The sequence below is a fragment of the Dipodomys merriami genome, unplaced genomic scaffold, assembly GCF_024711535.1.
Source record: "Dipodomys merriami isolate MVZ:Mamm:240054 unplaced genomic scaffold, mDipMer1.0.p SCAF_29, whole genome shotgun sequence".
In the NCBI taxonomy this organism is placed as follows: Eukaryota; Metazoa; Chordata; class Mammalia; order Rodentia; family Heteromyidae; genus Dipodomys; species Dipodomys merriami.
In genome coordinates, this window is record NW_027204381.1 from 4,373,122 (window position 1) to 4,440,468 (window position 67,347).

Genomic DNA, 67,347 nt, shown 5'->3' on the forward strand with positions numbered 1-67,347 from the left:
GACTTGGAGTAAATTAAAACAAAGCACCTAAGAGGTGTTGGGGATGCACTAAATTAATTAACCTAAGAAGTTCCTGTCATGAGACCAAAGTGATCTTGCCACTGCTCTAAGCAGTAATAATAGTAAGCTATTCTTAGCCAAGAACACTAACCTCCAAGTAAAGTGGTGGCTAATTCGCTGGAAATTTCTAAAAAAAAAAATTGAACACAAGTTATCTTCCAAATGGAAGTGTGTGTGTGCTTAATGTTTCCACTGGATCCTTATTCCTGTTTTAAACACAGCAAGATGACATCAAGTTTCTATCTGTACCTGTCATGTGATTTGTCTGAGTACTGAGTATACAAACTAGGGAGAAATGAAAGTCTCTTACAAATTTATGTTCCCAAGATCAGAAGGAATATCCTTTTTCTCAAAAAAAAAAAAAACAAAACACCACCACAAATGAGATATATTCAGAGATCTTTGGCACTCAGACAAGAAACAGCGATCATGGTCAGTGGGATATAGAGCGAGTGCAGAGTGATCTTGCTTTGTTCATTCATAGCAGGAGAGGCAGAGCACTGTCCCCTTCACCAGTGTGGTGGTGTGGGTGTGGGTGGCCACCCTGCTACAGAAAGCGCAACTATGCCAACAGATCAGGAATTACTTTAATACTTTTAATATATAAAAATTTTAAATGGCAACACAACCATAAAGTTGGTACATCACAGAAACAAAGGTCTTTGCAGGCAACACTGATTGGAAATAGCAAAAACACTTGGTTGGTGAAAAAAATGAAACTAAATTATATACAATTGTAGCTAAAGGTGATACTGAAAAAGTCTTACTTACTGTGACTCAAGTTTTAACTTGCCATTATCTATTGCTTATTTATTCAGGGTTGTAAATAATACTTATATAGAGACATAGAGATGTGTAAAAATGAAACATTGTGAAAAAAATACAATTTTTCAATTTCATATGAAACTCAAAGTATAAGTTTTGTCCAATATGGAATGTACCTACACTTGTTTATATTAGGGCTCTAAAATCCATTTAAAAATTGTTGATCTTTAAAAAAGAAATGACTGACCCACCATGCAAGTCCACTGGATATCTTGCTTGCTCAAAATGAGCGTTTGTTAGGTGAGGTCTGTTTTTTTGCCCAAGTCTACTATGATTCCTTAAGAGGCTGTACTGGCCCATTCGTGGAGAAAGTGTCCATGAAGAGTCTGATGGCAGCATCTGGATGAGGGTGGGCAGGATACCGGGAAACAAGTAGAAGAGGGAAGGATGAGCCCACATCCTTATGAAGGATGACATTCAATTGTTAAATTTCAAGGGGTATCCAATGGCTTTTTCCAGGCACTCAACTAAAGAGCCAGCGGAAAGAAAATCCCTCTCTACTTCTACAAATTTGATATAGATGGATTTGGGAGAAACTCCAGGATCCACAATACAGTTCTGAGACAAAAACCCATTAATACCAACCCAATCTTTGCTGAAGGTTTTGGTATTTGCTTGGAAATGTAAAAACAAGCATTGCTGAAGAGTCCTGACCTCAGCAATCCCGAGGTAGCAATAGATAATTCGGGTGGGCTCGATTTCCACCTGTAAGGAGGCTTGTGCTGAAAGGCTTTCCAGGTCGACCCGGCCTTCTTTTCCTGGGTCTAAAGAGCGTCGCTCCAAGTGAGGTGTGAGTGGCCTTTCAATACATTCTTCATAGCCGATGGCATAAAGGCCTGGGCTTTTTGGAATCCCTCCTGGCAATAAATATTGAACAACATTCCCACCAGTTGGTTTGGAGTGGGCAATGGGTATCCAGTCAATCTCCATGTGCAGCTCCAAGCACCTAGCTTCACTAATAGTGATCTCTAAAAATTTGTAGTAAACGTTTTTCCAATTCATTTTTTGTACTCGAGTCATAATGATCCGTCCCTCAGGCTTCTCGGAGTTGAAGTACTCCCGAAGGCGCTTGCCAAGGGGCACCTGGGAGCTGATCTCAGCATAATGGTACCGGATATCCTCTTTCCAACGGGTATTATAACCAATTCCAAAAATGGCCAGTTTATTAGAAAGATGAAGTCTTGAAAAGTCTGTCCAGCTCTGAAACAGTTCCCATTTCAACTGTACTGATTCCAAAATTTGTACAATATTCTGCATAATGTCTCGCTTCCTAAAAAGAAAAGTAACAGTCAAATTCCTCCGGTGTCTAGAACAGTGCTATCCAACAGAACTTTCTGTGATGATAAAAATGTTTTTTACCTGGCTGTCTGATATAATAGCCATTTTACCCTAAATCCAAGAACATCCCCTACAGAGTTCCTAGGAATTTATTTTTCCATTACTTATATATTTTTTCCCCTAAAACCAAGGGTTCAAGCCCCAGTACACACACACACACACACACACACACACACACACACACACACACACACACACACACACACACACACACACACACACACACACACACACACACACACACACACACGTTTAAGACAATGAATTGATATTATTCTAGAATACTTTCTGTCAAGGCACTATAAAGTTTATTTTGATTTTGATAAGATAAAAAATGCATGAGATTCTCATTTCACAGGTCACTCATGATTTGTAAACTGACATTTGTGCAATTTATATAAATATATAAGCATTTGTAAGTTTCTGGAGTATGGCAAAATTTTAACACTGTAAGATTGGTTTACTAGATAAACAAATATATTCTCTCAATTACAGGCCTTAGATTCAAAAGCACTCAACAAGTGCACTCACAATCAAACAGGCAAGAAAAATTTGCTAACAGATTCTTTCAAGGAGGTTTCAGACTTTTGTAATAAATTCTTGTAACTTCAGGGAAACAGCTTCTGGAATTTTGGGGGGAAGCTTTACTCTTATTGTCTGTACTATCTAGTCTGCCCTGTTATTTTCCCAAACTTGCTCTGTAAGAAGACAAAGAGCTAACATTTTGTCATCAGCTGCTTCTTGGGGCCTAAGCCTGCCCTGGATTTTACCCTCTACCTATTAGTTAGTCTTGGAAGCGCCTCAAGTGTCCAAGAGTGGCCATCTAGATGAAATCACTGTGTTCCAAGGGAACTAGTCCTCTCCTTGGGAGCCATGAAAGCACTCCGTCACTTATGTTGGTCAATGCCTTAAAGGAAAACTTTCATAGCCACATTTCCTTGTCCTCTTCTGAAGTCATAGCCCTACAGCAGGAATGCAATAATCAGATACCAATAGTGACAGTTCTGAAGAAACTACTGCACTGGGGAATAAATGACCTCTCAGGAAGCTAGTTAGAAAATCTTGTTCCTGAGATGAAACCTGGAAAAGGGCAGCACAAACTAGATAGTTCTCTAGAGCCTGTTGCCTGCCCTGCTAAGCGAGCTGGAAGCCAATCTGAGCTCAAGGGACATATTAGAGTCCCAAAGTAAGGGAGCACAAAGACTGTCTACTATACTTCCTGGTTTCTGCAGCTCCAGCCACCAAAAAAAAAAAAAAAAAAAAAAAAATTGAAAAAAAAAATTTTAATTGGGGGGGGAGATAGGAAGGGATGGGAGGGAGAAATAAAGGAGGAGGCAACAATGCTTGATAAGAAATGTATTCATTACCTTGCCTATTTAATTGTAATCCCTCTGTACAGTATTTTCACAATAAAAAATTAAAAAAAAATTCAAGTGGTTTGAAACTGTTCACATCAACTCTGTGAAGTTAAAGTTTACATCCACTTAGATCAGCTGAGCCCCTCTATAGGTCTCAAGTGACTATAAAGGAGAAAGAGAAAGCCAGTAGCTCTTGTGTGTGGGGGTGGGGGGTGGGGTTTGAACTCAGGACCTTACACTTGCTACGCAGAAGTTCTACCACTTGAGCCATGCCTCTAACCCTTTTTGCTTTAATTTTTAGACAGGTCTAGCTCTTTCCCTGGGCTGGCCTAGACTGATTTTCCTAAATGCTTCCTTTTTATACTTGGGTGACTGGTGTGCACATCATCACACCTAGCTTTTTCTGTTGAAATAGGAGTCTTACAAACTTCTTACCCAGGCTGACCTTGAACTGCAATCCTCCCAAGTTTTTGCTTCCTGAGCAGTTAGGATTACAGTGGTAAGACACTGCTCCCAGGTCTAATAATTCCTTGGGGTTTTTTGTTTTGTTTTGTTTTTTGTTTTTTTGGTTGGTTGCGGGTATTGAACTCTGGGGCTTGCTTGGGTGCTGTCCCTAAGTTCTTCAGCTCAAGGCTAGTACCCTACCACTTGAGCCACAGCACCACTTCCGGTTTTCTGGTGGTAAATTGGAGATAAGAGTCTCACAGACTTTCCTGCCCAGGCTGGATTTGAACCACGATACTCAGATCTCAGCCTCCTAATAGCTAGGACTGGTGTGAGCCACCAGCTCCCAGCCTAATAATTCCTTTTTTAAAATAGTAATGTTTCCTTTCCTTTGGTATGCTTTGATGTCATAGTCTTAAAGTTAACTAAATTCCACAAGTAATGGCCTGAAACATAACTGATTTTTGTCATAAGCTTTCTTTTTTGAGGGTTGGAGAAATGACTACAATTTTGGGAAATAATTTCTAATCCTTGAATGCTTACGTCTTCCCAAACATGGGACCAAGTAACATAGGGAATTCTTTAATTCCAAAGAGATATTTTGAAAAGGAAAACAGTTGCCGGTAAAAGGGTGATAGTAGTAGTGATTTGCGGAGTTAAAACTTCTGGAGCTGGGAATGTGGCTTAGTGGTAGAGTGCTTACTTAGCATGCATGAAGCCCTGGGTTCAATCCTCACTTCCACATAAACAGAAAAGGCTGGGCATGGTGCTGTGGCTCAAGTGGTAGAGTACTAGCCTTGAGCAAAAAAAGCTCAGGGACAGGCCCAGGCCCTGAGTTCAAGCCCCAGGACTGGCAAAAAAACAAAAACAAAAACAAAAACAAAAAACCCTACTTCTGTGCCCCTGAGGTACTGCTTGTTATCTAGCACAGTCTTTTTCAACTTGCCTCCTTTTTTTTTTCTCCTCTCTCTCAGATATCAAGATTACATGCATGGAATGAAACACACAAGAACAAGTGGGTGCTAAGAATGCTGCAAGATTACCAGTTGGAAAATGGAGATCCCCACTTGCATCTAACTAACTTGTAATATATTCTCATTAATAAATTTCAACAGAAACTAACTTACCTATTGAGAACAACTGTAAGCCTAACAAAAAATGTTTAAATCTTAGAGGGAACAAAACAATTTTGTTCCATATCTGGACTTTTCACTCCTTCCTCCAGGAGCTACTTTCTTTTCCAAATGAGGAAATAGGTCATCTAAGTTCTTACTTTTTAAAAATATATATATCATTGCAAAGATACTGTACAGAGGGGTTACAGTTACATGAGTAAGGTAATGAGTACATTTCCTATCGAGCATTTTTTTGTTTTGTTTTGTTTTCTGTTTTTTTGGGTCGGGTCGTGGGGCCTGAACTCTAGCCCTGGGCACTGTCCCTCTGCTCTTCAGCTCAAGGCTAGTAGCTCTACCACTTGAGCCACAGCGTCACTTCCAGCTTTTTTCTTTTTGCTTATGTGGTGCTGAGGAATTGAACCCAGGGCCTCATGCATGCAAGGCAAGCGCTCTACCACTGAGCCACCTTCCCAGCCCTCCTATCAAGCATTGTTACCCCCTCCTTTGTTTTCCCCCTACCATCTCTTCCCCTCCTACCTCCTCAACTCCTCCCTCCTGGCCCCCCTCCCCCAGGATGTAAGTTCATTTTCAACATAGTGTCTTGTACATCTTGTTACATAAGTTCTTACTTTTTGATTTCCAAGTTTTAAGACTGTAAGGAATTTATATATTTATGTGGCTTTCTTATCATTTCACCTACTCCCAAATATGCTTAAGTCTCTGTGATTCATCTTTTTATCTTATTTAAAGATCAAATTTAACTATTAAAATATAGGTAAACACCATCTACACTATTTTCATCTATTCTTTCTTTCTTTTTTTTTTTTTGTCTTTTCTTTTTTGGTACTGGGGATCGAACCCAGGACATTGCACTTGCTAGGCAAGCGCGCTTTGCCACTGAGCTACATCCTAGCCCCTATTATTTCTTTTTTGCACTTTGTAAAATTCTCACCATTTCAGGTTCCTGCTGGAAATTTTAAACTAATGGGAGGAGGTACAGCTGAACTTTAATGTCTAGCTACCCACCGATTCTCCCAATGCCAATAAACAGGCAGACCCACGTCATGCAAAGGTGAAGCATTTACTTACTGTGCTTCTTCAGAAGACTCTTGTTTTATTTTTAGTGTTCTTTTTGTGACAGGTATTTCATCTGAAAAGCAAACAATTGAAACAGATTATATTTTCCTAAGTGATGGCAAACATTTATGTAGATAAGCAGCTATATTTACTGCGCATTCCATACTTTGCAATACTAGGCCTGAATTCTGATGTCCAACATTGTCTAATGCTAGTTTTATAAATATAACTCTTATATAATGAGATGCATACATTTATATGCAAGATCAGAAACCAGCTCCACAAGTATAAAATTCTTCAAGGTCACCAGGGGATTTCTGGCTGGGAGCTTAAAGCTTAATTTCACTGCAGACATGATTTTAAAGGAACAAAAATGAAATAATTCTGTTCTACTTAGATTTTCTGTGTAGGTTTTACAGAACAATTATACCCCACATATCAGGATCAGCATATTTTGCCTCCCCCTCCATGCTGCCAAAGGTTTGGGTGACTTAACTCTGTAGGGTAAAATCAAGGTTGTAGAATAACAACGTAATATAGACCTTATTGCTATTGTGAAATTAAAAAGTAGTGATCATTTTGGTAAGTCCTTCATATTTTTCTAATCCTTAACTCTTACCAGTCTTGCAGTTTTATAGCCTCTTTCTTCCAATATTTGAGACTATTTAAAAACCATATTTGTAAGAGACTTATTATCAGTTGATCCTTTATCCTTTTAATTAGCATTTATCTACCATCAGGAAGTCTGTAAAAACAGAGCCTGTAGACTTGCACCTTATGGAAGGGAAACAACTCTATATATGACCAATCTACACATACTTCCTTAGGGGTTGTCTGAGTACCTCACTGAAGAGGAAGAATATTTACTTTAAAGTAAACACTCATTATACACCTGGTTATTTAGTATATAATGTTGCAGCAAAAACTGGATCAGTACTTCCAAATAATCAAAATCAGAATTGGAGTACTTAATGCAAAAAGAAACTAGCAAACAAGAACACCTTAATCGTGTCACACAAACTGAGACCTGATGACAGGGAATTTCATTTTCCGTTTTGAGCATATTCACTGTATATAAATCACAGTATTCAGTCATGTGGAAACCCTTAGAAGTATGGTAGAGTGTTATCACTGACACCGACTACATATCAACTCTTCTCATTATAAACCAAGACTTCATCTCATTTCTTGTTCAGATTAAAGTCTGGGAGGGGCTGTTTTTCAAATCACAGATAGAATGAATGGAAAGATTCACTTACGGTAGTTGGGCCAAGAGTCAATATTATTTTCAGGGTATTTAGAATTGTGTAGGATTCTACCTGTCATTGAACCTTCTTGACTAAGAATTAATTCTTCTGCTTTATCACACACACACCCAGTCCTCCTTGGGCTTAAACTCAAGGCTGGGGCACTGTCCCTGAGCCTCTCTGTGCTCAAAGCTAGCATTCTACCACTTGAGCCACAATGCCACTTCCAGCTTTTTCTGAGTAGTTTACTGGAGATAAGAGTCCTGCAGATTTTTCTGCATGGGTGGCTTCGCACTGTGATCCTCAGACCTCAACCTCCTAAGTAGCTAGGATTACAGCCAGGAGCCACTGGCACCTGGCAATTCTGCTTTTAAGAGGATGGTCTCCAAACCTTCAAGTACTAGCTGGCAGTCTGAGGCTATACCAAAGATACTCATACTGTCCTAAACAGACTGGTGATTCTTGTGTGGACAGGGGAAAGAGTACCAGAAGTCATCATCAGATAGAACATGCCAGGACACATACCAAGCAAGCAAACACACACACAATGTCATATCTACTGATGTTCTTACCCAATTCCTGATCTGTTGGATAGCCATGGAGATCCTGACTGTGGTTTCCCCAGTCCTCCTGTGAATAGTCCTCCATAGTGCTGCCATCTGACTCCAGCTCCTGGTACAAGCCACTACTGTTAATAAGTACAGGCTGGCAGGGCTGAGCATCCCATCCTCCCTGACCAAACACCTGTTCCAACTGTTCAAATGTGTAACTGCTCTTTCTTTTCCCAACACCATGTTCTTTCACCCGACTGTAACACCTGCGAAGGGTCTAAGACACAAAGTCTTTTGTTATTCTTTAAAGCTGTACTTCCTCTTCCAGGTAAGGACCACAGATATTAATTACTATTAGACAGACACAGACAGACAAACATAGACACATTGTTACAAGAATGCTAGATTTCAAATTCATTACATTAGAAAAAAAAACTAATTTAGCATTTACTCAAACATGTTATCAATCAAACAATTACTTTGCAATTAATTATCAATTAAACAACAAGAAACATTACAACATTATTGCATGTACCCATACATATATTTTATACTCCCTCCCCCACTTAAAAAGAATAAAGAGGGGGAAAAAACAAGAAATACCAGCCAGCCAATAGGATGCACACCTGCCACAGAAAAGAGAGAGCTGCTATGTGCCCAGAATTTGGAAAAAGCGAGGCAAGGAGGACAGAAAGAAGAATTTCCCAAAGTAAAGAATACCTTCCATACCCTTGATTCCAAGAAGAAATACAGGGCAAAAACAATTTCCTACATAAATTAGCTAGTAAAACATATTACTTATATAGTCTGTATTCCTTACTAACGCTACTAAAATTTAAAACTGAAGCCAAAGCCATATTGGTGTCCCAGTCTCAGACACTGTTAAGAAGCAACACACTAATACCTGCAGACAATTCACTAGTCTCCCAACTCAAAATGATAGCTAAAAGCATCAAAGCCAGTAGAACAGTTTCTTTTGGGGGGGGAGGAGAAGATGGGGAATTATTTGACTTTTTTCTGCCACATAACACCCAACAAATAAATGTCATTATAGAAGCCCATAGACAAAACCTGGAACGCTTCATTATCTTGTCCAACCCTTCCATTTTTGTCATTATTTTTAATGGATATTTCTGATTATTAGCTCAGTTTCCTGAGTTTAACAGTACATCTTATGCTATTGTATGTATTTCAAAAAACAAAACAAGGACTTAGCTCCAGCTTCAAAATTAAGCCACATTCAGCCTCTATTCCTTGTCTGACTCTGCCTTTTCTGCTCCTTCTCATCTCTTTACTGGATTTCACTCTGCTTTTTCACTCTTTTCAAAGACAACAGTCCTTTTCCTTGGTGGGCTCCCAAATACTTTCTAACTCAACAGTACAAAACCAGGTCACCTCTGACTTAATTCATAGGCATTACTAAGACTATAAAATTCTCCTAAAAGTGAGATTACATTCCAAAACCGATATTGTACCTACGCTCACCAAACTAAAATAACTCCTGATAATTTTTATAGAACTTCTGTGCAAATATAGTATCTTTAAATTCAGTGGACAACTGACAAGATACTTTAAAAATATGTTCCTTGAGGCCAGAAATCCAGACAAGCAAAAGGAATAATAAAAGGATAATATATATAAAGAGCGTCTTCAGACATAATTAGAGCCACCCGCCCTTGGCCAGCCAGCCTACCCCTGCATAAGCACCTGTCCCATTTTCCCTTTCTTGACGTCTTTTCTGGTGCCTCAAATGATGTCTTAGAGAACTGAGGTTTCCAAAAATACACTCTCTTTTTCTTAAAAACATTTCTTTCTTTGCATAAAGGACAGTCACAACCATGCAAGACAAAGCTATAGAAAACAAACTAGAAACACGAACTTTGGAAGTATGTGTCATAGCCAAATCTTCAAATGGAAGGAGACAAATAATGCAGCAGATCTGACTTTCTACATATGCCCCTTTCCCAGCACCCTCTGCCCTCCTCAGAGGGATTGGAATTTCAATTGCAAACATCCCCTGCCAATTTATTTTTATCTCATCATGTCTAGTTTTCTGCCTCCAAGAGCACCCCAACCACTCTTTCCAACTCTCCAAGGACCATATATGGAGAGTCCAAACCCTGTCCTTTTCACCCTTCCAAAGCTATAAATGGAGAGGGAAACCATGCTCTGCTCATTACTTAGTGGCTGCCTGGAGAAAAGCAATCAGTACACAAAAGAACCCATTCAGCTGTCACTGAGGGTTATTTCAGAGGTCAAGGAGTAAACTAATGGTCTTTGGAAGAAAGGTATCACTTTTATTAGCAAGTAACACAGGCACAAGCAAAACCATCAATTTTTGATAATATACACACTAGGAAACAACAGGAAAGAAAACTCACTCTACTTAATACCACCAAATTGAGCCCAAAATTTCACTTGGCTTATATAATTGACTTAAACAAACTTACTGACTATAAGTCCAACAGAGCATTTATCTGTAAATAATACAATTAGCCATATCTAATGATTATAGTTAGGTAAGAATCAGGTGATATATCTTATATTTCACTAGAAATGACTAACAGATCTTCCCACTTCTTACTTATAATGTACTTTTGCAATACACTTTTATAGTGCAATATGCTGACATGTAAAATATCTACCAGATGCCTGAAGGAAAGATGTTTTCAGTAACTTGTAAATTTGAGAGTATTCTGGTCCACTGCTACATTAAAATGATTTCCAAATTGATTTTACTGTCTCAAGATACAAATGAATATATGTAAAAGACTGCAAATCCAATATTTGTATAAAGACTGCAAATGCAAAGAGAAGAACAAAAGAGAGAACAAAACAACAACCAAACACCCCTAAACATCACTTGTCTGCCACCATAAGAAACACTGGGATTCAGTTAAACTTGAGAACTTCAAAGTGAATAAACAGGGCATATGGAGACTTTCCAACTCTTACCACCCATAGTAAATCAGAAAAGGTTACACATTCCACATTTTAAATTATTAACCAAAGCATGTAATTTTAAGGGTGGGTGTCTGTGTCAACAGTCATAAATAAACTAACTTAAAACTCTACTCTAAAGCTGAAATTACAATAATGCTCCAGAATCTAGGGAAAACAAGGTCACATCTTCTATTCCAGAGAGCTACCAATTCCAACAAGAGCCTCAAATTAGCTTTCTTGGAGAAACAGGTCCTGTTCAACTCTGTTCCCTCTCCCTTTACCCTCATTTATCTCAGAAATTATAGGAACTTAAACTCTACTTGTTTTCTCAAAGTTAAGATCTCAGGGGAAAGAATTTGCTTAAAATTATTAAAGACTATACTTTTGAAATTAAAAGGTATTGGTAGAAATTTCCTCCAATAAACTGATACTGTCTTCTTGTCTCTTCCCTGGAGGAAGAGCTGTAAGAAAATCCATCTTGAATAAAGCCACAGGAAGAGCGACAAGAAGTCAAGAAAATCTCAATAGAAACTCAAGAATAAGTAACAACTGCATCAATGGGTCAAACCAGAGAATTTCCTGGGTATTTGAGTTGGAAGAAACACCAGGTGAATCCTTACTAAATCCACCCTATCAAGCGTTTAATGACTTCAAAAAGAAAAGAAAGAGATGATGTTCCACTACCAGAATAAGGAGAAAAATAAGATGGCTGACAACCAACAATTTATAAAGCAGTGAAAGTTTGCCAAAGTTTAAGATTAGAATAAAAGGAAATGAAAGAATAAAAGGATGACATTCATTGTGGATGAATGTATGGGGGGATCTATGGGGGAGGAGGGTAGGTAAACAAAGGCAGGAGTTTTAGATTGGCAGGATTGGGGGTTTAACGGCAGCAATGCAGAGAAAGACCCAGGGTTACAGTACACGTAACATTAAATACAGTGCACAATGCAGCTATCTTGCCAAAGTAAGTAAATCCAGTATTGGGTTGTATAAGCAGAGGAATCACATGTAAGCTATGGAGGTGGCTCTTCCTCTCTATTCAGCACCGGTGAGGCCACAGCTGGAGCACAGCATTCAGTTCTGGGCATCGAACCAGCTACAAGAGAGGGAAATTGCAGAGTTCAGAAAAGGGCAAATAAAATAATGAAAGGCTTGGAAAATAAGGTTGATAAGCAGGGCCAGTGGTTTCATCAAAGCCCTTCCTGACATTACTAAGCTACTTTTGAGGTGAAATCAGGATTACTTTAGCTTCAGTGTCTTCCAGGAAATAGGAAGAATTAAGTTCTTCCCTGTATGGGAATGTAGAAAAGAACTAAACAAATCATTAAAAAAAAAAAAAAAAAAAGCATAGACCAACCAATTATATTACTGGTTCTAAAATTTTCTCTAAATTTTTCCATTTATACAATCATAAAATAACCACATGACAAAACCACGGTTCTAACAGAAATGACTGTCAGTGGGACAGAGCATATAATAAGGAAAAGCTACATAAATGTGCTATTTAGAAAACAGTGCCTTGATCAGTCTGAGATGTCAGATGAAAAAGTGGATTTTTAGGAGGACAGCTTAGTTATAATAGCAGGAGACAATGTTATAAGAAAAACCAGCAGTGAAACAGATTTAAGTGTAGTTGTCAAATTGGCCGTACTAGAAGCAAATTGAATTATTTACCTTAACCCTCTGTCAACTAATCATGTTAAACCTGTAATTCTTTTCACCCTAATCATTAGAGATAACACTTACAAACAAGGCCTTTTTTTAAAAAAATCACATATTATTCTCTACAGAGGGAGATTACACTGGGGATAAATTTCCAGTGGCTGATTTTTTTTTATAAAAATGTTTAAAACAATAGCTCAGAGTAGGCAGATGGGTATTTTGAAGCAACAAACATCTTTATGAATTTTTTTCCTTTAAACTAAGGTTACTACCGTTGTAGCTATTGCTATTCACTGTTAGTTAATTGAAGCAACAACAATATCGAGTATTTTAACATCTTTAAGAAAGACAGTCTTTGCTTAGCTGTATGTTGGTACAATGATAGGAAAAAAAACCTTAAATAGCAGAAATTAATCAATTAACACATTCTATGCACACTAAGAGAGATGTTAAAATAAAAGTATAAATTTCTAGTCATATTTTTTTATATGGAGTTGTAACTTAAAAAGTCACCTAAAGAAAACCATCTGGGGTTGGCAGAACTCTTATTATCTATTTGATTAGGTTTTCTTGTACAATGATATTTGGAAACAGACTTGCCAATTATCTAAATCCTTTTAAACCAACAAAACCAAAGCTGGGCACCAGTTATTCATGCCTGCAATCCTAGCTACTCAGGAGTACATCGACTCAATGAGGAGGCCATTATATTATGTAGATTCATCTTCCGTGAATGAACGTAACATTATGAGTCAGAAACCCTAAAATAAGGTACACTTAATTTGCTACAGGCTTTATAAGATATTCTAAAGATTGGCACAACCAGTTTACATACAATTAACTAGTTTGCTCAGCATCCTACTCATTTTGATAAAGCACATCAATATTTTTCTTAAAGGATAAATTAGCCAAAGTCCTCTCTTTATTTCCTTTCTCTCCCTTCCTTCCTTCCTTCTTTCTTTCTTTTTTAAGAGATAGGTCTTGCTACATTGTCCAGGATGTCCCCAAACTCTGGAGATGGAAATATTCTTCCAAGTCAATCTCTCAAGCAGGTAGTACTACAGGTGTGAACAACCACATCTAGCTTTCCTGTTTCATGAGGAAATGATTTCTATCAGTAAAGGTAGGAATGCTCTTTACTCTTCACAAAAATATAGCAGTTTTTCCACGTGTTAGGCAAAAAAAAAAAATCTTTTTTGTAAAAGGGTAATTAAGCAATATTTTAAAATTCATACCTTATGGTGGTTACCTCTTCCAAGTAACAATACGTTATCACCCATTGTCTGACTTATCGATATAGAGGTCAGAGAAGTTACTCAAGGTAACAACTTAAAACAAGAAAATCCACATATCCCAAAAATAAGAACAGGAAAATAACTCCTGACTAACTACTTTGTAAGTTCCCATGACTAAATTCTCATGTCCTACAATTTCAACACTACTTGATGACTCGAGTGTCTTAGGAATAGAAATGGCTACTCACCCAAGTCACAGACTGAACTATTACTCCACTCAACTTCCATCATAGTCACCTATATCTTCATTACTAAGAATGGGTCTCAAATTTGTCATTAAATCATATGACTTCCCTGTAGCTCCTGATGCCCTTCATCCCCTATCCATATCACTTACTCTTGCCAAATGTCTCTTCAGAAAACTTCCTGTAATGATGTATAAGGTTCTACAGGAGTGGAGGCTCTAACTGCAAACCAGGCTCCAAAGAAGTTTTCAATGGAAACGAACATTAAAGATCATCTAGTCCAAAATCCTTGCTTAACAAACGAGGACCGATGTTACCTAAGAAATTATTCTACTAGATTCGTCACATGACAATGATTTAATATATACTTACTAAATAAATTTAAAAAAAACTAATTTTAAAGTAGTATATCACTAGCAAGGCAATCAAATTTTTCTTTGCAAAGGAATCAAAGAAATTCATTATTTAGCTACAACAGATTAGCTTTATAAAAAAGTACAAAACAAGACAGGGCTTCTGGTATCTTCTAAAAAATGCAAGAGTTAAAAAAAAGGTAGAAAATGTACATACAGTTATAACTAGCAAAGCAAATTGTTTTTTAACAAGGGAGAAAGGGGACAAATACATGCCAAAGGAAACTCTGAAATTAGCCCTATCCCAATTTTATTTCTTACACCTTACAAACAAAACAAATAAATAAAATGTTCAAGAATAAAATCAAGAAAGGAAAAGACTCAATTATTTTCTGGACTTAAATAGGGACAAACAGAATGACCATCAGAAAGAGCTCTACCTGCCTGGAAGTTCAGTCTTGTGGGAAACTTTCCAGGACTGACTCCTATCAGCTTGCACTTCACTCATAAACAAGCTATGAAAGATTCACTCTGTTTATAACTAGTCAGGACTATCTTCATAAGTTAAGATTCTTGCATAGTATATGTAATTCAGGAAATTTTTGTTTTCAATGAATAATGAATATCAAGTCCTAGGTTGTTTCATGCTAACTGCTGAAGGTCTTGCCCATTCACATTACAAAGAGAAAAAAGCCGCCAAGGAGGGCAATACTGACAGAAATAAACTTTGCCCTCTGCTCATGAACAAAATTCATGTGACCACACAGCCTTTAGCTCTATACTTTTATGCTGCACATGGATACTCACAGAATCACCTGAAGTTGTAAAAACACTCTAAGACTCACATCTAGGCCACATGTTTATGTGGAGGAGCTTCTTTGGGATGCAAGAATCCTTCTAGACATAGAGTCCTAAGGGCTCACATGCTACCTGCTGTATAATGAGGCACCTGGGCCTTCCCTATTTAGAACAAGACAGGTTAAATAAAAAATTAGTGCATACTTAACACTTATTATAGGAAAAAACAGCAATGGATAATTATAGTACCAAAGACAGGCAGATAACATTTGTCAAGAACCTTTTCCTCACCTGAAACAGGGCCAAAACCAGCTTGGTAAAGAAGTGACTTGCCTTACAGGTGATTTTATTTCCTTTTTAAATTTATCATAATTATCTTTAAGTAGTTGTACAAAAGGGCTTTAATTCACCATATCACTATGAGTACAATGCATCCTGACCTATTTCATCAATCTCTAAAGTTGCTATGTTAACACCTTTTTCTCAAAACTTCACACCTTGGGGCACTAACTCCAAATGTTAGTCAGATAACATTAAAAAGTTTTTAACTTTTTAGTACACGGATACCTAAAAATATAAAATCAAGATAATTAGTTAAACAGACTAAAAGATTTCCAGCCTAACAGGAAAACTAATCCTTTCTAAAAGTCTCCATACAACTTTCATCATGAACTAATTGTTCCACAGATAACCAAGTATAAAAATGAAAGTTGAACTGCCCCTAATATGTACACTGTATATGCAAGCACAGCTTTGTACTGCTTGCCAAATACAAGGTGACTTTCTATCAACAGACTACTGCTTAAAAAGGAAACTGAAGCCAGGTGCCAATAACAAGCCTATAATCCCAGCTACTCAAAGAGGCTGAGATCTTAAAATCATGGTTTGAAATCAGCTGGAGTAGCAAAGTCCCCCAGACTCGAGACTCGTACCTCCAATTAAACACCAAATAGCCCAAAGCAGAGCTGTGCCGCAAGTGATAGGCCAGCCTTGAGGAAAAAAGCCCAGAGACAATGTCTATGCCCTAATTTGGCACCAAAAAAAAAAAAAAATTGCTCAGAGCAGATTTACTCCCTTGAAATGGTAGGCTGCTTTATTTCTTCACAAACTGACCATATGATTATCTTAATTTTGTAGTTCAAGCCCCATAGTACTTAAAAATAAAAACTAAAAATCAAACCTTTTGCTTATGTGGTTCATTAAATCGTGATAAAATAAACTATTTCCTGAGTACTCTCAGTGTGCTGAGATCTGAGTTATACAGTCTACATTTATCACTCCTTTTCCTTACAATGGTAAAACATCACAGGAAACAAACTTGGACAGTGTGTGTAGGGTTTTTTTTTACCCCCAGGTGGCTCTTAGGAACCACATTTGAGACTGAGACACAGGGCTGAACAAAGGAAAGAACTGATAAAGGACATTTTTGTGAACAGGGGCCTAATCCAAAAGTGAGGAATAGGGCTTAAGTGCCCCTTCAGAAGCTGTCCTAAACTGAGACAAGCCTCCTAAACTGAGGCTTGACTTTTGTATTTCATCACTGACAGTCAAGACCAGAAACTGGGCCTCATATTGAACAAGGAAAACTCCTGGGAGGAATCTGACCAGAAACCATCAGCAGTCAGTGCTGCAGGCAGCTGTGGGTACTAGTGTCTGTCCCAAGGAGGGATCTGGGTGGCACATCACATATACGTGGAGAGATAAATGATGCACTACTGTCATGCAGACCAGAAACTAAGACTGAAAGGCAAGAGCACTTTAGTAATAAATTCACTTATTGTAAGTTCATTTTAGTGTAAATTTATCTTAGATTTTAAAACAAGGATCTAGTATGCTTTTCTTCAGAAGACATTGCATTTACCTATCATAGCTGCTTTAAAGTTCAAAGTTATTTTAGTAAGTAACTAAAGATATTTACCTGAGTTACTACTATACACCCTGTACCCTGATTTATTTTCTAATTCTATTTTTAGCTTTCTCAATATGTAGATAACATTTTTTGTTTATATTACAGGGTGTGCCATCACCTAACAGCTAGGACAGAATCTTAGTTAGGCAACTTTGTTATTGGGCCAAAATCATAGTATCCTTATACAAACCCAATTAGTAATGGGATAAACCACTCCGAGTGGCCTCTTGATGAAATCAAGAGACAATAAAACACAAGATGTAAAAAACAGCTCTGCCAGTGTCATATGTCTTGCTGTGTTACAGCACACATTTTTAAATAAATACTAACATACTCTATCTAACATGATCAAAAGTATGGTAAATACTTAAACCAGTAACTCATTCATCCATTCTCCTATTTTTTACATGTGCTATATTTTCAGTGTCTGGCAGCAGAGCACGTTTGTTCATGTATCACCACAAATGTTGAGCAATGCTTTGCTGAAGGACATTAGGATGGCTATGATGCTGTGACTAGTGGACAGGAAATCATCAGTTCCATTATAATCTTGGGGGACTCACTTTTGTATATGCTTCCACTGTGGACCAAAACATCCTTATATAGACTAAGCTTTGTATATACTACGAAACAGTCTATTTCATTTCCATCATTTATCTCTAAAACAAGTACTCAAACAATGGCAGGCAGAAAGGAATGTACACATTTCTATAGCCTCCTTTGGTAAGTCTCATACTTACCTCCTTCAACAGGCAAAAAGTCATTCCAAAGCCAGGTGTGATGGCGCACGCCTGTAATCCTGGAGGCAGAGGCAGCAGGATTGAGTTCGATGCTTGCCTGGGCTACATTACATTGCAAAACTCTGTCTCAAAACAAACAGCAAACAAACTAACTATACAAAGGTAATTCTACTTTGTAAATTTTCTTCTATAATTCTAACTTCCCTTTGCAATTATAAAATCTTAGGAAACCATTATTCTCAGTAAGAAATTAAAACATTTGTATTTTTGTTTCAACAAGATCTATGTGTGTGTATATATACACACACACACACATATACAAACACATAATGGGATCCATCTGGGTGTTTCTATATGATTTTGGTAGTATGCGTATTTATCATCATACTGCTGCCAAAAGCATTACTCCCATTTGTCAAAATTAGTAACAGGAGGCTGATGACTCACAAGGAGGCATTATAACCAGTCAAGTGGTTATTTACATGGAGTCTGCAGTGAGACTACTAGTCTAGTGCTACCACCTGCTGACTCTGTGACATTAGACAAATTAATCTCTGCACCTTAATTTATCTGTCCAGGAAGTAATTAGTGACAATACTTCTGCCAGACATGTGGTACAGCACCTACAATCCCACCACTTGAGAGGCTGAGGCAACACAATCACAAATTTCAGGCTGGTTGGTCTGAGCTACATAAGGAGATTCCATCTCAAATAACGGAACTAAACCAAACAATCTCCCCTCATACTTCCGTTATAATTTGTTGTACGCATTTAATGAGAAAATATAAGAAGAACATTTAAAAGTTTGCCTAATTGCTTGCATGTAATAACTGTTCATTATCATTATAATAAGTTATAATGATAAAGTAACATTGTATGATGATTAAAAGGCCTTATATTTTAAATAAATGTTAGGTCAAATGAAGAAAAACACTAGGAACAAAGTATTCTATCAAAAGGTGCATGGTGGGAATAGCATATTCAAAGGAATCTTAACTGTAAACCTTGTGGTTTTACAACTGACCTTTGTGCTCTGCTGACCAGGTCATCATGGTCTCACTTGCTGAGGGCAGAAATGATAGGGCAGGTAACGTGGCGATGAAGCCCAAGTTAGCTAATCATAATTACCTTTGTTTATGCTATCACTATAGCTGCCTTAAACATGGATTTGAAATCTTGCACAAGCATCAACAGAGCTCTAAAAGATCTTCAGTGATAAAAATTAGACAAAAATCCTACTTAAAACAGTTCATTACAGATTTTACTTACTACAGATACCAGTAATTGCAATTCTGGCTGAGCAACTCTTTCAAATAATTAAAGATGTTTACAGTACAAAGTAACTCCTTGATTTTCCAAACAATGGAACACTTTGCTGTTTAGTTGTGCAAACCTCAATGACAGCTGGATATTTATCATGTGAACTAGTAATATGAAATCATGAAAATCATTCTTAATAAAGCTAAAACAAATCAACTTCTATTTTGTATACAAAATCAAAAGTACAGAGTGCAAATTCTGTAAAGCTAATTAAGGCTTTAACTTAGTATATTATATTTGGAGTTCTTGTTCTGTGCTAAATGTTCTAAAGTTTGCATTTTAAAACTTGTTTTGTTTTTTTGGTCAGATGTGGGGCTTGAACTCTGGGCCTGGGTGCTGTCCCTGAGCTCTTCAGCTGAAGGCTAGCGCTCTACCACTTGGCCCACAGGACCACTTCCGGCTTTTTCTGCTTATGTGGTGCTGAAGAATAGAATCCAGGGCCTCATGCATGCAAGGCAAGCACTCTACCATTGAGCCACCTTCTCAGCACCCTTAAAGTTTGCATTTTAAATACTGTTTTCTATCATAAGCTCTTTGAACTTCAATCAGCATTGTTCACTAATCAATATCTAAATCAATACCTACCAATGGAAGGGGCTCATTTTTTTATGAATAAATGAGTGAATGAAAATTCCTTAAGGAGAATGAGTCACAGGAAAGTGAATTAAGACTACTCTGGGGGTACAGGTACTAGTAACAAGGGGGAAGAGGGGCCAACAGAGAGTCAAAATGAAGATAAATATGGTCAAAGTACCTTACATACATGTATGAGAACAGAGCAAGGACACCGGATGAAATTGGTTTTGTGTGTGTATGTTTTGTTGGTGGTGGTTGTGGGGATGAAATTGTTTTAAGAAGGCGAGAGGAGGATGAGAAAGAAAGATGAAGGGGCTGAGTTTGATCAGGGTACATTGAATATACGTATGAAAATGTCACAATGAAACCTCCCCATGTACAACTAATACCCCCTAAAAATCTTAACTATTCTTCCTAAACCATAAGCCAGATCTTTCTAGTTATAGAAAAACATTTATAAAATTAAACATTAAAAGCAGTTTTCATAGATATAAACTTTTACTCTAGGTTTGTTTATTTCAACTACAAACATAATTGATTTATTCAGATAAAGTAATCTGAAGATAATAGAAAAATAATACTTTGTTTCAAAAGTCCAGGACACTATAACAAAACAGTCTTAGATAGGCTGACACAAGTGTGACTAAAAACACATCTAAATAAATAACTTTTTTTTGTATTAATTTATATTGAATGTAGTAGTATTTGGCAACTCAAAATACATAATGTTAATACAGCCAAGTATATACATATAAAAATAATATGATAGCTGCTGTTTCTAAAATACCTGAGGATAAACATGGGTTTGTATTTTACTAAGGATATCCTATTAAGCGAAAAGGTAATACTCACTTGATTAGTGCCACGGGGTGGGAGAGGGGAGACTATTTCCATTGGCTCTAAAGGACTGTTTCAACTACAAATAGGGACAATTATATTGATTTAAATACATGTCTTTTTCCAAATACTGATATCATCCAATTAATATTTAGAAGAAAGAACTGATTATAAACTCCAAATAATTTGAAACATAGGTGTTCAGATTCATTAAACATTCATTTCAAATATTGAAATTTCTACAAGAGTAAAAAGCAGGCAGAACTGAACACAGTGCATAAAGTCCATTACAAAAATAAAATAAAGATTAATTATCACTACATTCCTAACAATCAGTGCAACTCCGAAGCACTTTATGGTATTTTTCTGTTGCTTCTTCAACTCACGAATTTAATTCCCCGTTTAATTTTTTTAAACATTTCTTTTCCTTGAGGGAAAGAAATGTAACTTTTCACAGGTGTGGGGGGGGGGGGGAGTAGAAAACCTAAAATTAAGAGTATAATGAACATCTGAAATCTTAGTTCTGAATTTCAGTTCTTACCTTCAGGTCATATTAAGAAAAAAGAGGAGGATGAGTGCCAGTGGCGGCTGCCTGTAATCTTAACTACTCAGGAGACTGGGATCTGGAGGATTATTATAGTTCAAGGCCAGGCTAGGCAGAAAAGTTCACCAGATTCCATCTTCGAGACACTCAGCAAAAAGCAGGGTAGAAATGTGGCTCAAGTGGTAGAATGCCAATCTAGCAGGTGTGAGGCCCTGAGTTTAATACCACGAAGAAAGAAAGAAAAAAAAGAAGAGAAAAAGAAAGGATAGAATTTCCTCTACTTGCAGGTTGTGGTTAAAAAAAAAAAAAGATGCAGCACTTTGGGTTTTCATTCAAGTATACAAATTAAGTAATGTGAAATATCATTGATATTTGCACAACCATGGTTCAACACTATAAAAACACTTATTCATCCAAGTAGTCTCCAGAATTATTATGTCCAATATGATGTTATCCCAAAACTATCAGCTTCAACTTTTTACATGGTTCTTTCCCCCCCTCCCCTCACCCCATCCCCTTTGGAGGTACTGAAGTTTGAACTCAGCGCCTTGCTCTTGCTAGGCAGATCTCTACCACCTAAGCGCCATACCTCTAAGCCCTAAAAGGTTCTTTATCATGACACCAAACCATCCTTCATAGTTCCTAAATTAAACCTTCACCATAGGTTTATGCACCACAGCAACTTGTTTTTCAAATAAGCTGCTGATCATTAAAATTTTTTAGATCAATTCTACTATGTAGCTGTGTCTAGTTGGGATCCTTATTTAAACATATCTTACTATATTTTCAGCTTTCACTATTTTCATTATGCTATCTCTAAACTCCATATCAGTTGCATCATCTACCTAACTGCCTTCTAACCAGTAAAATCAGCTTTAGGATCACCCTGCTAGACGGGAATGATGTGTACTCCTGAAGTCCCACAATTTAACTTTAGCAGGAACATTATATCAATACTAACATCACACATTAGACCTTGATCACAATGGTGGCATTGGTTCTCCAATGATCTAGCTCCTTTACTGAAAGGCAGACACTGGGAAGGTAACTGCTGTATTTCTAGCATTCCTAACAACAGGCACCTAAATATTTGTTGGTGAACAATGAAGAGCTGAAAACTGATGAACAATTTCAGACCTTATTTAAAGAACCCTGCGATAAATCTGTTAGTTGAGTCTGATAAAAGGGAATTGGAGCTGGGCGCCAGCCAGTGGCTCACGCCTGTAATCCTAGCTACTCAGGAGGCTGAGATCTGAAGATCACAGTTCAAAGCCAGCCTGGGCAGGAAAGTCCGTGAGGGCAGGAAAGTCCGTGAGACTCTTATCTCCAATAAACCACTAAACACCAGAAGTGGCGCTGTGGCTCAAGCAGTAGAGTGTTCCCCTTGAGCAGGGACAGCGCCCAAGCCCAGAGTTCAAGCCCCATGACCGATTTAAAAAAAAAAAAAAGTTATTGACAAGATGCTCAAATCCCACCTCTTAACACCTGGACTTAGAGCTAAGCCCTACACCTTTCCCCTATAGCCCACCTGTTTCCCTCTAGATTTTCTAAGGGCCCAGCCCCTCTGTACTAGCTAGGAAAGGTATCAAAAAGGTACCTAGTGTTTTAAAACAGCAGTCTTTAATTGGGGAGGACCCATTCCTCCTTACTGACTAATCAGGGACTTTAAAATCTTAGGGGTTCCTATCATTCCCATTTTTAAGGTGTGAAGGTTGGCCTTTAAAACTTAGAAATGACCAGAGCAAAATAGGATAGTGACACTATTTCTTTTAAGTGTAACCTGAATATATCTTAATCATGAATATTTTCAACATCTGATAAAATATGCCAGAAAAATTTTTACAAGGATTACTCAGATTCTAAGTATAATATTCATTTTATAGCTGTCTTTGTCTTATTCATATAAAATTAGGATTAGTATTTTCTTTATTCTTTTAACTTTCTATAAACTTTCAAACGTTTTGGTTATCAGCCTAAAACTGAGAGGATGCATCAAATTCAAAACTCTTTGGAGAATACACAGAAAAATGCTTGAATACCAAAGCCAACTTAACAACTAGTAGTGTATGTGGCTATTTCAATCTGAATTTAAATTATAACTTAAAAATTCAGGTTCAATCATTCTGACGTCATCACTAATGCTCAATAACTCGTGGCTACCATATTGGACAATGCAGAGATAAAGAATTCCTTCACTGTCACAGAACATTCTACTGTTCAGTATCCTAAAGAACCAAGAACATGCACTGCTTATCCCAGACAGTTGTACCTATAATCTTTTTACTTTTTGCACTAAAATCTTCACCTAAAATGGTGGATCATCTTTCTTGACTCAACCTTCCATCTACAAAGGAATAAAGTGACAGGAAAAAAGGAACTCTGAGCTCCCCCTAGAGGTCTATGTACATGGCCAGGAGAAACCTTTTATATATATCAAAACTTCTTCATTACTAACTACTTTTATCATACAGTGTTCAATATGATAATCACTACCTACATGCAGTATTTAAGATTTTAATTAAAATTAAATAAAATTTAAAATTCAGTTCTTTAGACACACTAGCTACATTTCAAGGGCCCCAATAGTCATATGTGACTGTTGGTGATCATAATAAACTGAGAGAACTATTTCTATGGCTACAAACTTTATTGATTAAGTAACACTGATAACACATCTTCTAAATTGTTTTCCTTTTACATATGTCTTAATGAACAGTCCAGAATACTTAACTCCACTCATCATTAGATTTCAAAATACACAATAAACAAATTTAGAAACCTATCCATATTTTAATTTCTGCTTCTTAAATCTCTTCTAAGTCTGAAAGCCTAAATACAAGAATATAATAGGCAAAGGCAGTCAGCCTATTCTTTAAGACACATACAAAACCTCTGTCAAATTCACAAGTAGACAAGTAAGCTGGATTTTTAAAGACACTGCTATAATGAGTTAGCCTTGAACTTTTTATCCTCCTGCTTCAGCCTCCCTAATGCTGCGAGAAAGTTGTTTTGTTTTGGGAAATAGAACCCATAGCGTAGCACATTCTAGGCAATTGCTCTACTACCAAGCACACCTAGGCCGATGACAAGCAAAATGAAACACAGGCCTTCAATTGACAGTGAGACGGAAACAACAGAAGATAAAACTTGTGGGGAAAAAAAAAGCCAAACAATCCGACTAATCTTTCTTCTGAACCATGGCTTACTACATTTCTTAAGAATCTTTCAATGATAATGCAGATGGAAAGTCTTGTCTGCAAATAGACCACTCTATTAAAATGCAAAAGTTTCCTCTGGTGGTTCCACATAAACTCTGTTTTATAGGTTCTTACAAACAAAAAATAATCTGATAACTAAAATGAAAGATCAAATACTATTATTGTGAAGTACAAAACATATTCCAATGGTAAATAAATCTTAACAAATAAATCTTAACAAATGCCCCTATGAACTGTGTTATGCTAGGCAAAAGCTTGAGGCCCTGAGTTCAAGTCTCAGTATTAGCACATGGATACACACACAAAATTAACCATTTCATTTGCTAGGTAGAAGACTTCTTCTTTTTTTTTTTTTTTTTTGGTACTGGGGATTGAACCCAGGGCGTTGCACTTGCTAGGCAAGTGCTTTGCCACTGAGCTACATCCCAGAGTGGTAGAAGACTTCTTGATCACTTTTAAATCTAAGAAACAACTAATCAGTACTGATCCAGCAAAGGCAATCACCTTGGATTTCATCTTGACACAGAACTATACGTACACATCTGTTTCAGACATAAAGCCAACTCTAAAGAGGCGAATTTTTGGAGAACACCCAAAAGTATGGGATTTGAGAATGAGTTTGCAGTGCATCAGATTAACTGACGGAAGTGTGAATGTAACATCTGGCTCAGAAGTGAATATTTTCATGAATTGCAAGTCCAGATAGATATTTCAATTACTACAGAATGGATGGTGATCAGATTGCTCCCCTCTTTGAAGTCACCATATTTATAGTCTGTTTTAGTCACAAGACACTTAATCAAGTATTCCTTGCACACTATAGTTTGCTCTGTTGTTTAATCAGCTTTTTAACTCTTTATGTATACTAGCTTTGGCTGGAGTGTAATCATCTGAAGTAGAGGAACTTCATATTAATAGTTTTTAAAATTCATTCTAACATATAGGAGACAGCCTTGCATGTAGTAACCATTCAGATATGTATTTGGAGAATGGGCACATGAAAAAAATCTATAGAAAAGAAAAAAAAATAATGTAAGAACAAGAAAAAACATTTTTCCAGCTTTATCTCACTCTCAAATTAAGATAGAATTGTCAGCAAATTTTCTTCCAGCAAACAGAAAAGCAATGAAACTTCAGAATAAACAATCTGTGTAGCAAGGCAGCCTCAAACACATCCCTTTTAAAAGAATAAATACCAGTATCATGACACACATCAAAATGAAATTCTTTACAACAATAAGTACATTTTCATATCTGACTTCAATTAAATTTTTTTTTAAAGAAAGTCATCTGAACAGTAGTAAAAGAACTATAAAGTCAGGGGCAAATGTCTCATACTTGTAATCCCCTTGGAAGACTGGAATTGAGAGGATTTTAGTTCAAGGCCAGCCTGGAGGGATTTTTTAATCCCTTCCCAACCAACAGCTGGGTGTGGTGGCACAGAATTGTCATCCTAAAGGCTGAGATTGGGAGGAATGAAGTTCCAGGAGAGTTCAGGAAGAAAAGTTTGTAAATCCACCTCAACAGAAGGCAGTGGGAGGAAGGGCACGCACACACCTGTCATCCTAGCTGTAGCAGGAAGTGAAAAATAGGACAAATATGACCCGGGCTCACACTGGGAAAAAACTTTATTTCTAAAATAACCAGCGCCAAAAAGAGTTGGAGGGTGGCTTAGTAGTAGAGAGCTTGCCTTGTAAGCACAGGACCTGACACTGAGTTCAAAGCCCAGTAATGACCCTCCCAAAAAGGACTGAAGTAACAAAATTAGAGTTATTATTTCAATTCTAATACCTTTTTTTTTTAGAGGTAACAAGTGCAGACCAAAGAAGTTATGGATGTGCTTTAAGATTATTTAGGAATGTGATCAGGTAGGGGCTAGGATAGGACTTTAATCTCTGATGATAGGACTTTAATCTCTGATGCCTTCACATGAGAGGCAGGTTGCTACATCAAAATGTTGGAAACTAACTAAATGAAAAAACTGGTTTTATTTACCTCATTTTTTTTCAAGCTAAGAAGAAATTTACTGACTTTTCGAAAATTAATTTTTCATTGGAATTCCAAATATATTGGAACAGAAATGTTAGTGACTCAGATAGTGAGTCATTGAGCCTCTGAAATTGAGGTTATTTTGTTGGTTTTTGTTTTACCAAACTCATGACTGAACTCAGGATCACTGGCATGCAAACCATTTGCTCAATCATTGAGCTACATCCCCAACCCACAGTTCACATGTGAATGAGCTGCACTGATCTTCTTACTGAACTCATTTGCTCCGATTTTGTAAAACTTAAGCAAAATGTACTACTGAAGTTATCAATACAATAAAGTGAAATTGAATTCTGAATTACTATTCTAAATTGGCAATTCTGAAACTGGTACTGGTATCTAAGAATTCGTTTTCAGGGATCTGAAACCCTCTGAGAATTTAGGGTTGTATTTCTCTCTTCTTAAGCATAATCTGCATTACTTGGACATCCACCACATAACTGTGTAAAGCTATGATTTCAGTGATCACATCTGCTTCTGTCCTTAAGATCACATTTACACCAAGTCTCCTAAAGAGAAACAGCTTAGTATTTATGCAATATTTCACCAAATACTTTGGATTCCAAAGTATGTGTCTTAGTAAAAGTTTGATAACTCTGCTATAGATTAATACTTTCCAAAATTACCTTTCTAGATTTTACTTGATAAATTTAGTAATTACTCAGTGCCTACTATATGCTAGTACAGCAATGAATAAGAGACCAGAATCGGCACTTAAACAACTTACAATTATAGTAGGAGAGATCAACATTATTAACAAGGAAGTTTGGATTCCTGGATTGAAGTTAAAGAGTAAAGCATTTATTTAATTAAAAAAACACCAACACCAACAACAACAACAACAACAACAACAACAAAAAGCAGTTAACTACCCTCTAAGTTAACTGTTACCAAGGATCAGAGAACCCATCATCATCTGCAAAAAGATTCTAAGAGTTTGATGTCAACTTGGTCTTACCTGTCTGGAGACAGGTAAACTGATCCTCTTTTTAAAATTCTTCAGAGGCTCAATCTCCTTTCTTTGCTTTAGGTTTCCTTCTCATAACTGGACAATGAAGCAATCCAACTAGATATTCCCTGGTTGTTTGAGAAACAATTTTATGGAGAGATTTATATTTAGTGAAAGGTTGACAACACACTTTCCCTTTTGGGAAATTTCTATGGACAAAAATTCAGCAAACTGGAAAAGTAACAAATACCTACGGCGCACATCTAAACTCAAGACAAGTTCATGGGCAGATGCTATCCAAGTCAGTGCAAAAACTCTTCCTAAAATCCAGCCTTAATGACCTTAACTAGAACAAAGAAAAGAGTCAAAGAATGACAGCCTTTTCCTATACTTTAATAACAGTCTAGTTTAAAAAAAAAAAAAGAGGGACTCTGTAAGCCTCAAAGGTATGACATCAAATAGCATTAAATGTTATAATAATAGCAAATGGCTAATTTAATTTTGTAAGGGATGGCACATTCTTTGGGCAATAATTGATAGGTTTCTAGACCAAATATTTTAAACAAAGTTCCCAAGTGAACACCAGTGAAGCCAAGACATTGTGAGCTCTAGTGTAATGTCCCTCCTTTATTGTGATTGCCCTTACTCATGATGGTTCTTACTGGGTTTTATGGTGGTTCTTTAATGTGATTATTCTTACTTATGACTTTTCTTAGTGGCCTCCCCCACCAAGGAGTTCCCAGAAAAAGTGCCAGCCCTACCAGAAAAGAAATACACACACACTATGACTAAGTAATAGAACTATTTTCAGGGAAAACTAGGAGAATCCTACCAGAATCTTTTAGCAGACACTAGGATGAGGGGAAAAAAAAACGTAACTAAACACAACTCCTTATCCACCCAAAATACTAATACGAATTGACTAAGTCAGTAGAAACTGCAACGGATAAACAGATTGGTGATAAAAATGCCCAGCCCACGTTAAGCCTCTGCATTTAAACATGCAGATACACAAGGATGGCCAGGTGCACGTTAAGAGTTTTACTAGTCAGCACATCTGGCACAGTAAACCAAAGCAGGGAAAACTAGGTCTCAAGAAGGGGCTTCGTCAGAAACAGCAGAGCCTCTCAAACCAACCTACGCCTGGAGGCATCGACAATCCAAATTCCAGAACAACTCTGGGGCAGGCTAACTTTAAAGGTGCACACGACCTCCACGATAAACACTACACAATCTGGTTACAATCAAGCCTTTCTAATTCTCCAGAGCATCTCAAGAGTCTTACTCTCCCTTCACATCCTCAAGTCAGAAGCAAAAAGAGACTTGACATCAAGGCCAGTGGTCTCCAGGCGCTTGACATATGGCTCCGCCACCGCGCCATTTGTTGAAAATGCCTAAACGCGGGGCTCAATCACCACCTCCCACCCCCGCCCCCGACCTTCTTCCTGCCTTTCCTCAATTTCCCCACTAGCTTCATGGTGGGAGCCACCCCCCCCCTCGTCCTGGAACAAAGCGAGGCGCCCGGGAGGGAGGTGAGGGCGAGAGGCGCCCGCGGCACCGGGACTGCCGCACAACGCACAATGAGAAACTACCAACTTCAGAGCCAGGAACAACCTCGATTGGCAAGAAAAGGGGGCGGCGGCAGGCACGCCCAACTTCAAACTCAGGAAACCTACGGGCTGGCGGCCTTCTGGGGGGGGGGGAAGGAAAAAGAAAAAAAAAAAAAGAACAAACAAAATAAAAGCCCCTTTCCCAGGGAGAAAAGGAAAACAATAAAATAAGGCAGAGGAGATGCAGATCGCCCACCGGGCCCCGGAGGGGAGCCCTGCGCTCAGACCGGCCCCCGCCCCCGAGGCCCGCTTCCCCGCCTTCTCTCTGCCTCTCGGTTCGCTGCCCCAGGCCGGGCGGCCGGTTACCTTGATGCGCTCCCGGCACTGGGATGGGGTCCGTTCGTAGCCCAGCTCGGCCAGGGCCCGGGACACGCGCTCGTACATGGCTGGCCCGGGGGCCTTGCTGCCGAACACCGTGCCGGCTCCCTCCAGCTGCTGGTACCGCGCCTCCACCAGCCGCTCGTTGCCCCACACTGCGATGAGCGCGTTCGTCTCGGCCGGCGTCCACGACATGCCCCGGCAGGCGGCGGCGGCCGCGGCCGCACCTCCGCCGCTGCCGCCACCAGGGGAGAAGGAGACCGAGGCCGAGGCGGCGCTGCGGGCCCCCAGCCCCAGCCCGAGACCCCCGGACGCCGCTGCGCCCGAGCCTGCCGCACTGCCTGGCCCGAGCGGGGAAGCGCCCCGAGGCGTGGAAGGGTCGGACAGCGATGGATTCCCGTCGCTCAAGCCGCCAGGGGAAGCCGGGGAGAGCACCTCCATCTTAGGGATTTTTAGCGGCGAGTTGGCGGGCAGCTCAGAGCCACAGGGCGCAGCCATCTTCCAAGCGGCCGCCGCTACACCGCCCGGAAGTGACGCGCCCGCACTTCCGGCCACCGCGGTCTCCGGCGGTGCCTCAGGGCCTGGTTCGCCGGCGGCTGGGCGGCGATGGACCGCGGCTGCGGAGGATGCGGCGGCCGGGCTGAGGCCTTCTGCAGCGCCCGGTCTTTCCCCACGAGCTCTCCCGCGCCACCCGCTCCTCTCGCGGGGCGAGGGGCGGGAACGAGGCGCGCCGGAGGCCCGAGCTGGGGAGAAGGGCGGGGGCATGCGGGCGCTGGAGTGAGGAGCCGGCGGGAGCCTTCCCACTTCCTCTCCGGTCTCGGCCCCGAGAGGAGGGGGTGAGGCCCGAGAGGGGGCTCGGAGTTGAGGAGAAATTGGCCGTCTTCTCTCTCTCCTCTCTCACCCTCCCTCTGCCTGTCTTCCCCAGAAACCGGCCCCCAGGTAACTGAGGCCCAGGCCCAGGGTGGTAGACGCCAAGGGGCTGAGGTATCGTTCGTACGGAATAGCTTTCCAAGGAAGCTTAAGCGCACTTTATGGAGAAGAGTGACTTCTGGCTTTTGCCGGTTTGTTTTCTTGCAGTGCTGGGGCTGGACCCCAGGGCCTCAGCCGCGCCAGCCATGCGTTCTGAGGCTCAGCCACACGCCCCAGCTCCTGATTCCGCTTAGGAGCTGTTGTTTTCCTGTTAGTCTGGGTAGGTATGACTGGTTGCAGAACAATTCGATGTCGTTATCCCATATGTACAGTTTGAAACTTGAACATATACGGACTGAGTGTAGCAGAAAAGTTACTTTCCGGGGCTGGGAAGGTGGCTCAGTGGTAGAGCGCTTGCCTTGCATGCCTGAGGCCCTGGGTTCGATTCCTCAGCACCACATAAGCGAAAAGCCGGAAGTGGCGCTGTGGCTCAAGTGGTAGAGCGCTAGCCTTGAACTGAATCGCTGAGGGACAGTGCCCAAGCCCAGAGTTCAGGCCCCACGACCAGACCCCCCCCCCAAAAAAAAAGTTACTTTCCAATGCCATTCTCTAACTTCAGTGGGTTGGGAATTGCTAGTTTATACTATCAAGTGTAAGATTGAAAAGAAGACTCAGTTATGGCCCGATCTTTGGCTTCTTTTAATAGATTAGTATTTTCGTCACTCCACAGTGTTCCTTAAAGTGCTGGAACTTAAAAGAATGGTTGTACACCAAGTCCAGAACATAACTGTAAAAATATTTACATTTTCCTTCAAAACTGTGAAATCTTTTTTTATCTTGGATCATTAACTTTAAGGCCTGATAGCTTAAATAAGATTAATTGGACTTTGCCAGAGAAGCACGCAGACATCCAGGTACAGAGAACAAAGAAAGGTTTATTGCTAGGAAAGGGGGGCAGACTCCTTCTCACAAGGGAGGAATGAGAAGAAGCACCAGCTATTGTCTGGGGTGACCTATATAACCTAGGGGGTTTAGGAGGGGCTAGGAGGGGGAGACCCTAATGTGGAGTGTGGGTCAGGGGCTTCATTATGGCAGACTAGGATTTATGGCTGCTATCCAAATGGTAGATAAGGGTCCTGCAATTGCCCAGACCTGAAGGTCACTTTAAGAGGCTCTTGTTGCCTTATATGGTGGTAGCTGCCCCAGAGAAGTGCCATCCCAAGGTAAAGGAGGGCTGAAGTTGACTATTGATTGCCTTTACTACATTGGCTAGATGTTGCCTAGGAAAGAGTCGTGTTAAGCTGTGGAGAAGGGAAGATGTGGACTAAGGGATGGGAAGGGACTCACTTTGCTAACAAAACCTCAGTGAGTTTTTTGTTTTTCAAAACAGACTTGAAACTGAAGCTAATCATAAATATAAACAAATCAGTGTATTTTTAAACACATACTAGGTTTTTTACAATAAAAAAGGTCAGCCACCTTTTAAACACTAAAATATGACCAAGTTAGTTGGAAAGCAAAAGACTAAAGCATAAGGCAAAACTGAAGTTGGAGTTAAATGTGTCATATTAAAATGCCACTATAGTTTATGGGGCTGGGAAGGTGGCTCAGTGGTAGAGTGCTTGCCTTGCATGCCTGAGGCCCTGGGTTCGATTCCTCAGCACCACATAAGCAAAAAGAAAAAAGCCGGAAGTGGCACTGTGGCTCAAGTGGTAGAGCGCTAGCCTTGAGCTGAAGAGCTGAGGGACAGCAACCAGGCCCAGAGTTCAGGCCCCACAACCGGACCCAAAAAAAAAACAAAAAATAAAATAAAATAAAATAAAATGCCACTATAGTTTATAAGCTGAAGGAATTTCCAAAATTTATGTTCTCTGTCTTTTTTACTAAGAGCAAGTCTTAACACCTTGGTTTTTAGGGCTGGGAAGGTGGCTCAGTGGTAGAGTGCTTGCCTTGCATGAATGAGGCCCTGGATTCGATTCCTCAGTACCACATAAGCAGACCAGAAGTAGCGCTGTGGCTCAAGTGGTAGAGCGCTAGCCTTGAGCTGCAGAGCTGAGGGACAGCGCCGAGGCCCAGAGTTCACACTCCACTACCACCACCAACAACAAGAAGCAAGGGCATATCCTACCACTAAAATGTGGAATTTAGCCAGGCACTGGTGGCTCACTCTTGTAATCCTACTCAGGAGGCTGAAAACAGGATTATGGTTCAAAGCCAGCAGGAAAGCCTGTAAGATACTTATCTCCAGATAACTAGCAGAAAGCCTGAAATGGAGCTGTGCTTAAGTGGTAGAATGCTAGCCTTGAGCAAAAAAAAACTCAGAGCCAGGGGCTGGGAAGGTGGCTCAGTGGTAGAGCGCTTGCCTTGCATGCATGAGGCCCTGGGTTCAATTCCTCAGCACCACATAAGCAAAAAGAAAAAAGCCAGAAGTGGTGCTGTGGCTCAAGTGGTAGAGCGCTAGCCTTGAGCAGAAAAGCTGAGGGACAGCGCCCCAGGCCCAGAGTTCAGGCCCCACGACCAGACCCCCCCCCCCCAAGGAAAAAAAAAAAGCAACTCAGGGACATTGTACAGGCCCTGAGTTCAAGCCTTGGGGCTGCACCAAGAAAGCAAGGGACAGAGGAAAGGTACAGGGGGTGGGGAGAGGCCAAGCAATCACAAGGCCCTGATTCAAACTTATCAACACACACACACACACGAACATAGATTCTAGACACACACACACACACACGAACATAGATTCTAGAGTCCGAATGCCTGACTTCAAACTCCAAGTCTGCTACTTGGATAAGCATTCTGACACTGAGCCTTCAGACAAGTCCTTAACCAACCTCTCAGTGCCACAGTTTCTTAGGAAATAAGGTTAATTTCACTGCAGAATTGAAAGAATTAAATAAGTTGATATAGGTAAAGTCCTAAAAATAGTGTCTGGTTCACAGTAAAAATTATTTGAGGACTCTAGTAGAATTTCAAATATTAATCAAAATTTACTCTCTTGTTTGGCCCAAAATTAAAGTGTCATGAGGCATTTAGTATGTTTGAAAGGAGATTCATCCCTAAATAATATGCCAAGCAGATTGAAGAATTTTAATTTGTTAAAACAATTTATTGAAGGGCACTGGTGGCTCATGCCTTTAATCCTAGTTACTCAGGAGGCTGAGATCAGAGGATTGCAGTTCAAAGCCAGCCTGGGCAGGAAAGTCCATGAAACTCTTATCTCCAGTAAACCACCAGAAAACCAGAAGTGGCATTGTGACTCAGTGGTAGAATCCTAGCCTTGAGCTGAAAAGCTGAGGGACAGCACCCAGGCCCAGAGTTCAAGCCCCACAACACACACACACACACACACACACACAAATTATTAAAACCACCAATGTATGTATGTGTAGTTCACGCCTGAGAAAAATCCTCTTAATTGCCTAACTGCATGGTTCTCAAATCAACCCAACTCATACATGAAGCCTTCCTAGATAAAGTAAGTTGATTTAGAGATCTCGTGTCCAACAAATTGTTATTAGCCATTTCTATATTCCTTCCCTTTCTCCTTTCCATACTCATTTGTCTACCTAATGAGAAAAGGCTGTATCAAAAATTAAATCTCCAGCTGTGTGCCAGTGGCTCTCACCTGTAAACCTAACTACTCATGAGGCTGAAATGTGAGGATCAAGGTTCAAAGCCAGCTCAGACAGAAAAGTCAAGATTCTTATTTCCAGTTAACCACCAAAAAGCCAGAAATGGAGCAGTGGCTCAAGTGGCAGAGCTCTAATCTTGAGCAAAAAAGCTAAAGGATAGTGTCTAGGCCCTGAGTTCAAGCCCCAGGACTGGCACAAGAAATAAATTCTCCAGTAACATCCCAAATGTAAAATTAAGCCAATAATAAAAAGCTATTGGTATATGTTATACAATATTTAATCACTGCTATACAATATTGAGAAACAAAATAATGTGTTTGTCATGCTGATCCTGGATTTTTGAGAAAGTATGTTGGTTCAAAGGTGTTGGTTCAAAGTTTTGTAGCTTGAATTTATGGTATAGTTTGAACTCATAGTATGAATTTATATACGCCTATTAGAAATAATGTGCGCTGGGCTGGGAAGGTGGCTCAGTGGTAGAGCGCTTGCCTTGCATGCCTGAGGCCCTGGGTTCGATTCCTCAGCACCACATAAGCAAAAAGAAAAAAGCCGGAAGTGGCGCTGTGGCTCAAGTGGTAGAGCGCTAGCCTTGAGCTGAACAGCTGAGGGACAGCATCCAGGCCCAGAGTTCAGGCCCCACGACTGGACCCCCCCCCCCAAAAAAAAAGAAAGAATGTGCACTACATCTTTAACCCTGCATACACTTGATAGTTACAAATAGATAAAAATCTGAGAGGTAGCCAGGTTCCAGTGACTCACCCCCACTCCCTGTAATACTAGCTGCTTAGGAGGCTGAGATCTGAGGATCAAGGTTCAAAGCCAGCCTGTGCAGAAAAATCCATGAAACTCTTACCTGGTAGAGTGCCAGCCTTGAGCAAAAAAGATAAGAGAGAGCGCCCAGGCCCAGAGTTCAAGCCCTGATACTGACACCAAAAAGTTTTTTTTTTTTTCTTTTTTTGTCTGTCATGGGCTTGAACTATGGGCCTGGGTGCTGTCCCTGAGCTCTTCAGCTCAAGGTGAACACTCTACCACTTGAGCCACAGCACCACTTCCTGTTTTCTGGTGGTTAATTGGAGATAAAAGTCTCAGGGACTTTCCTGCCCAGGCTGGCTTTGAACTACTATCTTCAGATCTCAGCCTCCTGAGTAGCTAGGATTATAAAATGTTTCAGAAATAAGCTAGGTGCAATGTTGCATTCTTGTAATCCAAAGCACTGGAGATGCTGGAGTAGAAGAATCATGAGTTCGAGGCTTGGCTGGGATACATAGACACAGTCTCAAAAATAAAGCAAAATAGTAAGCAAGAGTATAAAACAGTACACACTAGTCTACATGTGAGCTATCAGCTACTTCTTTTAATTATGCCATCCATAATCTGTGTCAAGTGTTCATTTTCCTGGCTTTTCTATAAAGCCCTCCCTTCAGCAGTTAGACAGAAGTTCTCTTATCTAATACCCACACACACAGCCTGGCTCTTCTCATTACAGTCATTTATGGATGTCTGTAGGGAATTAGATTATATATAACACATAATATTTGCATATAATCTATGGGCATATATAAATACTGTGTTAATAATTATTATAGTGTGTTAATGACAAAAAAGTCTATAGATGTTGAATATAAAGTTAAACCTTTGGTATCTACATAGGTATGGTCCCAGGGAGTCAGCTGTTGAGGGCACACAATGCTCAGGACAGATAGAGTTTAGTAATACTCTATAAGTACTTGATTCATTCTCCCATAATGCTGCCCAACTTCCCTTAAACACATGTTGCCTTTAACAAACAAAAATTTGTACTTTATCTCTTAAACACATTAAAGTTTATCTTGTTTTGGGGCTCCAATCTCTTTTGGGGAGATGTTTTTTCACAAAAGAGCAGGGAAACATTCAGACAGATCACATAATGATCTAATGCCCAGGAATACACCTGGACTGAGATCTCTCTGCTTTGGTTTCCCATTGTTTCTGGTATCACAAAAGTGTTCTCCACATCCTCTTCCCTCCATTGAGCTGGAGTCTCAGACTTTTTTTTAAATCTGGGTTGTCATGGAACTATGATTCTACCACTTCCAGCCTCCCAAGTAACTGAGGATGACAGACTGTACTACCTGTACCCAATTATTGGTTGAGAAGGGAGTTCTCATGACATTGTCTGCCTGCACTGTCTCTAAGTAGCTAGTGTTGCAGGCATGAACCAACACACTTGGTTGTTTTATTTTGTTTTTGAGGCAGGGTCTCACTAGTAGCTTGAACTCAGGACTCTCCTGCCCCTGCTTCCTGAGTACAGAGATTACAAGTGTAATCATGCCCAGCTAGTGAGCCATAATATTGGATGTTATGTATCTATATCTATCACACCTATAATCCTAATTAGTCAAAGTCTGAGATCTGAGAATCGTGATTCAGTTATCTTACCTCCAAAAAGCTAACAAAAGTCAAAAGTACAGGTATGGTTCAAGTGGAAGAGAACCAACTGAGCAAAAAAGCCCATTGCGAATGTGAGGCCCTGAGTTCAAGCTTCAGTAGGGCAATAATAATGATAAATATGTCTACATGCCTCTATCCCTTTAAAAAAAAATGCTGGAGATCAAACCCAAACCCTCAAGCAGACCACTGAGCTACACCCCTATTCAGCAGGAGGGTTTAAGAATCTTTATATTTTGCAGGGTGTCAGTGGCTCACACCTGTAATCCTAGCTACTCAGGAGGCTCAGATCTGAGGGTCATGGTTTGATACCACCCAGGGCAGGGAAGTCAGACTCTTATCTCCAACTAACTACCTAAATAAAGCTGGAAGTAGAGGTATGGTTCAAGTGGTAAAGCACTAGCCTGGAGCATAAAAGCTATAGGACAATGCCCAGGCCCTGAGTTCAGGCCCCAGTACTAGCATTAAAAGAAAAAAATACTGCTTTAGTTTTCTGACATTGCCCAGCACCAGCTGGGCAGGTGGCCTATGCCAAATGCTTTGGGACTTAGTACCCAAAGGATTCTGCAAATTCTGTTTTCTTTTTGGTTGGTCATAGGGCTTGAACTCTGGGCCTGGGCACTGTCCCTGCACTCTTCAGTTCAAAGTGAGTGCTCTGCTGCTTGAGCCACAGCACCACTTCCAGTTTTCTAGTGGTTTATTGGAGATAAGAGTCTCATGGAGTTTCCTGCCCAGGCTGGCTTTGAACCGTGATCCTCAGATCTCAGCCTCCTGAGTAGCTAGAATTACAGGCGTGAGCCACTGGCACCCGGCTGCATATTCTCTTTTCTGATTCCCTTTCCCACCCTTCCTAAACTTCTCTGTTATTCAGGGCACAATATCAGAAAAAATGCGTACATATACATTTATATATATATATATATATATATATATATATACACACACATACATACATAGCGGGCATGATGGCTCTCCTCTGTAATCTCCACTACTCAGGAGGCAGGGATCAGGAGTATCACAGTTTAAGGCTAGCTCTGTGTAACCAAAAATACATTTTAAATTAGGATACAATCAAAATAAAAAAGATTGGCTAATTTGCATAGTAAATACTTTTACTCAAAAAGAGGTCTGATTTGTATCACCTATGAGCTTCCTTCTGAACCCATGAAATTTCCTGAAAGATGGGAGTGAAACCAGCCAGACCCAGTATGGAGAGGGACTAGAAATTTAATTCAACCATATCACCCTAAAGAAACTGCACTAAGGTGAGTTCCTTGAATTGGCAGTACTCTGCAAGTTACCATAAATGCAGAAGGACAATACATTCTCCAGGACACGAAACTTGGAACCTTCTTGAGTTCTAGACTCTGCCATATGTGTCTCTTCCTTTTTGGCTGGTTCTAATTTGGTATAATTTCATTATGATAAAATCATAGTTATCAGTCATGGGTTCTGAAAGTTGTTCTAGAAAATTATTAAAACTGGAGAGGATTGTATAGCCTAGCTCGCTACACAATCCAAAGTGAGCAAATTTTGTATATAATGAGATTGGACATTATTTTGCTTTATCAAAAGCCATCATGTTCTCCTCAGATTATTAGCTCTTCTGAGGGGAAGAAAGAATCTGTTAACATCATTAAGACCAAAACTGGGTATAGAAGGAAACTAGTAGTTCAAAGACTAAAGACACCTTGTCCCAGAGTTGGTATCTGAGTACATCTTCAGTAACATGTCTAATTTCTCAAGTGCATTGAAAGATGACAAGCTAGCAAGCCACATGGGAAATGGGAAGCTTATGAATAGCCAGTTTCAAGGAAAGAGAAAAGGGTTTGCTCTTAGTTCACTCATAATGGGCATAATGTGAAATTATTGGAAGAGGATGTTTGGGGGGGAGGAGAAATAAACACATTACTTTTTTTCTGTTTTGTTTATGTGACCATAGTGGAGCTTGGAATCAGGTTCTAGGCACTGTCCTTTAGCTTTTTTGTTCAAGGCTGGCACTCTACTACTTGAGCCACAACTCCACTTCTCATGGACTTTCCTGCCCCAACTAGTTTCAAAACTGGATTCTCAGATGACCTGGCACTATCTTATAAAGCTGCAAATAGATACTTTCATTTGACTGGAAGAGTTCACTTTTAGGAAGTTAGTCTGCAAATGTGTCTACATATTAAAGGGATGTCTGTTGTAAATTGGAAGACAATACAGAGATTATCATCTATCTATGGAACTTACCTATCTTAGTTAGCTGGACTAGAGTTTGAACTTAGGGCCTGTACTCCCAGACTGGCACTCTACCACTTGAGCCACACCTCCAGTCCAGCTTTTTTGCTGGTTATTTTGGAGATGGAATCTAGTGAACTTTTCTGCTCAGGCCAGCTTGAAACTGATCCTCTAGAGCTCAGTCTCCCAAATAGCTAGGATTACAGGGGTAGGCCACCAGTTTCCATCTCACTGTAGCAATAATATATAACTCCATTAGGAGTAGGGTCATTTTCCCCACACCTTGGATTTGGAATGATGCCGTGACCTGCATTGACCTATAAAATATGGCAGAAATCTTGTTCTAGAGTCTAACCTCAGCAGGCTTATACCTTGTAACTTCCACAGTCATTGTTTTGGAATTTTGCCTTCGAGCCAGTTGGTGGTTAGAGCTGGAAAAACACCAGAAAGACCGTGAGAGAAGGCTTGGAAGCATGACTACAACTGTGCGCTTTTCTCCTGCTCTGAGAAAGTGGGGGGAGGGTGGTCTAGATTAGATTATGGTTACAAAGATTTGTTATTAGAAGCATGGTTCAGGTATAGAAATGGCAGCAATCCACTATAATTTGAAGCCCTTAACAAGTCCCTACAAAATGCAAGAAATGGACAGTTTCTTCCCAGTGCCTGAATTTGATGACAAAAAAATTCCTTGTTAAATAATTAAAACAAGATACATTACTTGTGTAGTTTACATGTGCTAAGACTGCTAAAGTTAACAATGGAAAATTTTAACTCATGAAATTTCCTTATATTTACAAATCAATTTCAAAAGCTATATGTTGATTTGAATGTTGATTTTTGCATTGATTTACAAATGTAGGCTTTTTAAAGCTTAGTTTTCTGGTATGAGAGGCAAGAGAATATGACATTCCATGACTGTTACAGATGTGAACACAGATTTATTTATTGGTCCTTAATGGCCCATAACCAGAGTAAAACCTTCTAGATAAAAATTAAACTTTGGGGGCTTGGAATGTGGCTTAGTGATAGAATGCTTGCCTAGCATGCGTGAAGCCCTGGGTTTGATTCCTCAGTACCACAGAAACAGAAAAAGCTGGAAATGGTGCTGTGGCTCAAGTGGTAGAGTGCTAGTCTTGAGCAAAAGAAGCTCAGGGAAAGTGGCTAGGCCCTGCTTTCAAGCCCTAGGAAAAAAATTAAACTTTGGGGTATTAGTGGGAGATTATTCACAAACTTTTAAAACACTTTTATTGGTCATAGGCCTGAACTCTGGGCCTGGGCACTGTCCCTCAGCTCTTCAGCTCAAGGCTAGTGCTCTACCACTTGAGCCACAGTGCCACTTCCAGCTTTTTCTGTTTATGTGGTGTTGAGGAATCGAACCCAGGGTCTCATGCTTGCAAGGTAAACACTCTACCTCTGAGCCACCTTCCCAGCCCAAAACACTTTTTGTTTTATACCCACATTAGTACCACTAGGTTATGAGCTTTTAAATTCATATACTCAGACATTCACACAAAGTGTTTGCAGTGTGTAGTGGTTTACATAAGGACTAAGTGGAGTTGTTAGTTTTGTATCTCTAATTCATGCCACCCCAATAACTAAGAAAATTCCTTTGTGAAAGAAGTTTCCAAACATGACCTGGTAATTGTTTTAATGGATTTCCAATGAAGAGTGAAGTGCCAAGCTACATAGCCTGAAGCCATTCCATAAATATATTTAGACTGACTCTGTGAGCAACCCACATAGAAAAAAAATCCAAATATGTACTTTTTCAATCTTTTCATATTCTTTTCCACAGATTGTACTAGCATATCTGCAAATGTGAGGCACAAGAGGGAGCTGCTACAGTTAAAGTGAATTGTCCAAATCACAGGAGCACTCTGGGTTGCAGGTATTACTAAGATTTTCAGTGTATACATATCTACCCACCCTAGAATTACGTAGACTGGAGGCAGAGGAGCACTAAAGGTTATCAGCAGAGAGGAAAGAATAAACTCCCGTTGAAAGGCAGTGTTTCACCTATGCTAAAGAACTCAATATTGGCATAGACAGTTTTGTTAACTATATAAGGTGTACATTTTCTCTAGCTTTGACATCATGTGGTTAATGCTATTAAATTCTCCATATTTGTTGTAAATCACACCTGAGCCTGAGAAAGATGTGTAAACTAGAAATCTTTACCTATCCTTTCCTCAAAACACTCATTGACATTCCTGTTATATATATATATATATATATATATATATATATATATATATATATATATATATATATATATCATGGGGCTTGGCGCTGTCCCTGAGCCACACAGCTCCACTTCTGGTCTGATTTGGGGGTGGTTAATTGGAGATAAGAGTCTCACACACTCCTGCCAAGGCTGGCTTCAAGCCATAATCCTCAGATCTCAACCTCCTGAGTAACTAGGATTACAGGCATGAGCCACCAGCACCTGGTAAAAAAAAAAAATTGTGCATATGTGTGTGTGATATGCTAGGGATTGGACATAGGGCTTTGTACATTCTAGGCAAACACAATCACTAAGCAATACCTCCAGACCAAGATAGGTAGACAGACACACACACACACACCATATATGTTGTATTATGTAGCTCTTGCCATAGTTATTATATAACTTAGTTTTTGTTTGTTTTTGTTGGTCGTGGGGCCTGAACTGTAGGCCTGGTGCTCAAGAATCAAACCCAGGGCCTCATGCATGCAAGGCAAGCACTCTACCAGTCTCTATAATTTAGTTTTTGTTATACATTATCATCTAGGAGTAGAAATCTTTTGAGGGATAGAGAGATCACCCACATATTCTTTAGACTGCAAACAAGAGCTTAAGGATATTGAGTGTCCTTTAGTCTAACTAGACTAATGCACAACTCTTTCACTTGAGTAAATTTCAGTGTGTGCAACAGAACAAAGAACTCTCCGTAGTAGGAAATAAGAGAGTATCTTCTAGTCAGCGGCCAGAAGGCAAAGAAGCCAAGCCATGTGCTTATAAAGTTGTATAGTGCTGGTTGCCATGTGTTTTTGTGGACCCAGAAACCTACGGTTTGAAGTTAGCTTCCTTATATTTTTCTAAGTAGCCCATTTTCTTACTTCTACATGAGTACATCCCTCCCAGAAGGAAAAACTAGAAAGCTGCAGCTGGCCCTTCTCATTGATGCAGCTCAAGGGATCACTTAAGCACCTTGGCAGCATTTAAGAAGATATTTTCAGCAACTGCCCTCCTTACCTCAGTTCCCAACTCAGTCAAGTAAAGAAACAGACTTTCTTGTCCTAGCTCTGATTTTTTTTTGGGGGGGGGGGGTAGTGGAGAAGGGGAGAGCAGTTTAGGCCAGGCTTTTTAGCTAGGGAGAGTTTTTATTTATTTATTTTTTCAATGAATGGGTCAAGATCTGCCACCTAGTGGTAAGAAATTAAATCCTGCTTTAAAAAAAATTTTTTTATTGTGAAAATACCATACAGAGGGGTTACAATTACATAGGCAAGGTAATGAGTACATTTCTTATCAAGCATTGCTGCCTCCTCCTTGTTTCCCCTTCCCATCCCTTCCTAAATGGTTATAACATCTGATGACCTTGGGGAGAATTCTTAGGCAAATATTTGTAACACCACCATCTTAAATCACCTTTGAAATGTTTTAGAACTTCAGAAAGAAGCACAGGTAGGAAGTTGATCAGTAAGTATCAGGGTTCTCTGAAGAGGAAAGGAAGCATTCATTCATTCATACACAAATATTTGTTGAGGGCTGGGAAGGTGGCTCAGTGGTAGAGCGCTTGCCTTGCATGCATGAGGCCCTGGGTTTGATTCCTCAGCACCACGTAAGCAAAAAGAAAAAAGCCAGAAGTGGCGCTGTGGCTCAAGTGGTAGAGCGCTAGCCTTGAGCTGAAGAGCTGAGGGACAGCGCCCAGGGCCAGAGTTCAGGCCCCACGACCGGACCCAAAAAAAACAAAACAAATATTTGTTGAGTTCCTACCAAGTACTAAACCTATGCTAGTCAGTTTGAGAACAGAAACTTTAAGACCCTGCCCCTGCTGCCTTAATGAAAGGGAGGGAGGTGTCTGGATGGTTTTTAGGCTGGGAATATAAATTGGTTTGGTTTTGTTGTTGTTGTTTTTTGTTTGCTTTCTATTGGAAGCCTGAGGAGAGCATGCAGTAAGTTTCCTGAGTCTGTTGTGGGGAGTGCTAAATCTCTAGAACATAGGTGTACCCTGCGCTAACTCTAAATACATCCACAACTCTTCAAAACCTTACTGACCCCGTGCAGGAGTGCAGATAGCCTTCTCCAGCAGCAAGTACCAAGCTTCCTTTCCACCACGTTGAGCTCTGGAGCCACACTCTGGGAAATTTAAAAAGCCAAGTTGTCTGACCAACCCCATACCAAAGGAATCAAAAACTCTGTTAAGACCTTGGGGCCACTTGGATGCATGCTAAAGTTTGAGAACCACTTGTCTATAAAACAACAACAAGGGGCTGGGAAGGTAGCTCAGAGGTAGAGCGCTTGCCTTGCATGCATAAGGCCCCGGGTTCGATTCCTCAGCACCACATAAGCAAAAAGAAAAAAAAAGCCAGAAGTGGTGCTGTGGCTCAAGTGGTAGAGCGCTTGCCTTGAGCTGAGGAGCTGAGGGACAGCACCCAGGTCCAGAGTTCATGTCCCACGACCGAACCCCCCCAAAACAACAACAACAAAAATCCCAGAAGGGTCTGGAGATGGTGGTGGTGATACTGGTGGGGTAAGAGGCAAGGGAAGACATTTGAACTTATTATGAGCCAATCTCATTACCTGCAGATGGATAGAGGAACAGAAGAACAGAAGTTTCTGCCAACTCAACTTGGCACCATTGTCATAGACACTAACCCCCAAGTCCCTCGTGGTCAGATGGTTTTGGTGCCGTGGTCTTCAAACGGAAGGCACAGCATTCTAGAGAGGGGATTATCCCTATGCCGAGCAAGTAAGATAGACTAGGACCATGTCCACCCTTTACGTTCGGGCTCCAACACTCTTCGCGCCCTTCCACGTCCTAGAAGGCTCCCCACACAGCTTTTATAGTGCAATAGATGGAGAGTATCCTCTCCAAAGTGCGCGTGCAGAGACACATTTGTGGCCCGCCAAAACGTGGCAGGCAGAGCTGGGGGAGCGGGAGAGACAGGATCCGCATGCCCGAGGTCCCGGGTCACCTGGCCTCAACTCAGCTGCAGACGAGGAGGGAACGCGGGCGGGAGCAGAGCCCTCCCCCGCTTCCCGGAGCGGAGTGACTGACTGTCAGACCGCATCTGCTCCAAATTTATGGCTCCTCCTCGGGCCGACGCCGCGCTCTCCACGGCCTCTTTACCAAGTGCAGCCCCAGCTGAGACCCTTCCCGCGGGGAGAGAGGGGACACGCCCGCGCGCCCGGGCCGGGGGCGGGGAGCAGGTGTGAAGCGAGGGCCGCAGCCGCGCGCGCGGTCACCCTCCACCGCGCCGCGGAGACCTGGCTTCACCCCCGCGCGCACACAATGGCGTGGGGGCCAGGCCGAGGGCGGCTCATTACCCCGCCGGTCGGGAAGCGGCTGACGGGGGAGGTGGAAGCGGGGCGGGCCGGCCGCCTAATCGCCGACGCTGACCCCTGGGCTGGAGCGAGGGCGGAGGGGAGGCCGAGGCCGAGGTCCCGGGCTCGGCCCACACCGACCCCTAGCCCGGCCCTGGCGGCCAGGGCCTTTCCGGGCTCGCGATGGCCGGCTGGGAGGAGGGTCCAAGAACAATACGCGGCCCCGGGGGCTGGCGGGGGACGGACGCGGCTCCGGGCGGCCGCTGATTGCCCATTGTGTGTCTGCTTGGCGCCGGCCCTGCTCCCGGCCGCCCACCCTCCCTCGAGCTCCGCCCGGGCAATTCGCTCTCCTAGCTGCTCCCTTCCTCACTAAATGAGCAACCAGCACCGCCGACACGTGCCAGGCGCGGGGTCGCTCACCGCACCGGGAGGAGGGGACGCAAGGACAGGACAGACGGCTGGAAAATTGCGCCGTGCCTGGTCTCCAGCACAGCCCTTTCACGTGCCTTTGGATGAGAGGACCTTTCACTGTTTCCCCTCCTCCGCCCCCAGCCGCCCTGCCCACCTACCCCTTCCCTGGATTTAACCCCGGTTGCTCTGACTCAAACTCTTCGGGGCAGATCAGCCCTTTACCTTTTTTTTTCTTTTTTGTTCTGAGCAGTACATGTCTTTTCAAGGCTCTGTAAGGTCGAGTAGGAGGTCTGATCAGGTTCAGTGTCCATTTAGGCACAGGCTCTAGATTGTGACAACTCTCAACACCCAACTAACTATAAGCTCCCCAACTTCTGTGGTGACTGACATAAGCAATAACAAGTGAGCAGGAAGTCGTGCTGGCCTTTACAGCTTTGTTTAATTAATTCCTAAGTCACTTCCCTGGAAGAAGGACGGAAAAAGTGTAAAAGATTCTGGAAGCCAAGGTCAAGTAATATAGGGTTCGAATTCATGAGTGATGTAAAGTTGGATGGAAGTAACTTTTTAAGCAATTGGTTATGGATAATACAACATGCATAATAAAAATATACAAAATTGGAGAGAATAGTAATTTGAATCCTCATACATCCAAAAGCAATCTTTCCCCATCCATTCTCACACTCTATCCCCATGATTTGGTAGCAAATGTCAGAGATCAACATTTCTTCTGTAAAAATTTCAGTGTAAGCTGAAAAGTTAAGGGATCTCCTAAATAACCATAATAATTCCATCCTATCTAAAGTAATAATAATTCATCATTAAATTTATGGTAATGTCCAGACTTGCATAACTGTTGCCCAGATTAGGATTCAAATTAATCTATATAGTGCACTGTCTCTTTTATAATCTAATGTCCCTCACTTTATCTTTTTTTTTCTTCCTCCTTGCAATTCATTTGTTTAAAAAAAAAAAAACAGGTCATTTGTTCTGTAGAATTTTCCACAGTCTGGATTTTGTTGAATGTATCCCCATGGTGTCATTTAACATGTTCCTCTGCTCCTATTATTTCCAGCAAATTGGTTGTTAGATATAGAGGCTTGATCAATTAATGCTTGATATTTTTCTCCCAGAATACTTCAAATGCAATATTGCTTAATTCCATCAGGAGTGATATCTGCTTGTCTCTTTTGTTGTGGTATGAGAATCCAGTAACAACCATTTCCTGTATTCATTGTTTCATCAGGGATGACATTCTATCTCTATGATTTTTCTTTTCATTTATAAATTGGAATACTGCTATAAAAAGAATCAGTTATTAGTTACTTGCTTGGGGTACATTTGTAATAAGAAAATCAACCTAAACGCTTGATTCTTTCCCTTATTTTTGTTTTTTTTTTTTTTTTTTGGTGCGGTTGTGGGGCCTGAACACTGTCCCTCAGCTCTTCAGCTCAAGGCTAGTGCTCTACCACTTGAGCCACAGCACCACTTCCAGCTTTTTTTTTTGTTTTTGCTTATGTGGTGCTTAGGAATCGAACCCAGGGCCTCAGGCATGCAAGGCAAGCGCTCTACCACTGAGCCACCTTCCCAGCCCCTCTTTACCTTATTTTTCAAATGAGTCCCTTCTTTGGCAACCTCCAAAGGTGATGTATCTCAGTGGTAGAACACTTGGCTACCTTGTGGAAGGAGGTCTAGCATGTGGTTTGATCTCCAGAATTACAAAAAGTTAATAAAACAATAAATAATAAACATCCTTATAAACTCATTCATATGTAATTTATGTTTTCAAAACAAATTTTTTGTTTGTGCTAGCACTTGGGATTGATATCAGGGCCTGAATATTGTTCCTTAGCTTTTTTACTCAAGGCTGGTGCTCTACCACTTGTTCTATATCTTTACTTTTGGCTTTTTGTTCATTAATTGGAGATCAGAGTCTCTTGGACTTTCCTGCCTTGGGTGGCTTCAAGCCTCAAGCTTCACAGCAGCCTCCTGAGTAGCTAGTACTACAGTATAAGTCATTGTCACCTGGCTCAAACCATATATCATTTGATTGTGAGGGGCTTTGTTGTTAGTTTTGTTTTTGTTTTGGGCAGTACCAGGATTGAAACTCAGGACTTGGTGCTTGTTAGGTAGATTCTGTACCACTTGAGCTTACATGGGTGATTTTAAATCAGGAGATTTCATATTAAAAACACTGAACTCTAGCTTCTATTATAAATGATCTAGCAATCCTAATCCTTTTCCTGCAAGATTAGAACAGGGTTTGCCCATGAGGCATCATTTCTTCAGTAGGCATTTATTCTCGCCTTATTTTGGTCTAATCAAATCTTTTCTGTCACTTTCCTGGACCTCGAAAGATATACATTTGTAAGGTGAATCCATCCAATCCAACAGTCTCATTTTACAAATGAGAGAGATGATGAAGTACCTTAGCTACTAAGAATTTGAGAACAAGTCTCCTGGCTTTCTACCAAGAGGAGAAAGCCAGCAGGAGGGGACCAGGTAATCCCTTCCTCACCTTCAATTTGAGCTGAGTCAGACATCTGGGAACACCTCAAGTTAACCTTGCTTATAATTCCCAAAACAAGCTTTTCAGAGAAACTCCTCTTCTTTGCCTCCCACAACCAATCAGTCACCTAACCTGCTAATTAACTGTTTGCATTCCTGCACCCCCTCCCCATTCTTCCTGCTCAACTGCAGAGGTTTTCCAAAACATAAGACTAATCGTGTCACTTTGGCTTTAAAAATAAATCTACCAGTAGCTCCTCATTGCCTTTAGGTTAGCAAAGCCTGCAAGCCCTGGCTGCCTTTAGCCTCATTCTGTCCCCTTGTCTCAACTCGTCCTCCAGCCAGACCAAATTACATTCAGGGCTCTGTACAAACAGTTTTGTCTGTATTTTTGTCTTTTGTATTTGCTGTTTGCTTCTTTAAACACCCACGTCTTCACCAGCTAACTCCCACTTGCAGATTAAGTCCCACTTCAAGCTTTGATCTTCTTGAAAGGAGAAAAGAAAAAAAAGGAAAACCCTTTTTTTGGAATCTTTTGGCTGCTTGCAGTGTCCCACTCTGCTTGACTACAGCATACTGTGTTTTCATTAAGAATAGCACCTTGCTTCTGGTGGGGTTGTTTGTTTTGTTTTGGTATTTAAGTTTGGATTGTTTTGCATTTGTCTCCCTGCTGGCAGGTGTAGGAACTTCCTTGGCCTGACCAGGGCTATGCTTCTCCAACATCTAGATCTTGTCCTAGGAACACACAGTAAGCAGGCCAATAAGGACTTATTTGATGCATACCTAAAATTGGATCAAAGAAATGGAGGTTGGTGGACTTTTTTCTTAAAGAAGGACCCATCTTCTCCAGTAGAGAGAAGACAATGCAAAGGACAATTTGGCCGTGGGCTCCTGGGCAAAAGCCCAGGAGAACTGCTAGGGGAAGATCCTATATAGCATCCCCGGACTGGTGAGTACTCAGGATAGCCCACCCCCAGCCCCACCTCCTCCCGCTGGGAGGATAATTAAAGCGCCAAACGGCGAGCGCTTGGGCAGTGTTCCCGGGGGCGCATTTCATCGGGTCTGATTAATGAGGCCGGGGAGTTAATGAGGAGAAAGCTAAACGGAGGGAGCTGAGCAGTGGAAGCCCTCTCCGAAGCCCTAGAGGGGGTCCTCCGAAGGCATCTCCCGCCCTCTTTCTTGTGGCAGCTCAGCGCAAGCCACATGGTGCCCTGGCTCCATCCTCGCAGCCTCTGGCGCAGGGAGAGGAGAGATGGTTGTTAACCGCAGTGAAGTTGTTCGCTTTCCTATGCTTATGCCTCGTCCTAAAAAACTGAAAAAGAGCCTACTCTTGCCACCCCAAACACAGCACAGGGCCATAGAGAGAGCCACCTTTTCTACCTGGGGAAGTGTAAGCATGGTGCACACATCACTGCCGATTTCATTCCAGACCTGATTAAGAAACAACTCTGCAGTTACCAACTCAGATAACTTAGATATGTTACTTAGTCCTTTTTGCCTCATTTTCTGCATCTGTTAAAATACCATATATTCCCTATCCCGCCTAAAATGATTCACCTTTATTATGAACATAGTAGACACCATGTGCATGCACGCATGCACACACACTCACAAACACACATATAATCTTTTTTTTTCTTCCCAACAATTATAGAATCTGGGAGCCAAGACACCCTGTGGTCATCCAGCTACTTTGCTTATGAGGACCCGTTTTGAGCAGTGAACCTAGGAAGTGAAAGCCCGTTGCCTGCTGAGGGTAAGACATGCTTCCTTAGTCTCAAGCAAGTGGTACTAGCTCTCCATGTGATTGAGAGGACCAAATCTTATGATTTGTGAACAGGGCTTTGTTTACAACTACTAAGCAGTTGTGAAGCTAAGCCACTCTTCTTACATTAATATTTTTAATTCCCAGTTCTAAACCCAGAGCAAGCCTAGAAGTGAGGGATAGGACCCCCCTCTCCCACCCCACCCCAAGAAAACAGATAGTCCCATGGTCTTTCCAATAGCCTACATCCTTAGCTCCTTCCTGACCTTATTGATGGAGCAGAGGAGAGCAGAGAATGATCTCTGCACCACCTCCACTACCCTTCAATACACACAGACACACCAAGTGGTTCTTGCTTTCCTACAAGTGGCAGAGCAGTGGCTGATTCGGTTTTAAAGGACAGAACATGGCATAAAGGGAATAGCATGACTTAGACTGGTATTCCCATAGGAATATGGCCTTTGCCAGCCTTGTAGGTCACTTCATGATTCAACCTCATGTGCCAACCAGGAATCATAACTGCTCTCTCTGTATCACAAGACTGTTATAAAAAGATAAACATGGAGGGCTGGGAAGGTTGCTCAGTGGTAGAGCACTTGCCTTGCATGCTCGAGGCCCTGGGTTCGATTCCTCAGCACCACATAAGAAAAATGCCGGAAGTGGCGCTGTGGTTCAAGTGGTAGAGTGCTATCCTTGAGCCTTGAGCTGAGGGACAGCGCCCAGGCCCAGAGTTCAAGCCCCACGACCAGACCCCCCCAAAAAAAAAAAGAGATAAACATGAAGTCTTGAGTGTGAGAGGCCATTGTGACTTTTAAGTTTCTATTTTGTGTCTAGAAATGGAAGGAAGCTGGCTCAGTGGCTCAGAGCTATACACTTAACCACAAGCATGAGGAGGATCAGGGTTTGAGGCCAGCTCAGGCATTAAAAATTCAAGAGACCCTTTCTCAATCAGTGGCTGGGAGTGCTACTCATCTCTGTGACAAAGAGAAGCACAAATGAGAAGACTGAGGACAAGGCCTGCCCTGGCATAAAGCAAGACCTTATCTTGAAAATAACCAATAAAGCCAGCCAAGGTGTCTCATGCCTATAATCTAGAGTACTCAGGAGGCTGAGATCTGAGGATCCCAATTTGAAGCCAGCTCAGGCAGAAAAGTCCATGAGACTGTTTTCTCCAAGTCATTACCACCATCTTGAAAATAACCAATAAAGCCAGCCAAGGTGACTCATGCTATAATCTAGAGTACTCAGGAGGCTGAGATCTGAGGATCCCAATTTGAAGCCAGCTCAGGCAGAAAAGTCCATGAGACTATTTTCTCCAATTTATTACCACCATCACCAAAAAAGAAAAAAAAAAAAAGCTGGAAATGCAAGTGTGGCTCAAGTGGTAGAGCCCTGAATGAAAAAGTTTAGGAATAGTGCCTAGGTCTTGAGTTCTGGGCTGTAGATCACCTGTTTAGCAAGTGTGAGACATACCCCTGAGTTCAGACCCCAGTACTACCAAAAACACTTTTTTAAAGGAGAGCCTAGGTTGTTCCCCCAGGGTTTCTAGCAAGAGGCAACAGGGTAAGGAGCTTGAGCTCCCCTGCAAACACAACTTCCTTCCATTGGTAATCTGGCTTTAGGGTCTAAAACTTCATACTGATCTGCAGGCAAGAATGAATGAGACTAGAAGCCAGTCAGCTCCCGGTTAAGTGTAAGTTTGCAGTGGACCAACTTCTTCAGCATGGCTGGCTTCTGTTGAGAAAAGGCAGTGGAGGCTGTCTAGGCCAGCTAAAAACTGAATCAGTCTGCCCCCTCTTGTCAGACACCTCCACCTTCCCCACCAATCAGACTCTTAAGTCTTTCTCTCTTGCTACACCCACCCCTTCACAATGGGGGCCTCCATACTGGCAAAAGGGGAAGCATCAATAATTTTCTCCAAAGGAGCTTGTGTCTAGAGAAACCAATATTTAACATCCCATTTACATTGAAAGCGTGATTCTGATTATGGGATGGTAATGAGGGGATTAGCTAGAGGAGAGAGCCCCTGCCTGCCACCCCCTCCTGTTCCTCCTTCCCTCTAAGCGCTCTGCGGTGGCTTACTCCTGAAGGAGGGGCTGGTGGGGGAGGGGCCAGCCATTCCCATCAGCAAAGCATGCCAGAGAGATGCCAGAGCTGGGCAAGGGTCCTCAAAGACCTCTTAGGAGGGTCTCTTATTCGTGTCTGGAATCAATTAGCCTCAGAAAGGGTGATGAGAGAGGTGAGAGGCACCTGACTCTGGTCCTTTCCATTCCCCGAAGTGACCCCCCCACACACACACACTAGTTTGAGCTTCCCTCCTGTCTGTTTCTGTATGGAATTCCACATAGGTGAGTTTCTTATGCTTTGAAGATGACAGCAAAGGCTGAAGTGAAGGAAAAGTATGTTAAGTGAACTTTGTTTCTGGCTTCTCTTTCCAAGTCCAGTATCTCCCCTGTCTCAGACTGCCTTTTAACCAGGCAGTAGTTTACCTCTGCTCTCCTGGTGGGGTAAGCAGTGTGTGTGTATTGGGGGGGGGATGGAGAACACCCAAGAGGGTCACCCATCCTGAGGCCCCTTTGGTGGCGGACAATAGTGTTCAGACTGGATAATTCAGTGTGTGATTGTGGTCACGCCCCCCCTTTTGTGCCTCTTTCAGAGCCAATCTCCCAGGCCCAGATGGGTTAATCCATAATGCAGACGAGCAAGTAATTGGCTGTCAGCCCAGCTCCCCTGAACCCCCTCCCTATTAGTGCCACTGCCCTAATGAAGCCCAGCTTGGAGAGCCTCCTTCTCAATGAGGCGCCGGCCCCAACCTAGCCAGGCACACATGTGTCTCTGCTGCTCCGCCCCAAGCCTGGCTCCCTTTAGGGACCCCCAGCCCAGCCTCCCCGGGGTGACCCAGCTGCCGGGGCTACAGCGCCCCGGGGGGAGGCTGTGATGGATGGGAGGGAGTTAGTTAATAGAGCCCAAAACACATGGGCCCTGTCTCCATACACATACAATGCCCCCCCACCCCCCGCCCTCCACACACACTTTCACAGGCTCCACTGGCAGCATCCCTGGTCATTTTGAAATTTCCCCACTCCTATCTCCAACTCCGATGAGTGGTGCTAAAATAGAATTTAAATGGGGGCAATGAAGCTGTTTCCATGGATTCTGGTCAAAGTCATCGCTACATACCCATCCCAGCCCTCTACCTACCTAAGTTCCCTGCATGTTTTGGATAGAGATAGTTCAAAGCAAGGTTACAAAGTGAGTTTGATCATCAGTCTCCAGTGTCTCAGCTAATATATTTGAATCCTACCAAGAGATATGATTTTCCTTAATTTTTGGACTTCTACCTATGTCTCTCAGTCCATTCTTTCCACTGTCTTCTGAGCCAGACTAGAACCAAGCCCAGTAAACAAGGCAAGTAGTCACAAATAAAAGCCTCTCTTGGTTGGAGCTCACTTGTCTGGCACTTAGGTGACCCTATCGAGTTTGAGCTCCCTGTCTCTGAAAGGATTCAAGCCAAATCTGGATGACATCCACTTAAAATGTCATAGAAGAGAGATTGGGGGAGAGGCAGAGGGACCTACTGTCTTCTCTGATTTCCTGCACTTAAATCCTGTTCCGACCTCTCCATTCCCTCCTTCCTCCAATAAAAGACAGTGGCCTTGCTGACTCTCTTGCCAAAGCATTGAGGAACAGGAGATGGCAGCTGCTGGAATCTAGCTTTGGGATGCTCTCAACAGCCCATTGTGGTAGGAGTTCCATGTACTAAAAAGAACCGTAGAATACAGTCTTCCTGCTCTCCTTTATCCTTATCTATAAATTAGAATTTCATCTTTTCTGTTATTAAGATAGCAAAGTATTGGAAATTGGGAAAATCTAAAATATATATGTATATATTCCTTTTTGCTTTAATTCAGCAATTGCTTATAAGGCTTATTTTCTTTCCATTTTTCATATGCACAGGAAATCATTCATGTTAACAAAAATGTTTGCTGATTGTGTGCTAGGCACAGTGCATGAAATTTTTCTACTGGGATTGTAACTTCAGATTTATCCTGGTTTCCTGCTTCTCTTTAAATTCCAGGGTTACTGCATTATCCTGAAATAGGAAAAACCTTATCATCATGGACTAGAGATGGGGTCTGTGAGACTATCAATGTTGGAATCTGTAAGGGACTCCATAGTCACCATGAGGAATTTCTTTATGATTAAGATCATGGAGAGAAAAGTAAGCCCCATGCTAATAAGAGTAGGGCTCAGGGGACACAGGCAAGTGACTGAGAAAAGTCCAGCCCCATTTCTGATTAGATGGGGGCACAATACTGGGTGGTGAAATCTCATTCAGAGGTTGCTCCTGGAAAATGCTGAATATTCATGAGCTATGCAATCAGAACCTAGGAAGTAAGGCTTAAAGAATAAACAGGCAGCAGGGCAGGGGGTGGGTAGGGAAGATGGAAGGGGAAAGAGACATGGAAAAGAGGTCATGGGGAATGGAGAGGGACACACAAAAGGAAGGAAGGGAAGAAAGAATTCTCAGGAATTGTCAGCATAGTGGCTTCCCTGTCTGCTCCTAAAACTTGACTTTATGTGTACTCATTGTATGGATAGGTTATGAGGTCACCCTGAGGCTGGACTTTCTCAGCTTAAACTGTACTTCTCCATGGGATCCAAGAAGAGTTATCAAGTCATTTTTATCCAAGGAATTATACTCCAGACAGTGAGAAGGAGTACCTCATGGTAGCAGAAACCAAATATCATTGTGGGTTAGTGGAAAGAGGGTATTATGGTTTGAATGTGAAATGTCCTCTCCAGACTCATGTATTGTAATGTGGTCTACAGTTGGTGGTTCTAATTTAGGTGATTGTGTAAACTTCAGGAGGTGGAGCCTAGCTGGAAGGAAGTAGATCACTGAGTCCTGTGATTACCTAGTATCAGGCCCTTGGCTTGCTGTCTCTCCTTCTTGTCCATCATAAGATTAAAAACTCCTCCACCTTTTACAATGATGTTTTGCCCAGGGTTCCAAGTAATAGCCATGCACTGAACCCTCTGAAGCCAGAGACTAAAACAAATCCTTCCTCCCTATTACAGCAATGAGAACATTAATGCAGAAGAATTTGGGAACAACAGAATCCCTGCACATACTGGAGAAATGTCTGTATTCAAGGAAAATACAAACAAATCTATGAATACATGCAAGCACCAAAGAAGCACAGACAATACTCAGCAATAGAAAAATGGGGAGAGGGTCCTTTCACATGTGTATTTAACACAAAAGCATTTCCCTCCAAACAGAAATCATTAGAGGCAAGGGAGTATTCCTCTAATTGAAAAATAGGATATCCTCTGTAGGACTTAAGAGGTTTGAAGATCTTAATTAGTCTTTTCCTTTGTGAATATTATCCCCATCCAGCCACAGGGACAGAAAGAGAAAGGGAGAGGGAGAGGAGATAAAGAATAAAATCCATTTTAGACTTTAATGAAACTGGAAACCTGCTAGGAATCACAGACAAGAGCCAAAACAAAGAGCAGCAGGTTTAATATAGACAGGCACCAGGGGACAAGGAATTTCAGAATTAAAAATAGAATGGCACTAGCCATTGATGGCTTACTTCTGTAATCCTAGCTACTCAGAAGGCTGAGATCTGAAAGTTTCAGTTCAAAGCCAGCCAGGGCAGGAAAGTCCTTCAGACTCTTACCTCCAATTAAACATACACACACACACACACACACACACACACACACACACACACACACACACACACACACACACACACACACACACACACACACACACACACACACACACACACACACACACACACACACACACACACACACACACACCAGCTGGAAGTGGAAGCTGTGACTCAGATGGTAGAGAGCTATCCTTGAGCACAAAAAGTCAGGGATGGTGTCCAGGTCCTGAGTTCAGGCACCAGGATGGACACCAAAAAAGAAAAAGAAAAAAAGAAAATGATCCAGTAGTCCTAGTGAATACACTCATCAATGTTATTGTAGATGCCATTCTGTCACTTGAATTATACATGAGAGTAGAATATGCATGTGAAGGAGGTGGAACAAGGGTAGTCTTTCCTCTGTGATACTCAGATGTAGGGCTTTTATAGAGTCCTGGTATACCTTAATGAGCAAACATTCAGAAGCAGAGACAACATGAGTTTAAATCCTTGATCCTGCACTTATTAGCCAAGTAACTCTGGGCAAGTTACTTAACCATTCCCTCTCTCCCCATCTATAAAATGTGGATAATAATTGTACCTAATCTTAGGGTTATGGGGAAAATGGAACGAATAAATACATTAAAACACTTAGAAAACCCCTACCAATAATAAGTTCACTGTAAATGTTATATATTACAATTCATGTCTCAACACAAAATGAATCTTCTACAATATGCTACTTTAATAATATTGCACCAGAAATACAAAGAAGAGTGAGTTACCTTGTTCTTTAGGGAAACTTGGAACTTGTAGAGAAGATGTACATGTAAGTAAATAATTAAAATACAACCTAATAAGGCATAGGGGTGGAATAAACCAAACAGTTTATTCTTTCTACATTGAGAGGCTCAAGAAGGCTTCACTAATGAGACTACTGCTGAATAACTGATAAGAAAGGAATTCAGAAGGCAGTGAATGATAGGGAGAGAGGTCTTTGGAGGAGAGAAGAGCAAGGACAAAGGCAGAGGAGTATAGAGTAGGAAAGTAGTTCAGTGTTGGGATATATGTGGAGTAAAGATAAGGAGTAATAGAGGCCTTGGAAAGACAGACACCATTCAAGCCATGGTGATTCTTTTTTTTCTTTTCTTTTTTTTTTTTTTTAATTTTTCTGTCAGTCATGGGGCTTGAACTCTGGGCCTGGATGCTGTCCCTCAGCTCTTCAGCTCAAGGCTAGCACCCTACCACTTGAGCCACAGGGCCACTTCCGGTTTTCTGGTGGTTTATTGGAGATAAGAGTCTTTTAGACTTTCCTGCCCGGGCTGGCTTTGAACTGAGATCTTCAGATCTCAGCCTCCTGAGTAGCTAGGATTACAGGTGTGAGCAACCAGCGCTAATCATGGTGATTCTTCTTATAGGAATGGAAAAACCATGATGACTTTTTTCTTTCTCTCCCCGCCCCTCTTTTTTTTTTTTTTTCTGCCAGTCCTAGGGCTTGAACTCTGGGCCTAGCCACTGTCCCTGAGCTCCTTTCGCTCAAGGCTAGCACTCTACCACTTGAGCCACAGCACCACTTCCAGCTTTTTCTGTGAGTAATTGGAGAGAAGAGTCTCATGGACTTTCATGCCAGGGCTGGTGTCAAACCACAATCCTCAAATCTCAGCCTCTTGAGTAGCTATGATTATAGGTATGAGCTACCAGGGCCCCACCATGATTTTTTTTTTTTTTTTGGTCCCGTCGTGGGGCCTGAACTCTGGGCCTGGGCACCGTCCCTCGGCTCTTCAGCTCAAGGCTAGCACTTTACCACTTGAGCCACAGCACCACTTCCAGCTTTTTTCTTTTTGCTTATGTGGTGCTGAGGAATCAAACCCAGGGCCTCATGCATGCAAGGCAAGCGCTCTACCACTGAGCCACCTTCCCAGACCCCCCCCACACCATGATTTTTAAGTAGGCTGTAGTCATGATCCAGTCTGACAATTAGAGACAAGAATGTAGCTCAGTGTTGGTGTGTAGTAGATGTTTATTAAATTGGGTTGTACAAATATATAGCAACTTCCCATAGCATCTGTGTGGAGGATGGATTCTCAGTGGGGAAAAAAACAACAACAAGGAGTTAGGGGTATTTGCAATAGACAGAGTCAAGGATGGTGAGAATAAATAGAGGCAGTGGCAGTGGAGATGCACAAGAGGTACAGAGGTGACAAATACTGCTCAGAAACTCACTGGAGTGACACACTCAGTTTGAGAATTAGTGTTTATGTAAGATCATCAGAAATCAGAAAGAGTCCAGAAGTTGAAACCCTGTTTACAATTGTAATACAACAAAAATAAACATAGAATAACACTAACAAAAAATAGTCCAGAGGTAAATGGTGAAAACCTTAACATTATCAAGGAATTTTAAAATATGGTAACTATTTTATCTTCTACAATCCTGTACCCTGTACTGGGCTTAGAGGTAGATTAGACATACTTCTCATAGTTAAATTGAACAATTCTCTCTTCTTCCTTCCTAAAAATTTCCCCATCCTGGAGTCTAACTTCATAAAACTGTGATCCCCTATCTCAACACCACTAGTAGTGACTTCTGGGGTCATTAGTCCTCATTGCTTGCAGTTTTAACTTCCATATCACTGTCACTCTTCCCCTACCCTAATTCTTGATGGTTTTAATAGGCACTTGGATAACACATCTTATTTTATTTTTATTTTTTTGCCAGTCATGGGGCCTGAACTCTGGGCCTGGGTGCTGTCCCTCAGCTCTTCAGCTCAAGGCTAGCACTCTTCCACTTGAGCCACAGCACCACTTCTGGCTTTTTTTGCATATGTGGTGCTGAGGAATCAAACCCAGGGCCTCATGCATGCAAGGCAAGCACTCTACCACTGAGCCACCTTCCCCACCCCGTCCATCCTATATTCTTGTTGCTAGCTTCCTGACCACCTGTCCTGCCACAGTGGTATGTAGTCTACTTTAGCTATTCCTTGTGGTAATATCCTAGATTTTGTGATGTCCAACAATGTAATTTCTCCATGATCTCAACCTTGGTCATTATTTCCATTGACATTTTCTCTTTGTTCTAGTTCATCTCTTTTGATATTCTGATTCCACCCAATCTCAGATCACAGTGGGACAGTCATGATGAATCTCAATTATTTTCCACTGGCTTCAAGTCCTTTTCACTGTTGATCCTTCAGTTGCCAACTCATGGCCCCATTTTCCTCCATCTTCAGCTTAAATTGACATTGTTGATGAGTTTCTAGAGTTAATCCTAACTTCCTACCCAACTCGTAATGGTTGAGCTTGTTTACCCAAGCCTCAGCTGTGGGGAAATTCAGCTCTCACCGTTTCTGCACTTGCATCAGGCAACTGAATGTATCTGGAGAAAAAGACATCACCAGAGGATCAGAGACTTGAGAATTTCAGTTCAAAGCCAGCCCAGGTAGCAAAGTCTGTGAGTCTCTTATCACCAATTAGCCATCAGAAAAACCCAGAAGTGGGGCTGGGAAGGTGGCTCAGTGGTAGAGCGCTTGCCTTGCATGCTCAAGGCCCTGGGTTCAATTCCTCAGCACCACATAAGCAAAAAGAAAAAAGCCGGAAGTGGCGCTGTGGCTCAAGTGGTAGAGCACTAGCCTTGAGCTGAAGAGCTGAGGGACAGTGCCCAGGCCCAGAGTTCAGGCCCCATGACCGGACCCCCCCCCCAAAAAAAAAAAGAAAGAAAAAAGAAAAACCCAGAAGTGGCACTGTGGCTCAAAGTGGTAGAGCACTAGCGTTGGGAAAGAAATCTCAAGAACAGTACCCAAGTCCTGAGTTCAAGCCAACAGCTGACCAATAAAAGAAAAAAGGCACAATCATGAACATTGGCCTCATTTCTAATTCATGATCACTAACCTCAACTAGGCCTCAATAGTTGCTAGCGCTTCTGCTTTCCTGGGTGACTCTGACAGATACTCCTCTCTGTTCAAACTGACAACACCTTGTCCCTTCTCACTCTTAGCTGACAACTTGCTTGCTACTTTTTGGTGAATCCAGAAGTCAGAAGAGAACTCCGATGGCTTCCCACCATATCTTAACACCTCCTTGCACCTGTGCCCCTATACTCTATGCTTTGTTCTGTTTCTGTGGCTGAGCATCTCTATCTAAGTTAAGTGGTAGCATATGCCTGTAAACTGGCATTTGGTAGGCTCAGACAGGATTTTGAGTTCAAGACCAGACTGGGATATATAATAGGACCCTGTCTCAAGCAAAACAAACAAAAGAGGCTGGGGCATAACTGAAGTGAAGGAACCTCTAGCAAGCTTGAGGCCCTGAGCTCAACCTCCACTCCCACCACAAAAAAAGGGAAGGGAAGGGAAGGGAAGGGAGAAAGAAAGAAAGAAAGAAAGAAAGAAAGAAAGAAAGAAAGAAAGAAAGAAAGAAAGAAAGAAAGAAAGAAAGAGAGAGAGAAAGAAAGAGAGAGAAAGAAAGAAAAGAAAAGAAAGAGAGAGAGAGAAAGAAGGGGGGAGGTGGGGCGGGAAGGGATGGTAGGGGAAAAACAAAGGAGGAGGTAACAATATTGGATAGGAAATGTACTCATCACCCTACTCGTGTAACTCCTTTGTACAATATTTTTACAATAAAAACATAAAAAAAGAAAGAGAAAGGAGAGAGAAAAAGAAAGAAAGAAAAGGGGAGGAAGGAAGGAAGGAAGGAAGGAAAGGAGGGAGGAAAGGAGGGAGGGGGAAAAAAGGAAAAGAAAAAAAGATCTGATCCTAGTGGCTTGTGCCCATACTCATAACTACATGGAGACTGAGAAGGATAGTTTGAGGCTAGCCTGAGTAAAATAGTAACAACCTCATCTTAGAAAGAGAGAGAGAGAGAGAGAGAGAGAGAGAGAGAGAGAGAGAGAGAGAGAGAGAGAGAGAGAGAGAGAGAGAGAGAGAGAAAGAAAGAAGAAAATGACTATTTGTTGCTAAATGACTTTGGGCAGTTTATTTAGTTAAAATTAATTTACTTACTATCCTTAGGTCTGACATGAGATTATGCTTGCCAAGTGCTCATGTCTGGTTCCTTGTGTATTTTCCTCTCAATTGGTAACCTGCATATCCAGAACTGTGTTTAGCACATAGTAAATAGTAGGTGAGCATCTGCTGAAAGAATGAGTGAATGGGACCACTTTACAAACAGGTCGGGAGGGTCTCAACAGATTTTTATTTGGATGTCCTGGACCATGATCCTCCTGCTTACACTTCCTGAATAGCTGGGTTGACAGGTGCATGAATCCATGCCCAGCTTGTGTGTGTGTGTGTGTGTGTGTGTGTGTGTGTGTGTGCGTGTGTGTGTGTGTGTGTGTGTGTGTGTGTGTGTGTGTGTGTGGTGTGGTGTGCCAATTCTGAAGCTTGAACTCAGGCCTGGGTACTGTCCCTGAGCTTCAAGGCTAGCGCTCTCCTACTTAAGCCAAGCTCCACTTCTGTTGTGTTTTTTGTTTTTTGTTTTGTTTTGTTTTTTTTTCCTGTGGGTCTGGGCCTGGGCACTGTCCCTGTGCTCTTCAGCTCAAGGCAAGCGCTCTACCTCTTGAGCCACAGCACCATTTCCAGTTTTCTAGTGGTTTATTGGAGATCAGAGTCTCACAGACTTTTCTGGCTGGGCTGGCTTTGAACCGTGATCCTCAGATCTCAGCCTCTTGAGTAGCTAGGATTACAGATGGGAGCCACTGGTGCCCAGCTTCACTTCTGATTTTCATCAGTGCTTAATTGGAAATAAGAGTCTCATGGACTTTCCTGCCTGGGCTAGCTTCAAACTGTGATTCTCAGATCTTAGCCTCCGGAGTAGTTAGCATTATAGGCATGGTCCACCAGTATCTGGCACCAGCTTTTTTTTTTTTAACATGGGGGGGGCGGCGTCTCACTAACATTTTGCCTCTAACAGATCCTCCTGATATCTACCTTTCAAGTAGCTGATATCATAGCCATGAGCCACAGTGCCTGCCTCTATAATTTCACTTTTAAGAATCTGGCCAGGCAAGGAGAATTACACCTATAATCTCAGATGTTAGAGAATTGAAGATTGGGAAGATGGAGGTCTGAGACCAGTCCAGGCAAAATTGAGAGACCAGATCTAACAAATAACTAAGGCAAAAAAAAAAAAAAAAAAAAAAAGCCTTAGATAGAGGCTCAACTGATAGAACTCCTGTCTCACAAGCACAAGACCTTGAGTTCAAACTCCAGTACTACTTAAAAACAAAAACAAAAAAACACATGAATTTAGCTGGGCACTGGTAGGTCACACCTGTAATCCTAGCTACTCAGGAGGCTGAGATCTGAGAATCACAGGTTGAAGCCAGCCTGGGCAAGAAAGTCTGTAAGACTTTTAACCACTTAAAAACCAGAAGTAGATCTGTGGCTCAAAGTGATAGAGTTCTAGCCTTGGGCAAAACTACAACAACAACAAAAGCTCAGGGACAACTTCCAGGCCCTGAGTTCAAGTTCCATGACTGACAAAATTTAAAAATAAAAAAATAATTTTAAAAATTAAAAATAATTTTAAAAATTAAAAATAAATTTATCCAGGGCTAGGAAGGTGGCTCAGTGGTAGAGCGCTTGCCTTGCATGCCTGAGGCCCTGGGTTCGATTCCTCAGCACCACATAAGAAAAAAGAAAAAAGCCGGAAGTGGCGCTGTGGCTCAAGTGGTAGAGCACTAGCCTTGAGCTGAAGAGCTGAGGGACAGCGCCCAGGCCCAGAGTTCAGGCCCCACGACTGGACCCAAAAAAAAAAAAAAAAAAAAAAAAAAAAAGATGTTTATTTGTAGATTATTTGTAAAACAAATATCTAGAAACAAAATCTCCATAAATATAATCTCCAGTTCCTCAAAAGACTTCACATAGAGCTCCCCTATGACCCAGCAATCCCACTTTTGGGCATTTACCCAAATGTTTACAAACAAGACCACACTAAAGCTACCAGCACAACAATGTTTATTGCAGCATTATTTACCATAGCTAAGATATGGAACCAACCCAGATGCCCCTCAGTAGTTGAATGGATCAAGAAAATGTGGTATATATACACAATGGAATTCTATGCCTCCATCAGAAAGAATGACATTGCCCCATTTGTTAGGAAATGGAAAAACTTGGAAAAAATTATATTAAGTGAAGTAAGCCAGGCCCAAAGAAACATAGGTCCCATGGTTTCCCTTATTTGCAATATCTAGTATATGTGTGAGTCAAGCAGAAAAGGTCAGATAATGTGATGCCAGAAAAATGAACCCTTAGATATGTATTTTAATGTTTTTTTCTTTCATGCATGTGTTTCTAACGCATTTATAAGATTATCTCTTTGTTGCTTTGTATGTCCCTCCCCCACAGTATAACCCCTGCTTTCACTATATTTGATGTCAGTATAACTTGAGGAGATGGGGAAAAACCAGTTGTTTAAGGATACAGGTGGACCTGTTGCAACAATGAGAAGTACAAGTTGTCATGTCCAAAACGAGCTTTACAACGTCGGTGCGGGGGTGGGGGGGGGTGGGGGGGATGGAGGGGGGGGAAAGGAGAAGGATTGGGATTGGGGAGGAGGGGGGTGGCTGGGAAAGGATGTGAAGGGTAAACCAAAGGAGGAGGCTGCAATGCTTGGTAAGAAATGTACGCATTATCCTGCCCATGTAATTGTAACCCCTCTGTACAGTATATTCACAAATAAAATAAAATAAAATTAAAAAAAATAATGAGGTAGTTCCATATCTTAGCTATAGTAAATAATGCTGCAATAAACATAGTTGTGCTGGTAGCTTTACTGTGGTCTTGTTTGTAAACATTTGGGTAAATGCCCAAAAGTGGGATTGCTGGGTCATTGGGGAGCTCTATGTAGAGTCTTTTGAGGAACCCCATGCCCATCAGTAGATGAATGGATCAAGAAAATGTGATATATATACACAATGGAATTCTGTGCCTCCATCAGAAAGAATGATATTGCTCCATTTGTTAGGAAATGGAAAGGCTTGGAAAAAATTATATTAAGTGAAGTAAGCCAAGCCCAAAGAAACATAAGTCCCATGGTTTCCCTTATTTGCAATATCTAGTATATGTATGAGTCAAGCAGAAAAGGTCAGATAAGGTGATGTTAGGAAAATGAACCCTAAGATATGTATTCAATTTTTTTTCTTTCATGCATTTGTTTCTAATGCATTTATAAGATTATTTCTTTGTTGCTTTGTATGTCTCTCCTCCACAGTATAACCCCTGCTTTCAATGTATTTGATGTCCGTATAATTTGTGGAGGGGAAGGGGAAAAACAAGTCGTTTATATAAGGGTACAGGTGGACCTGTTGCAACAATGAGAAGTACAAGTTGTCATGTCGAAAACGAACTTTACAACTTTGGTGGTGGGGGGGAGGATTGGGGGGGGACAGGGGGAGGCTGGGAAGGGATGGGAAGGGTAAACAAAGGAGGAGGCTACAATGCTTGACAAGAAATGTACTCATTATCTCTCCCATCTAATTGTAACCCCTCTGTACAGTATTTTCACAATAAAAAATAGCTAAAACTATATATATATATATATATATATATATATATATATATATAATCTCCACAAATAATCCAAGCAACCAGTAAATATGAAGATACCTGCACTGATGTGAAGGGATGCTCTAAAAACCATGATCAGTTTTAAAGGGCAAATTGGAACATTGTAAATAATGTGATCATATTTGCTTTTTAAAAAGGGATCTATCTTCTATCTAAGGATATAATATATATACATACATATATGTCCTTATATAATGTTTAAAAATCTGAAAAGATAGGACTGGAGATATAACTCAGTAGCAGAGGGCTGGGAAGGTGGCTCAGTGGTAGAGCGCTTGCCTTGCATGAATGAGGCCCTGGGTTTGATTCCTCAGCACCACATAAGCAGAAAAAAAAAAAGCCAGAAGTGGCGCTAAGGCTCAAGTGGTAGAGCGCTAGCCTTGAGCTGAAGAGCTGAGGGACAGTGCCCAGGCCCAGAGTTCAGGCCCCATGACCTACCCCTCCCCCCCCCCCCAAAAAAAAAACAAAACTCAGTGGCAGAGTAGTAGAGTGATTGCCAAGTATATGTACGTTCCTGGATTTGATCCCTCACTACAAAAGAAATCTAAAAGGATACATGAACCCCATGGAAGTGGGTGTATAGGACAAAACACATACTTTTTTTTTTTTTGGCCAGTCCTAGGACTTGAACTCAGGGCCTGGACACTGTCCCTGAGCTTCTTTTGCTCAAGTCTAGCACTCTATCACTTGAGTCACAGCACCACTTCTGGCTTTTTCTGCTTATATGGTACTGAGGAATTGAACCCAGGTATTCATGCATGCTAGACAAACACTCTACCACTAAGCCCACATTCCCAGCCCCACACTTGGCTTTATAATCTCTCACTTTTCATACAGCTTGGGTATTTTAACATGAGTAGGCATTATGCCTATAATAAAGATGGTTTAAGACTAGAAAAATAGAACTCCTGGGAGAGCCCTAGAATAATGGGAAAGGAAAAGAAGGCAGGTAAGACAGGAAAAGATGATGTACTGAGCTGAAGAATGTCTCCTGTAAAAATTTATGTCCATCCAGAACTCAAGAATGTGGTCTTGTGGCTAAGGGTATAGCTCAGTGGTAGAACATGTGCTTAGCATGTGTAAGGCCCTGGTTTGGATATGCAGCACAGGCACACATGAGTACATGCATGCACATACACACACTTTATTTAGAGATAAAGTTTTCATAGATATAGTACTGAATGAAGTTGGACATGACTATGTAGACTTATAGGAAGAGAAGGACACAGAGACACCCACTTGGGGGGAAAAGGCATGTGATGACAAGCAGATCAGGGTGATGTGCCTAGAACCTAGATGCCTAGAACACCAGGGTATTCTGTTGGCAATGACCAGAAGATGAAGAGGCAAGGGAGCACTGTCTCTAGAGCCTTCAGAGAGGACATATACAGTGAACACCTTGATTTCAGACTTCTAGCCTCCACAATGAAAGAGGATACATTTCTGCTATTTTAAGACACTATTACAGTAGTCTTAGGAGTGGTCCTAACAGTGAAAGAATGAGAGAGACAGACAGAGAGCAGTGGACAGACAGAGGAGATGCTAGTGGGTCCAGAGGGGGAAGCTGTTGAAGAACAGTTAGATGTATTCACTAAGCATACCTATGGAGTGCTTGCTGTATACCTGGCTTTACAAAAGTCACCAGGAAAGCTCTGCTCTTCCTAGCCTTTGTTACATCTGTACTGGGATGTGTCCAGTTGCCTTCAGATTTCCAGACCTGATGGGGTGTGCGGCCTCCTCAAAGGCCCCTCCATTGGAACCCTTTGGGGGGCAGTACTGAGGCAAGGGGCCCTGGCTTATCTCCACAGCTACAGGGGTTGAACCAACACTCTGGCTCCTGCCAGGGGCAGCTCCTGCTGTCTGCCTTCCAGCTGGATGCTGCTCTTTGCTCTCTGATCCCCAGTCCCCTCCTGCTTAGCCCTCTGGCCCCTGCTGGCTGGGTCACTGCCCCCTGGCGTCATTACTCTGAAGCCTGCAGCCCTGCTGGGCCATTCACAGGCATAGCCTAGTGGGGGTGGGGGCAGATGCTAGGTCCTTGCCCCTGTCCTCCTCCCCAAACACACACACACACACACACACACACACACACACACACACACACACACACACACACACACACAGAAGCACACACACTTGCCTCAGTGTGTATTAGAGTTCTGGGAAGGGGTCCAGGCAGGGAGAGTGATGGGAGACAGTAGACCCTGGGGATGGATGCAAATGGATTGGTGTTGTATATATGCATTGGAAAGAGGCAGAGGTAGTAATCAGTGTAAGATTGGAGGGCTGTCCTCAGACTGCCCTCTTGGGCAAAATCACAGCTTTGGACCACCAGGAAGCCTTCCCATATGGCCCTCAGCTTGGTCACTAGAAATTCCCAGCCACATTCTCTGGCCTTTGTGCTGGCACTAGGCCAAGGGAGTTAGTCTGGGGTAGTTATTTTCCCCTACAACACACACACACACACACACACACACACACGCACACACACACACACACACATGTCCGCAAGCATGTATGCATGTGCACACCTCATTTTAGAAAGAGGAAAGCCAAATGTCACTTTTGTGTAGGGCTTCTGTGCTGCTCATAATCACTCTTCTTCCTTATTGTCTAAAATGTTACTTTGGGAATGAAATAATTGCCTTCCACATCTTTGTCATCAACTGTGACCCCATGTACTTCTTTATGGCTCTGTCTGAGAAAACACACACACACCTTTCCCATCAGATGTCATGACCTTATCAGAACCCCACACACCTACCATCCCTCCTGCCTCTTGCCACTCCTTTTTTTCTGTAATAAATCCCCTCTCAACTTCTTTTCTAAAGAAGTTCTAAAGTTTGGTTGTTCTACTGTTGGTAAGCCCCTGATGAAGAAGTTGATTTCTGAAGTGGGAGAAAGGAGAGACATGAATTCAACTCCTACTCTTTTTTTTTTTCTAAGGTGGAAGCTTACAAATCAATTGAATTGACTGTTTACACAAGGCCCAAGTTCCAGAGCGTACTGGTTTAGTAGCTCCCCAAGCACCTAAAGGCTAGGAAATGGAAGTAGATGCAGTGTTGCCTACTCCCACTGAGCAAGAGCCAATGTCCAAAGACTTATCCTAGTTATTTGGGAGAAGGCAAACCTTTTCCAGAACTCCCTTTGGGAACAGTGCACAGGGCAGAGGTCCACAGTTAAGCAAGGGGGGAAGGAAAGACTGCAGAATTCTGGGAGATATGAACTCCCCTGGGCCTTCTGTACTCACTCCAGACTGGTCCTGTCTCAGAGGAGGTGCTCTAGGAATAGTGGGGTGGGCAGGTGGAGGAGGGACCTTGTGTTAGGGTTGCAAGAGTGCTTATTTAGAATTCCTCTCCTGGGTGCCTCAATCTTCTGGCTAGTTTTGTTTTAAAAGGCAAGGTATTCTAGAGTTGCTGGAAAATATTTTTTAAGAAAAGGAAAGTGAAGAACGAAGGAAAAGTAAGAAGAGAAAGACAATATGAGAAGGGGTGAAGTTCAGAAGAAAGACAGGAGATTGGGACCAGACATACAGTAGCTCCACCATTTGTCCCCCTCCAAATCTAGATGACAGGGATTAGGCAGCAGCTTTGCCCATGGGCTGCGCTGCTGTCTCAGCTCAGGAAACCCTGAGCAAATACTCCCTGATCCCCACATAAAGGGCCAATTAACTGCGCCATCTCCGGAAACAAATCCGCTAACAGGGTGACAAGCCCCTAGACACTAGCAGGGCCAGTGTTTGCTGAAAGGCCGGCCAGGAGCAAATCAGGGGATTAGGATGGGGCAAGATCTGGTTGGCAGGAGGGTTTCCAGGATTTCTCGCTGCAGAGCAGAGCCTGGAGCCAAGACGTGAGATTTCTGTCTGTGGACCTTCTGATGTGGTGTAACCCGGATGACCATGGTCAGCCGCAGGAAATCAAGACTAGGAAGAGTCAGAGCAGATCAAGTAGTCCAATTCTTCCTTGTCGGGTTGGGGGAAAGTGAGGTGTAAAGTGCTATCATTATCACATGAAGATGGGAACCCACGTGTGGGTTCATCATTTCTGAAGGAATAAATTTCCGATGGGGAAATGGTATACATAACCTAATTTACCACCTCTCTAGGCCTGCAATAAGGCCCAGAGGTAAAAATCCTATCTCTTAGTATGCTGGTGCTTTAGAAGCAATGTATCCCTAGCCCCATTCCCACCTGTCCAACCTGTCTCACCCTCAAGGTCTGCTAGGGTTTAAGCCTTCCATGGTGCACCCAGGCCCTAGTGTGGTACCCACCTAACAGGTGCTGAAGGAACAGCTCCCAGCTCAGGCTCCGCCCTGTGCCCTCCTCATTCCCCCCCCCCCCCCGTTGTGCTTCTGGCCTGGTGAGGTTTGGTCTACACGGGAGGTATAAGAGCCG

At 41.7% G+C, this 67,347-nt stretch overlaps 1 protein-coding gene across 5 annotated transcripts; it reads right to left on the reverse strand.

The window, feature by feature from the left end:
• Positions 1-642: 642 nt before the first annotated feature.
• On the reverse strand, positions 643-29,823 carry LOC138838839 (myb/SANT-like DNA-binding domain-containing protein 2). 5 transcript variants are annotated; one of them, XM_070038222.1, is made up of 5 exons: positions 17,904-17,976; positions 11,968-12,057; positions 8,037-8,136; positions 6,230-6,290; positions 643-2,155 (listed from the first exon to the last, which is right to left on the reverse strand). In XM_070038222.1, the coding sequence occupies exons 3-5, from the start codon at positions 8,110-8,112 to the stop codon at positions 1,303-1,305; spliced, it is 990 nt and encodes a 329-aa protein (XP_069894323.1). In that variant the 5' UTR covers positions 8,113-8,136; positions 11,968-12,057; positions 17,904-17,976; the 3' UTR covers positions 643-1,302. The 5 variants fall into 5 exon arrangements, with proteins under 5 accessions (XP_069894323.1, XP_069894320.1, XP_069894319.1 ...); XM_070038219.1 differs by lacking the exons at positions 11,968-12,057; positions 17,904-17,976 and adding an exon at positions 29,314-29,823; XM_070038218.1 differs by lacking the exons at positions 11,968-12,057; positions 17,904-17,976 and adding an exon at positions 29,314-29,823 and having other exon boundaries at positions 8,037-8,292.
• Positions 29,824-67,347: the final 37,524 nt, after the last annotated feature.

What these genes read in the sequence shown, in the direction of transcription:
- LOC138838839 (XM_070038218.1), bottom strand. Translation starts at nt 29,823, where the DNA reads ATGGCTGCGCCCTGTGGCTCTGAGCTGCCCGCCAACTCGCCGCTAAAA. An exon ending in AGTGCCGGGAGCGCATCAAG is followed by an intron (nt 8,293 to 29,313) that starts GTAACCGGCCGC and finishes TTTGTGTCTTAG; the next exon opens with ACCCTTCGCAGGTGTTACAG. An exon ending in GAGTCTTCTGAAGAAGCACA is followed by an intron (nt 2,156 to 6,229) that starts GTAAGTAAATGC and finishes TTTTCTTTTTAG; the next exon opens with GAAGCGAGACATTATGCAGA.